This window comes from Pan troglodytes, chromosome 9, assembly GCF_028858775.2.
Source record: "Pan troglodytes isolate AG18354 chromosome 9, NHGRI_mPanTro3-v2.0_pri, whole genome shotgun sequence".
NCBI lineage: Eukaryota > Metazoa > Chordata > Mammalia > Primates > Hominidae > Pan > Pan troglodytes.
Genome location: NC_072407.2, coordinates 91,768,922 through 91,840,610, shown reverse-complemented (window position 1 = coordinate 91,840,610; position 71,689 = coordinate 91,768,922). Strand labels below are relative to the sequence as shown.

At 37.7% G+C, this 71,689-nt stretch overlaps 2 protein-coding genes and 2 pseudogenes across 2 annotated transcripts; 2 read left to right on the top strand and 2 right to left on the bottom strand.

Moving 5' to 3' along the window:
• The first annotated feature begins 11,187 nt into the window (after positions 1-11,187).
• LOC129136354 (tripartite motif-containing protein 49C-like) lies at positions 11,188-17,635 on the top strand. The gene is made up of 6 exons (XM_054661763.2): positions 11,188-11,598; positions 11,864-11,959; positions 13,724-13,954; positions 14,668-14,690; positions 15,843-15,940; positions 17,025-17,635. The coding sequence occupies exons 1-6, from the start codon at positions 11,188-11,190 to the stop codon at positions 17,522-17,524; spliced, it is 1,359 nt and encodes a 452-aa protein (XP_054517738.2). The 3' UTR covers positions 17,525-17,635.
• Positions 17,636-22,803: 5,168 nt separating this feature from the next.
• LOC100613326 (cell adhesion molecule-related/down-regulated by oncogenes-like) lies at positions 22,804-34,108 on the bottom strand (annotated as a pseudogene).
• A 4,697-nt stretch (positions 34,109-38,805) lies between these two features.
• Positions 38,806-44,921, bottom strand: LOC129136355 (tripartite motif-containing protein 49D-like; annotated as a pseudogene).
• Positions 44,922-61,335: 16,414 nt separating this feature from the next.
• On the top strand, positions 61,336-67,685 carry LOC129136345 (tripartite motif-containing protein 49C). Its single transcript, XM_054661751.2, has 6 exons — positions 61,336-61,746; positions 62,012-62,107; positions 63,871-64,101; positions 64,812-64,834; positions 66,009-66,106; positions 67,186-67,685. The coding sequence occupies exons 1-6, from the start codon at positions 61,336-61,338 to the stop codon at positions 67,683-67,685; spliced, it is 1,359 nt and encodes a 452-aa protein (XP_054517726.1).
• Positions 67,686-71,689: the final 4,004 nt, after the last annotated feature.

Here is a 71,689-nt window from a genome sequence, read left to right as displayed (position 1 = left end):
TTAATTTATCTATTTAAAGAGCCTACTTTTGAATTTGTTGATGTATCTTTTGCATGCTTTTTAATCAATTTTCTGCAATTTCTCTAATTTTTTTTTAGTTTTTTAATGGGAATTTGCTTTAATTTTCTGGCTGTTTGCGACAGACCTTTCTTTGTTAATAACAGATGCATTTAATGATATACATTGTTTTGTAAACATTGTCTTAAATACATTTCAAAAGTTTTTTTGTTTTGTATTTTGAATATTATTTAATTAAACATACTTTCTTCGTTTTTCTTTAATGCATGTATTTTCAGAGAAACTATAACAGAGAGGGGAGGGAATGCATTTTTCTAATGATATTTGAAACAATTAGAAACAATTGAAGTTAATTTTAATAAAACATTATAACCCAATATATCCAAAATGTTTTCAACATAATAAACATTACAAATATTAGTGAGATATTTTATATTCTTTTTTTTTGAGACAGAGTCTGGCTTTGTCACCCAGGCTGGAGTGCAGTCCCTGGATCCTGTCTAGCTGCAGTGTCAACCCCCCTGGCTATAGCAATCTTCCCACCTCAGCTTCCCCAGTACCAGGGACTACAGGTTCACCCCACCATGCTCCGCTAATTTTTATTTTTTTGGACAGACGAGTTTTCGCAATGTTGCCTAGGCTTTTCTCAAACTCCTTTCCTGTGTCCACCTCTCAATGTGATGCGATGACACGCTTGAACAACAATGTTCATACATTTTAGGAAGAAAGTCCTAAGCCTACTTAAGTTTTTTTAGAAAGGATGGATTGGAATTTACTTTCTCTAAACTCAATAGTTTCTAGAACTATAAATTAGAGTCATGTATTAAAGGCCCCAGGAAGACAATTTTAGAAGAAAAGTTTTCAAAGTGAGCCAGGCTAGATGCTTTATAATTGAGCATTCACTGGATATGTCTTGGCATCCTAATGGCCAACGCTGAGGTTTTTTTATTTTTTTTAATAATGTGAAAGACTGAACTTTGTTACATGTACATTGTGTAGAATTTCCAAAGTTAGAAACTTTTCTTAAAACACTTCACTACATTCCTTTTATTTATGTATTTTTTTAAAAATTTAAACTATGCACGGATACATCCTTAATAGAAGATTAGGTTTCTGCAGTTTCAAAGGCAAAACCTAGTCCTTTCGATTGGCTCTATTTAATTGTATAATTGCTTTATCGATTAAAATTAAAAAAAACTTCTACAAATACATTCCAATGTTAGATAACTAAATCAGTTGTCTGATGTCATTATACAATGTTACATTTTTTTTTTTTTTTCTTTTGAGATGGAGTCTGGCTCTTTCACCCAGGCGGGAGTGAAGTGGCAGGATCTCGGCTCACTGCAACCTCCACCCCAGGGGTTCAAGCAAATCTCCTGCTGGGATTACAGGTGCCTGCCACCATGCCCAGCTAATTTTTGTATTTTTAGTAGAGAGGGGGTTTCACCATGTTTGCCAGGCTGGTCTCGAACTTCTGACCTCAGATAATCCACCCCCCTTGGCCTCCCAAAGTGCTGGGATTACAGGCATGAGCTGCCACAGCAGCCTGATGTTACCTTTTTAAGTCCACTTAAAGTGACTTTATAATTATCTTTTAATGACTCCTTATTAAAACCTAAAATATATGAAGAACTATTTTGTTTTCTACTTTTATCTACAATACTAGATTTCCCATGATTTTTAAAGAGTAGAAGACTTTATTTATTTATTTGTTTTGAAACGTAGTCTCGCTCTGTTGCCCAGGCTGAATTGCAGTGGCACTGTCTAAGTTCACTGCATCCTCTGCCTCCCAGGTTCAGGTGATTCTCCTGCCACAGCCTCCTGAGTAGCTGGGACTACAGGTCTGTGCAACTATGCCAGCCTAATTTTTGTATTTTTATTAGATATAGGGTTTTGCCATGTTGGTCAGACTTGTCTTGAACTCCTGAACTCAAGGGATCCGCCCACCTCAGCTTCCCAGAGTGTTGGGACTGAGCCACCACGCCCAGACTGGATTGGTTTTTAAGAACTTGATTTATACATGTTTAGTTTTAAAGAATGGCTTTTTGTGTTTTTAAACTTTTTAAAGTTAAAAACATTTCACAAGAGACTTGTGAACTTAAATGACATTGAAGATAATTTACTATTACTTAACAGAGGGGTCATCTTTGGAGAATGGGTTATGGTTATAAAATTGAAAAACAGATTTGTATCCTGAGATTAATATTCTGAAGCTCTATCTCTAGTGACTTAGAGAAATTCTCAAATCACCAAACACAATAAATAAATGAATATAAAATATCATGGCTCATTCACTTCTCTAAAGCATTTTCTAAACTCCCAGAATTATGAAAAACATGGAAGATTCAAATATTTTGCTGAAATGGGTCAGAATGGGAGGTATCCACTTAGCCTATAGGTGCTTTCAACTCTGACTCAGCAAATTATAGGTATTAACTTTCTCTGTGGCCTACTCCTCACACCCTCCTAACCCATTCTTGCTCAATATTCTTCTTAAATCTGCATCTAGGTTTGCTATCATATTACCATCCAAATAATAATTGATTTGGAAGTATTTACATAATACAAAGTTCTTTAAGTAACTAATAACATTTACTTAGCATTAATTGGTCCCTTTCTATGTATGAAGCACTGTTCTACTTGCTGATACCTACAGTATTTTTCATAGACTTTAAAATACACCGGCATACACAGTGTGAAATCATTTTTGTGTATGCTTGTTATTTAGGTCACAATATAAAATACATACTGCTAGAATTCTAATAAAAACATACTGCACAGGAATGGTGAGGTAGCATTTAAGTCGGGAAAGTTCAGCTTGACAGGGTCCTATTACCAGTGCATCCTGTTAGCCTAACAACATTCAACATCATAAGTAACACAACAGTAACAAGCTCTTAACAGAGACAAGGTTAGAAATGTGTATTTTTATTTTATAAATAATCTCTGAAAAAGGCAGCCTTCTTAAGCACAAATGTCATTTATTATGGTATGTTCAGTCCTTTTCAATTTTTTACTTCCAAACAATATTCTCAAATATATTTAGAAAAAGGTTTTAAGGTATAGTATTTCATTAATGCTCATCGTTTGGAAAAAAAACCCAACTGGAATACAAGCACATGAATTTGTGTTTATTTTTTTAACTGTGGATTATCATGGTATTTAATCTACTTACTACAAAAAATTTTTGAAAATAGTAATTGATATAACTTGAGACTTTTCATCAAAATTTGAAGACATCTAACAATATGCATAATGAATTTGAGTTGGAAAAAAATGTGTAATACAAGTAAAAACAAAAATGCATTTTCCATTCCTACCTGGAGAAAAAAAAGATGAAATAACATACAGGTTGAGCACCACTAATCAAAATATCTAAAAATCCAAAATACTCCAAAATCTCAAATGTTTTGAGCTGTGAAATGTCACCAAAAGTGAAATATCCCACACGTGACCTCATATGAGAAGTTACAGTCAAAACATATTCTCAGTGAACAAAAGACTCTCCCAGCCCCTTCAGTTGCAATATATCTTTCTGGGTCCACCTAGATGCCCCCGAGCAAGAGCGCTCACAAAGGGTAATAAAATGGCATGTGTACACAAACCTTGCTTCATGAATAAAGTTATTTAAAATATTGTCTAAAATTATCTTTAGCCTATCTGTATAAGGTGTATATGAAATATAAATTTTGTGTTTACACTTGAGTTGATACACAAGATATCTTATTATGTATATGCAAATATTCTGTAATCCACAAATATCCAAAACCTGAAATTCTTCTGGCCCTAACATTGTGAATAACAAACAGTCAACATGTATTACATGGTTTTATAATGGATTTATTTGAAAATGTGACTGAAATCTGTGGATGAAATTTTACAAACATCAGTTTAAGCCAAATAGTATTATTTTGTATAGCAGAAGGGGATACACTGGGTTTATTTCTCCACAGCATCCAAGTAGAATGTGACAGGGGTAAGGAGGAAAGATTTCTGTATGTAGTACTCATGATCCTTTGGGCTTAGGGTAGGTAAAAACACAAGATATGCTAACCTTACATTCTGCTCTGTTCCTTGGAAATTTTATAAACAACACTTACTGTTGTTTATAAACAAAAATCGATTCCAGTGAAGGGAAATGGCTAAGTCCATGAGCACCATTAGAACTGGCAGGGTTCAGGAAAGAATGTGAAAACTCTACTCCACAGTACTCATTTTTCTAGACTGTGCTAGGAAAGATGAATGGAAAACAAATTTGGCAATGTAATGTCTGCGAACAGGATACACAGCCAGATATGGGAAGAATAAAATATAAGAATCTTGTGTCTACTGAATCTAGAGAAGAAAATGTTCTGTTAACTCTTTGCTATGAAAATGCTTCGAGGCTGGGAACCGTGGCTCACGTCTGTAATCCCAGTACCTTGGAAGGTCGAAGCAAGAGGATTGAGTCCAGGAGTTTGAGACAAGCCAGAACAGCATAAGAAGACCATATCTCCACAAACAATTTAAAAACTAACCTGAAGTGCGGGTGTCTGCCTGTAGTCAGAGTTACTCAGGAGGCCGAGGTTGAGGATCACTTGAGCCTAGGAGGTTGAAGCTGCAGTAGCTATGATCCAGCAACTGCTCTATAGTCTGGATGACAGAGTGAGACCCTGTCTCTAAGAAAAGAAAAAAGAATAGAAAAGGAAAAACATGATTGAAATCTAAAACCTAGAGTGCTGTTTGTAATTGTTGCCTCCATTATTTTCTCAAGGAAGAAAACCTATTTGATTCTGATTTTTACAGCCTAATGATAATGTAGCTATATTCAAGAACTCAATGTTTCATTCATCAGAGGAAGAAACTTCAGAATGTAGGCTGAACCTCACCTGAACACACAAGCACAGAAGGAATCATATGTGTTTCTGTGGCTCTAAGTGAGAAAATACATTGAGAGATTTGAGGATTTATGGAGTTGACAACATGGGATTGATCCCTGAATCCATCCCATACAGGAAACAGGACCATAAAAAGATTGCTTACGACCGGGCGCGGTGGCTCACGTCTGTAATCCCAGCACTTTGGGAGGCTGAGGCGGGCGGATCACGAGGTCAGGAGATTGAGACCATCCTGGCTAACACAGTGTAATCCCGTCTCTACTAAAAGTACAAAAAAATTAGCCGGGCCTGGTGGCGGGCGCCTGTAGTCCCAGCTACTCGGGAGGCTGAGGCAGGAGAATGGAGTGAACCCGGGAGGTGGAACTTGCAGTGAGCCAAGATCACGCCGCCACTGCACTCCAGCCTGGGCGACAGAGTGAGACTCGGTCTCAACAACAACAACAACAACAACAACAACAAAAAAAGCTTACCTTTTATGTGCTCATATGTAAAGTTGGGACAATGCTACACATATTGCATATTTTCTGTGGAGATTAGGAACAATGTGTGCATGGAGACAGCACAGTAACTGGTACATCATAGCCCATGTATCACATTGTCCCCTTCCTTTTTCTAACATATTTCTCTCCACTCAAATAGATAAGAGGTTTCAAGAGAAAATGACTGGGGTTTGTAGAAAAATAGACAATAAACAGGTAAAACAATTGAGAAGAAATGCAAAAAAAAAAAAAAAGTGTTAAAGAAAAGATAGCCCTGGACATTCAGGATCCAGAAAGCAAAATATAAATTTTTGGAAAATTAATAAATTTTGTTAGCATGGGAAAAAATATGCAGAATTCTCTCCATGTGCGCAAATAAAACAAACAAAATGTCAAAGTAGTTATAATACCTAGGTTTTAAATGGTATTTATCATAGAATGGCATTTTTATAAAAATTTAAAAATTTCCAGAATTAAACAAAGTCAGATTTCTACATATGTTAAGGAAGCAGAAATAGATCCCCAACTTTCATACAAAGATTTTCCAATGAGTTTTAGAACCCAGATGAACAAAAGAGTCTATTACCAGATTCTCAAAACTAGATGTGTAATTCAACAGAAAACTTTGTGGTAGAGGTAGGTTTCAGATGCTAGAATGAAAACAGTCTCATGTACAAAAAAGTATCTTTTTTATTAAAAGGAGAAGCACTGGGAAATAAGGAAATATTCCAAATTGGCTAGAGTGTCCTTTATCCACATCACGGATTGTTCTTGCCTATACCCACCTCTACTCTCTCTTCTGGATTGGGTAGGACTTTTGGAACCTACAAAATGCCAACTCTAAAGAGAATTACTTTCTTATATTTGTTTCATGGTCTGAGACTCAAGTAGGAAAATAGGTTGTTTCCTTGATAATGCCACAGTAGACAGAGGTAGGTCTGTAATTGAAAGCTCCTAATTTCCAGTGCTCTAGGCTTCAACTGCCTAAAGCTGAGTGTTTGAATAAGTGAATGATGTGGTGCAAAAAGTGGTTGAAATAAAATCAGAAGCTACCTACCTTCCTTTCTCTCCTTGCCCTAATTCCTTCCTGATACACAGCATCATCAGACCTTGTAATGGAGTACCAGGGCCCCGCCACGGAGCTCCAGAATTTAAGCAGAGAGTGTCCACAGGATCAAGTCCATGACCGAGGGTTTCACAAGTTTCCCACTCTGGAGTCCAGGACTGAGTCAAAAGGGCCCCCACACACAACCAGCGCAGATCTTACTTCTGTGTGGACACTTTGGTTAATTACTTAGATTTATTGAGGTACAGAATGTGCATACAGGGTGGTCAGTCAGTTGGTGGTCTTGGACAGTAAACTGACAATAGAACAAGAAAATCTATTGTTCAGTTCCTTGTATTTAATTAAATATAAACTCTGGATGATTTTATGATGTGTCAACTTGAGTACATGTATGTACAAAGAGGGAAATGAGGGCAGTAGCCATTTTGTGGCATAGACATACCTTATTATTCTTCAATGAAACACTTACTTAGGACCTGCTGGAAAGGCATTTTGCAGATGTGAGCAAAGGTCCTAATCCTGTAACTAGGAAGTGTACCCAAGTAAGCCTGACTTCATCAGTGAAAGTCCTTTAAAGAAACACATAGGCATTCCTTGAACAACATTTTAAACGGCAAATGGGACTCTAATCTTCCAGTTGTCCCCTATTGACTTTAAACCAAAGCTTTGATTCATGACCACTGGGATCCAGCCAGCGGGGGATTTCTTTTCCTGATGGACTGTACCCAGGATCTCACATTTGCTTAAGCAGCCCCCACAATTGGGTAAGTCAAGTCTTTGCACTTAATTCATATGTGAATCTCCCTAACTATACATATATCTTATGGGTTCTGCTTTTGTCTTTGAACCTGGACAGACCTGGGTCTGATAGATTTGTCTTCACTGTTTTGACAGTCTTGACCATAAGTCTTCTGGACCATTGGCAAAGAATTCCTCTATCAGAAGATATTTGAGTAGTCCCTTCTGAAATCTCTTTTTAAAAAAATAATTTTCATATAACAACAAAAAGATTTGGAATAGAAAGAAAAATATAGTCCATCTCTATCATTTGGATTCTGTATTTGTGAATTTGCCTATATCCTAAAAGTTATATGTAATCCCCAAAATAATTCCCGTGGTGCACTCCTAGTCATTGTAGGACATCATGCACTATATGGAGAAAAACGTTAAAATAATAACTCATCTTTCACCCATGAGACTGGTGAAGTTTTGTAAATTCAATGAGAGACCCCAGGTTAGTGGGTTTATTTGGTTAATCAGTGATTTCTCTTAGAGGGGTAGAAAACAGAAAACAAAAAGGAAAGTTTTATCTTCCATTGGACTTCTCTGGAAATATCCTATAAATGTACTAAAGCAGCATTTAAGCTGGATAAGGTGGTTTATACCTGTACTCTTAGCACTTTGGAAGGCCGAGACCAGAGGACCACTTGAAGCCAGGAGTTGGAGAACAGCATGGGCTACAGAGTCATACACTGACTTTACCAAAAATTTCAACAAAAAAAATTAGCCAGGTGATATAGTGTGAGCCTAAAGTCTTAGCTACTTGGAAGGCTGAAGCAGGAGGATTACTTGGAATTCAAGGCTGCAGGGAGCTATGATTATGCTACTGCACTCCAGAAAGAGACCCTTTCTCTAGAATAAATAAATGTGCACTTAGAGGAATGCCTGTATCGTGGAAGAAACTCAATAAACAGTATAAAATGCATCTTAGTTAATTTCTAGCCTATGTATGCTCTGACAGGATTTATGTTACATATGATTCATTCAGGCACTGGTGTTCAGAATGAAAGTGTGATGATAATTTAATCAGAGCTGCAAAGGTGTGTTCTAAATACTGCATAAACCTAATCATCTTTGTCTCCACCTTTCTGAGTGCTCTAAATACCCATAAAGAGGTGGGTGTGGTCTTCACAGATTCTTATAAAAGGACACAGAAGAGACAAGCTCAGTTTTCTCTGAAGGAGAAGGACTGCACTTAGAACTGCATTTTGGCGACCTCTGAAATTCAGTACTGCAGTGAATGAGCTTCTGACCTTGAGGTGAACTTACCAAAATTATTTTTGGAAAAATCGTTGTGGGAACCATTAAAAGAACTCCGGGGTGAGTGAAACACATTGATAAAATTATATCATCTTTCCTTTACACAATAATAAATTAGAGTGTTAAAAATACCTCATTATCTTAAATCTACACAATGATACCATTTGTAACTCATGTTCTTACTATAGATTTTATGAATTATAAGGATACTAATTGTTGTTATTTTGTGCTTTCTATGATTGTTTAATATAGTTCTGAAAAACTTAAAATATCTAGTGTTTGCTGCAACAGATATGTATTCATAATGAATATATGGAGTTGATGCATATATGTACACATAGGTGTGTGTGTATATGTATGTAATGAGTGTATTAATATTGTCAAATTGAATTGAGAAGACATTAATGAATGATGAAGTTATTTGCTTTCATAACATTCAGGTTTTAGACATGACTTTAAATTAGTAAGGTAATGATGAGCGATACAAAATAGTGAAACTAAAACAATGAGAAAGCTCCCCAAAATATGCTACTTTAGAAATCAAAACACAATTTTTCGAACAAGTAAATTTATAAGACCTAATTTGGTATGTGATTGTGATTGTCATCTCACTTGAGTCTCAATCTTATTAAACTGTGAAAAATTTCTTAAAATGTCTTAGATGAGTTCTGGAAAATATTTGCAATTCTAAGATTTTTCACTGCTTTCACTTAAATTCAGAAGTGATATCAAACTAGCAGCTTTATGCTGCTTTATGCTAAAGGATTTAAAATTGCCAAAACAAAGATTATAGTTTTTATATTAGTCAGGGTTCTCCAGACAGAACCATAGGATGTATACGTATATGTGTGCAGATACATTCATGGGCCATTTGAGTCAGCCACAAACCACATATGGTGGTCCCATAAGATTATAATACCAATATGTTTACTGTACCTTTTCTGTATTCAATTATGTTTAGATACACAAATAGTTATCATTGTGTTACAGTTGCCTACAGTATGCAGTACAGAACATACTGTACAGGTTTGTAGCCTATTGTAGGAACAATAGGCTATAGTGTATACCATAGGTGTAGTAGGCTATACCATCTAGATTTGTGTGGTATATTCTATCATATTAAAACAATGAAACCGCCTGGCTGGGCGCTGTGGCGCGTGCCTATAATCCCAGCACTTTGGAAAGCCAAGGCAGGCAGATCACTTGAGGCCAGAAGTTCAAGTGCAGCCTGGCCAAGATGGCAAAACCCCATCTCTACTAAAAAAATACAAAAATTAGCCAGGCCTAGTGTCACGTTCCTGTAATCCCAGGTACTTGGGAACCTGATACAGGAGAATCGCTCTGAACCTGGAGGCGGAGGTTACAGTGAGCCGAGATCACGCCACTGCATTTCAGCCTGCGTGACAGAAGGATACTCTGTCTCAAAAAAAAAAAAAAAAAAAAAAAAAAAAAAAAAAAAAAAAACTGAAAACACCTGACACATTTCTCAGAACATACATCTGTCCACAAGCTATACATGATTCTACTTGGGACAGAATTCATCAGGAAAATTAATTTGCTTGATTATGGAGTCTAGAGAGTTCCAATATAGGCTGTCTCTAAGCTGGTGTCCTGAGAATACCGGTATCCTGGCTAAGCTCAAGTCTGAAAGCTTCAGAACAAGTTTCAGGAGAGAGACGGAGGAAGTTGCCTTTTTTCTGCCTTTTTCTTTATATCTGAGGTGTCAGCTGATTGGATGGTGCCCACACACATTGAGAGATGAGGCTCCCACTCAGCTCACCAACTCACATGTCTCTCTCCTCTAGAAACACCTTCACAGACTCACCCACAAACAATGCTTCACTAGTTCCCTAGTTGGTGGTTAATCCAGCCAGACTGATACCTAAAATTCACCATCACACTATGGAAATATAATTACACCTCTCTGAGTTTAACAAAAACCTCCTATATGTTAGTTCAGAGCTTGCACAGCCCTAGGGGAAGTTAATTTAATCCGCAAGAAAATAAAAAGACCCAATATCTTTAATAATTTTTCTTTTCCCTACTAGTGAAACTTGATTGGTTTAATTGCAGTCTTTTTCTTGGTTTATTTGGTTGGTTGGCTTTTTTTAAATTTTGTTTTGATTTGGGTCTTTGTTTTTAATTTAATTTAATTTTAAGTCCTGGGATAACTGCAGGACTTGCAGGCTTGTTATGTAGGTAAACTTGTGCCATGGTGGTTTGCTGCCCGGCTTTTGTGACCCTCTATAAAAATATGTCATAGAACCATCTTCTCACATTTCTTTGGCCATCTTCTCATATTTCTTTGGCCCGGGTAGTTTTTCCCCTCCCACTCTTTCACAGTCATTCATCAGTTATTGAAAGAAGAATAGGGACAACTATGATTTATTCTGACCACTTAGAATCAAAACCCAATTTCCAGATCTATGTTCAGAAAATGGGTAGTTGAATAGGTTTGTATTACGCTACAGACAGGAACTAGGAGTAGAAGGGACTGTGAGTCCTCTAGTTAGTAATATCTGTTATAAAGCCAGGAGACTCCGTCTAAGTGTAAATTTTTAAGTTTGTAACAGAAGAAATAGTTTGTTGTACTTTAATGAACACTGTCAAGAGAAGAAAATATAACTATCACATATCTCCACATGTTTAGAAGCTTTTCATCAACCCAGGCCCCAAAATGACATGTTTCTCTTTGTTCCTCAGAAACATGAATTCTGGAATCTTACAGGTCTTTCAGAGGGAACTCATCTGCCCCATGTGCATGAACTACTTCATAGACCCGGTCACCATAGACTGTGGGCACAGCTTTTGCAGGCCTTGTTTCTACCTCAACTGGCAAGACATCCCATTTCTTGTCCATTGCTCTGAATGCACAAAGTCAGCAGAGCAGATAAACCTCAAAACCAACATTCATTTGAAGAAGATGGCTTCTCTTGCCAGAAAAGTCAGTCTCTGGCTATTCCTGAGCTCTGAGGAGCAAATGTGTGGCATTCACAGGGAGACAAAGAAGATATTCTGTGAAGTGGACAGGAGCCTGCTCTGTTTGCTGTGTTCCAGCTCTCAGGAGCACCGGTATCACAGACACCGTCCCATTGAGTGGGCTGCTGAGGAACACCGGGTAAGTGATGGCTCTGAAGATCGATTTCTGTAAAGGAAGCATAAAATTCCTGTGGGTCTATTTTCTTGGAGATTGGATAAAGCCAACTCTGAGTCCCTTTAAGCAGCTCTGTTTGGGCTTTCTTAGCTTCCAACCTCTGGGCTTTGACAAACATGAAGGGAAACAAAGGAAATGCCATTTACTAGGGGCTTATTTGTCTCTCATTCTGGGCCCCCTCCCTACGTCATGGTCTGCACTGGTGCTTCAATTTATGGCTCTTTTGCAGGAGAAGCTTTTACAGAAAATGCAGTCTTTGTGGGAAAAAGCTTGTGAAAATCACAGAAACCTGAATGTGGAAACCACCAGAACCAGATGCTGGAAGGTTAGTCCTGTACTACTCTACCTTCTCCAGGAACTTATGGTGGGCAAATGGGTGACTCTTAAAATAGGAACTTGATATCAAACTGTAATGTTTCTGGGATTCAGTAAAAAAAAAAAAAAAAAAAAAAGGCGAGAGAAAACATTGAGAAAAAGTGGCCTCATTTTTATATAGAATAGTATGCCTGTTAGGTAGGATTTCTAAGAAAACTACTGATGTCACCCAAAGCATGCTGGTTTGTTTCATACAAACCTATAGTTATACACAAACAGATCCAAGAAACTGGGCCATCTCAAAGCATTCTATATTTGCTGGTTGGATCAATGCTAGGCAAAAGGGTTATTTGGCAGTCATGGAATGCTCAACTGAAACTTCGGAGTGTCGGTCAGCATTAATCTGAATGCTAGTGTGCAAGTAGTATTTGGAATTGTATGGAAAATTTGAGGCAGAAAAAGCGACAGGGCAAATCTAGGGAAACCATGAAATTAAGAATCTCAACTAATTAATATTGAATAATACATAACATACGATGAGAAAAGCGGTGAGAAATACGGATTTGTGTCTTGAGGGAGACATGTAAACATGCCAGAAATATGGGAACTAGTATCTAAATATAAGGAGAACTCTGAGGACTTCAGAAAAACATTAAAATAATTTTCTCTTTGTGGATGTATATTTTGAGGGTATGATAGCTAAGATTAGTTTGTTGAAAAGTATTTCATGAGAACCTAGTCTATGTTGAATATTAAATTAGAAAATATACTAGTAAAGAAGAAAGGAAGCACCTTTGTCCTCACAAATCATACAATCCAAATAAGAGAGTCAAATGGTCAATACACAAATATATGCAATACATGATGTATTTGAGTGTGGTAGGTTTTTGTTGGAGAATAATCAAGCAGGGAAGTAGAAAAGGACAATAGAGGCCAGAAACTGGAGATTAGCGTTTGAGTTTTAAATAGGGTGGTCAGAAAAAAGACTCACTGAAAAATTCAAATTGAAACAAAGTTTTGAAGAGGAGGGGGAACACAAATGTGTGTGTGGATATACATGTGGACCATGAGTGTGTATATGTATGTATGTGTGTGTGGTTGTGTGTATATATGTATGTATGTATGTATGTGTGTGTGTTTGTATACATATATATGTAATTCTAGTTGGAGAGAATAGCATATGCAGTAATTTTGAGTTTGTGTATATTTGGAGGCCGGAGGAACCACAAAGAAGTCTATGTTTCAGATTGGGATGACTTAGAAAAAGAATAGAAGGAAATGATTTCAGGGAGACAAAGATGGCCAAATCATAAATGCAGCCTTATTAGGATAGGTTTTGCTGGGCGAAATGCACTTAGCTGGACATGCTAGTCTAAGGTCATTTTCATATAATGAGTTTAAGCAACTTGTTGCATATCTCAGAAATAGAAATAATTGTTTCCTTTCTAGTAACTATAGCCCTATACTCCAACTCTCAAGCATGAACTGTTCTTACTTTGCCATAAATATGGGTTGGAATAGAGAAATTCAAATTTTTTTTATTTTCAACTATCTTAGAAAACACATTATCTTGAATAAATTTAATGTAATTGGTCAGATACAGCTATGTTGATCTTTATGCAGAACAAAGGAAAGGAACAAAATTTGTAGATTCTAAGAACTGGCAAGACAGAGGTTTGAACTATTGGACGTTCGAGAGACAAAAGGAATCAGTGAGATTTAATAGGAGATGGATATATACATTTCTCTTTTGACTAACCCATTATCACTGCAGGATTATGTGAATTTAAGGCTAGAAGCAATTAGAGCTGAGTATCAGAAGATGCCTGCATTTCATCATGAAGAAGAAAAACAGAATTTGGAGATGCTGAAAAAGAAGGGGAAAGAAATTTTTCATCGACTTCATTTAAGTAAAGCCAAAATGGCTCATAGGATGGAGATTTTAAGAGGAATGTATGAGGAGCTGAACGAAATGTGCCATAAACCAGATGTGGAGCTACTTCAGGTAAAAACTCGCCATGTGGTTTCAGGTTTTTGAATATTCACATGTATAAGTATTTTCCTCATGGCTGAAATCCATCTCCCTACTTTTATTTCCATGATGTGTTTCCAAAAACACATTCACATAACTAATGCTACTTTGTTGGGAGAGTATAGCCCCACTAAGGAATTCTACCAGGCCAAAGATCCCTCCTACTTTAGCCACCAGCCACAAAACTTTGTGGAATGGTCAAGGTAACAGCCCCAAGAAATATTCCCCATCTAATTCAATAATATACTTTGGGTTATTAAACATGTATAGAATAGTGAGTGATTCATTTACATTTAGGTTAATTTGTAAACATGGCAAGATCAGAAGTTTTGGGAATCTAGGTTTGCATTAACATTATTTTGGGGTCCACTCATTTGGGTAACACGTTCAGTTAAAGATGACTGAGTAGGTTTTTCATGGTTACCACAGAGCATAGACCTTCTGGGCCTCTGCTCCCTTCACTTGTTTACAGAATGTCTTCAAGACTCAGACTTTCCCAGGACGTTAATTAATAACAATACAACTGACTGGGTTTTTCATTACAGAAGAAATAGAAAATACTTTCCAGAAGAGAAGATGGTAGGGGAATAATATCTTCAGAAACTGAGTACAAATCTCACACTGAACTTAGTGAAAGATGCATCCTGTGAAATGCACTAAATCTTTCTTCTTTTTTTTTTTTTCAGGCTTTTGGAGACATATTACACAGGTGAGTGTGTACCTAGATTTTAGCATATGTTCTTTAAGATTCCACGACTATCAAAGCAGGCTCTATTAAAGTCATGGCATAAATAATTAAGATATTGCTACCACTTTTTTTTGCATCTACTTTCGTTCTCACACCTTAAAAGACAAGACCACGAAGTAAATAAATGAATAAAAGAAGAGTGAACTAAAACAAACAATTTGATTCCTGATTTTTTTTTTTTTTTTTTTTTGAGATGGTATCTGGCTCTGTCGCCCAGGCTAGAGTGCAATGGCGCGATCTCGGCTCACTGCAAGCTCCGCCTCCTGGGTTCACACCATTCCCCTGTCTCAGCCTCCTGAGTACCCGGGACTACAGGCGCCTGCCACCACACCCGGCTAATTTTTTGTATTTTTAGTAGAGACTGGGTTTCACCATGTTAGCCAGGATGGTCTCTATCTCCTGACCCCGTGATCCGCCCGCCTCGGCCTCCCAAAGTGCTGGGATTACAGGCGTGAACCACCGCGCCCGGCCCGATTTTGTTTTATTGCTTGAAAGCCTGCACAGGAGTAAGATAAGAGTTTTGTTTTGTGGATGGTGAGAAAGTCACCAGAGGAAGCAGGAGAGAAGAGGAGGAAGTATTTTAGCAGTGAAAAAGTGTTGATGTTTTGTTTTTTATACATATATACATATCAGTTAACAGTTCTGAAAAATAGATTGAAAAAAACTGTGGAGTGTTAGAACTGTCTAAGTCTCTAGGGAAGTTCTTTGCTAAAAGGGGAGAGAACAAGTTTCCATTCTTTATCTTGAGAAGGAAGCAGTGGATGCATCAGTCTCCCCAGAACCCCGCTATTTCAGACAAAGATGTCAGGGGAGTCTGCCAAGAAGTGGAACTCAGAATTTCGTTTCTAAATATTCTCAAGGCCATAAAGCTAAGGAACCTTACACATTTGGGGCAAAAAAAAAGAAGGATCAGATTGAATTCTGGCTTAGATTCTTCCATCATGCTTTAAAATTTAGAAACTGTAAAGAATTAATTTGAAAAGGAAGGAATAATTTTTGAATTATCAAATGTGTAGATTCAACGGATTCTCATGAAATGTCTTTTATATACAAATAGTGATTTTTATTTATTTTATGGCTGTAGATGTTGTAACTGCAGGTTTTTCCTTGCAGGAGTGAGTCCGTGCTGCTGCACATGCCCCAGCCTCTGAATCCAGAGCTCAGTGCAGGGCCCATCACTGGACTGAGGGACAGGCTCAACCAATTCCGAGGTAAGTCTCCACCCACAGGCAGCACTCCCACTATCTAAATATTATTATTGTTAGGATCACATAGGTAATATTTCATATTTTATCAAATATTTTACTTCTTTTAAGACATAAGTGAACAACATAACCATGCAACCCTTTGGTATCCGTGTCTGTATTTACAGTCAGATTTACAGCATTAAGTTTGAAAGATAGTGAAAAAGAAATACTTTCTGGCATAATATGTACTGAGTTATATAACGGGAAAAAGGAGTAGTGTAGAAAATTTAAAAAAGGAGCAAATGAAATAATGCTCAGAATGGTGAATTATTTAATGTTAAATACAAAATTGTACATTTCTTTAGTGTATTCATTTGAACTGCTAAGAACCGTTCTTTGGGGGAATATAGTTTTCTGGAGATTCTTGGGGGTTTTGTATTTTTTTAATGTGTATATATTATTCATATATTGCAAACATTTGAATTAATAGGTAAAGCTAAAAGGAAGAAATCATTTTGTGAATATAAGTAAAATTACAAATGAAAATAAGTTCAGTTTAATTGCAATATGAAGAGCTACATGTTAAGTCTAAAATCCAGCTTCAGCCCAGAGCTAGCATGGAGGACCGCAGAGAGACTGGTCAAAGATTTTGCAGAGATCTGCTTTAAATGATCACTTATAACATGTAAATATGGATTTTTATCCAGATATCTAGAGCAGTTCTTGAGTAAGTGAAAATCTTCACATTCACATTCTTTCCAAAATGATAGCACTAGTTTTTAAGAATAAGAAACATTTCTAAATAATGATCTTGATAACAGCATTGCATTTAGGGCATACAATGTGTAAATTTTACTTTGAAAATTGGATTGAAAGAAGTTGGTCTCACATTTGGCTCTCAATATGTAAGTTTTCAAAAAAAACATAATATCTGTGGTTAGGGTTTTGTTTGTCTTGTATATAATATTAACCATCTCTATACTTTACTAGATGTTACAAGCAAAACTTTTTATGACTTTACATTTGCTGGTAAAGTAACTTCTTGATAGAACAATTATTTTTTTCTTATTTACACGTCTATGCATGTTTTCTTTTTTTTTTTTTGCAGTGCATATTACTCTGCATCATGAAGAAGCCAACAGTGATACCTTTCTATATGAAATTTTGAGAAGCATGTGTATTGGATGTGACCATCAAGATGTACCCTATTTCACTGCAACACCTAGAAGTTTTCTTGCATGGGGTGCTCAGACTTTCACCTCGGGCAAATATTACTGGGAGGTCCATGTAGGGGACTCCTGGAATTGGGCTTTTGGTGTCTGTAATATGTATTGGAAAGAGAAGAATCAGAATGAGAAGATAGATGGAGAGAAGGGACTCTTTCTTCTTGGGTGTGTTAAGAATGACATTCAATGCAGTCTCTTTACCACCTCCCCACTTATGCTGCAATATATCCCAAAACCTACCAGCCGAGTAGGATTATTCCTGGATTGTGAGGCTAAGACTGTGAGCTTTGTTGATGTTAATCAAAGCTCCCTAATATACACCATCCCTAATTGCTCTTTCTCACCTCCTCTCAGGCCTATCTTTTGCTGTATTCACTTCTGACCAGAGACAAATCAGAAATGTGTTCACATGCTGTGGGAACCCCTTTATCCCAGGAAGTCCTCTTCCTTGTGCCTTAACATACAGGACAAATAGGCTCTATTTTATGTCTTGAATTGCCTTCTAATGTTATCAAAACTCATTTATTGTGTTACTATTAAATATGCTGAAAACGCTAAAAGTATACGTATTGGTTCTTTATTAAATAATTTTTGAAAAATCATTATTCATGATCATGGCATACAGTATATTCTCTTTTTTTTTCTTTATTTCTGACTGTCACTGAGTGAAATAATAGATGACAGACATGTCTGAATGAAGTAAAAATCAATGGAAGACAGTCGGGATCTTTTGCTTCATGCAAAAAACTTGGAGTGAAGTCTCAATGATAACTGGGAAATGTTTTTCTTCCTCTTTATCTAACTATATTACACTTATCCATCAGGTTTCATTGTATTAATCTATCCTTTGAGGTCATATTATTTGACCTTCTATGCTGGGCTTTATTTTGCAATTCTCACCACAGATATAAATAATCCTTCATTATTAGTGTGCTCACCTACATTGAAATACACAATTGATCAGACCAATGCTGGATTAATTGAATTTTTTTTAAAAAGTAACTAAATATTGACTCCTACCTCAAACCATACACAGTCATTTCCAGATAGATTGAAGTCCTGAAAGGAAGGGGAACCTGATACAATATTCTCATAAGGATTTCTTAACCAGGGCACAAATTAATAATTAAAACAATTAGTTCATTTATATTGATAATGATGACTTCTGTGTTTCAAAAAACATTATGCAAACTAGTAGTGGAGAAAGATATTCACCCCAACATACATAAAGTAAAATATAATGCATGTATATGACGAATACTTAAATTGTAATAAATAAAAGACAGTGAACTCAACAGAAGATTGGCTAAAATATCTGAACAGACACTTTACAGAATTGGATACATAAATAACTAGCCAAATATAAAAAAGTGCTCACTTTCATTAGTCTTACAAAAGTAAGAATTAATCCACCAGTTGTACCACAGGCCCTCATAAAAAAATACCAAAATTTAAAGACACACAATATTGTGTGTTGTCAAAGATACAGAATAAATGAAATTTATTCATGGCTGGAGAGATGTAAATGGAAATCCCTTTTGGGAAACTGACTATTAGCATTTCTTATGGGCTAGATATTCTAATTCTAAAATATAGTCAACTGATTGCCTACATATACTTCAACATACACAATATTGTTCACTGCATCAATTTTTATAGTAGCTCCAAATTAGACCCAAAATATTCTTCAACTGTAGAATAGCTAAATAAATTTGGTGTATTTATGCAAAATAATCCTATAAAACAATAAATACCTCACGGAATGCAACAAAGCTGATGAATCTCAGAAACAAGTTAATAAACATATGCCAATTTAAACGATAAAATTGAAGTTAAGAAAAGACTTTTCCATGTATATAATATATTGGTAATTGTAAGCTCTTTATGGGTTCCATAATTACATGAACGCTGTGGAATTATAACTTTTAAGACCCAAAATGTCAAATAATGCATAAGGTAGCAGAATAAAATAGGAGCCCAGGCATGGTGGCACACACCTCCAATCCCACCACTTGGGGAGACCAAGGTGTGAGAATGGCTTGTGGCCAGGAGTTCCAGACCAGTGGAGGCAACATAGTGAGACCTCATGTCTACTAAACATTCCTTTAGAAATCAGCCTGGCATGATGGCACATGCTATAGTCCCAGCTACTCAGGGGGCTGATGCAGCAGGATGGCTCGTGCCCAGAAGGTCCAGGCTGCAGTGAGCCATGGTGGTGCCCTGCAGTCCAGCCTGTGACAGAATGACAGTCTGTCTCATAATAAAACAAACTATAATTACTTGATATAACACAAACCAATATATTATAAATGCGCTAATTATAGGTATTTTAAATATTGATTTATTTAAAATAACTGAGAAAGCTGGGATAGCTACATGTTTGCTTAGACCAGACAAAAGTGCCTTGGGAAGTAAGTTTAAAGTATTTTTATTAGAGTAAGTGAGGATGAAGTGCTTTATGACAAATGTGATACACACCAGAATCTGCTATGAATAGTCTCATGTCTAGAGGATTTGCGGATATCTAGGTAAGCAGTAATTATTGGGTGCCTGAAGCCTAGCAGATGCATATTCAGTGTGTCTTCTCTGGAGATGTCTTCTCTGGAAAGTTTGATTTTTTTTTTATTATACTTTAAGTTCTAGGGTACATGTGCACAACGTGCAGGTTAGTTACATATGTATACATGTGCCATGTTGGTGTGCTGCACCCATTAACTCCTCATTTACATTAGGTATATCTCCCAATGCTATCCCTCCCCCTCCTCCCACCCCATAACAGGCCCCTATGTGTGATGTTCCCCTTCCTGTGTCCAAGTGATCTCACTGTTCAATTCCCACCTATGAGTGAGAATATGCACTGTTCGTTTTATCGTCCTTGTGATAGTTTGCTGAGAATGATGGTTTCCAGCTTCATCCATGTCCCTACAAAGGACACGAGCTCATCCATTTTATAGCTGCATAGTATTCCATGTTGTATATGTGCCACATTTTCTTAATCCAGTCTCTTATTTTTGGACATGTCGGTTGGTTCCAAGTCTTTGCTATTGTGAATAGTGCCACAATAAACATACGTGTGCATGTGTTTTTATAGCAGCATGATTCATAATCCTTTGGGTATATACCCAGTAATGAGATGGCTGGATCAAATGGTATTTCTAGTTCTAGATCCCTGAGGAATCGCCACACTGTCTTCTACAATGGTTGAACTAGTTTACAGTCCCACCAACAGTGTAAAAGTGTTCCTACTTCTCCACATCCTCTCCAGCACCTGTTGTTTCCTGACTTTTTAATGATCGCCAATCTAACTGGTGTGAGATGGTATCTCATTGTGGTTTTGATTTGCTATGTGTGCTAGCCTGCACCCACTCAAGAGCAATCAAGGTGGAATGCGGACAAATTTGTAAGCACTCCCCAAGCTAACCACTGATTCATCAATAAAGAGCCTTTAGCCCTACTGGCTGAAGAGCTAAAGCACAAATTCTGAGTGAACACTGGGTGAACAATAAATTATTCTGTTCCAGGGAGTGGTTCCTAGAAGCTAGACTTAAAAATAAAATCACAATCATCTCCGGTAATCTGGAAGATTGACCATGCACTGTCATTGCAGTAACCAGAGAGAGGATCTCTGAGCTGTTAGTCCACTGAATGTGGGACATAATTGTCCACTTCCTGATCTGTGAAAACAGTCTCCACGCCACACACACATTGAATGGTAAAGGATAAAAATCTAACTAACTAGGAAGGCTTAGCCACAACTTTCGAAATACAGATTTAGGTAGAAATAGAGATAAATAGATACAAAGATTGCTGAGTTTCATGTTTAGCTGAATTCATAGTAAATATTTATCATCGTGAATAGGTTCATCTCAGAAGCCAAAAGCATAGCTACTCTCAGATGAAGGTTGCATATATATATACATATATATGTGTGTGCATATATATAATATACATATATATTTCAAAGCAGTCATTCATATGTATATTTTTCAATTAGTAAGCTAATTTTCCAAGCACTATTTTTCATATATATATATAGTCCCAGCACTTTTAGAGGCTGAGGTGGGACGATCACTTGAGCCAGGAGTTGGAGAGAAGCCTGGGCAATAGGGTGAGACCCTCTCTCTCCAACAACAGCAACAACAAAATTACTCAGGCATGACAGTTCAGCCTGTATCCAGCTATTTGGGAGGCTGAGGTTGGAGGACTGCTTGATCTGGGGAGGTCGACCCTGCAGTGAGGCGTGATCTTACCACTGTACTCCAACCTGGGCGACAGAGTGAGAGCCTGTCTCAAAAACAAAACTAAACAAAACAAAAACAAAAAGCTGACTGTATTTATCCATTCTTCCTTATTGCTCTAATAGCTGTATTCTAATATACAATGAGATTATATACAAGATGAGGATGGTTAAAACAGTATAATGCTATTAAAATATAAATGACTATAGAATTGTTATGTTTCCATTACCCTTGTCGTTGGAATATGGATCCTGTCACCTTAGTAGTCAGCATAGTACCCAATAGGTAGTTTTTAAAAAATATATCATAATCATTTATTAATGTGGAGAAGATCCTTCCAAAGACAACTCCAATGTCCTTGTCACACAGAGGCAGCAGTGGTCAGGAGCTCTGCTGACCAATGCTTTTGGTGCCTGTTTAAAAGGAAGATATTCTGGAAAAAAAAGTCAGGAAACTTCATAAAATAAACAACAAGAACAACAAACACCTTTTCTTCCAGAATAAGTATTTTCTGACACTCACACCTTCAGGCTGTTGCCCCTGTTGGAAGTGAGAGAATGACTAGTTTCTGGCAGTGTGACACCATAAGCATGCTCCTAGGCTAATGGAGCAGACAGAAGAGCTCCCTCCAAGAGAGGCTCCCTGCAGCCCTCCCCTTTTTTCTTCTGAAAATGTGTATCTTTCTTTTCAAGCCACGACTTAAAGTCTTATTTTGTTCCTACTCTTAGAAACAGTCAAAAAGAGCCCCATACCGTACCGGCCATTTTATGAATCAATGTAATTTTAACGCAGAGGGATAGTAAAGCATTATTTGTCTCTCTGGCCTTGGTTCCTTTTCCGCATACTGCAATCATTCAACTACATCTTACACTCTACCATGTCCACGTCACTGCTTATGACTAGAATAGAAGACTGAACATCACTTGTGCCCACGTGCAGATAGGGAGAATGTTGTCTGGTCACATTACCACTTTAGTGGAAGACATTCTTTTAAAATTCATCAGCCAGGTCTGCTATTATAAACACTGGGTCAAAACCGTGGTTGACTTCAAAGTGTTCTCAGAAAGTTTGATAATACACTATTAAAAGACAGTTTTCCATCTGAAAACCTGACTGGTGGCAACCTTCAATTGGCCCCTGCATTTCCTCTGAGCTGAAGCAGCCAAGGGATGGAATCGTTTGCATGAGGAGTTCTTACTGCCACTACAGTTGTTAGAAAATATGGAATGATCCCTCTGCCCTCCAGGTGATTGAAAGCTATGCAAAACAAGGTTGTTTCTTACTGAGCGCAAGGAAGCAATGGGTAAGAAAACTTTTAAGGCATAAATAATACAAAAGGGCACACATTTTTAGGACACATTCACATGACATTATACTGCAAAAAAAATAAAGAATGGTTTTCTCTGATTTGAATTAAGATCCTTCACACAGTTGACTCCCAGGCCTGTTTTGTGCAGTTGGTTACAGGCTTGAAGTCAGAAGATGACTGGTTGTTTGCACATCCTCCGGTTTCTTGGGGCTGCTGGAGGACCCCGGAGGGGCTGTCCAAAGGAACACCAGGCGGAGGCCATGTTGTCTTTTCAGCACCGTCCTCTCAGATAGGTGGCAAAATAAGAGGATTCCAACGTAAATTGTTGCTGTCTGTTTCTGAATAGACACAGCTGTCTCCTCTAGTGAACTCTTCTGGATTTTCTGTGCAATCACAGCTGACATCGTTTCTATTATCCTGACAGCACTTTTTTCCTCCTCTGTAATAACACACTTTGTGGATGAACCAAAATCACCAAAAACTGCCACGGATACTGTTACAGGGCCACTCAAAATAATACCAACGCTATTGTTGGCAAGGGATTGGTAGAAACCCAAAAGAGAGGAGTTAAGAGAAAGAATTGTCAAAGTCCCCTGATGAATCTGTATATGTTCCATGTTTCTATCCTACTTTTTCCATTATGCAACCATGAGCTATGAGTGGTCACAGGTTTGGCAGAACAATGTAGTTCTGCAGGTCCACCATGTTTCTGGACGGTAGAGAGTGGCTCAGAAGTAAAATAAGGCACCAAGTCTGAACTCATGGAAGAGCAGAGAATCATGACAGTAACATACAGCAGTGTCCATACGGGTCCAAGATTCACATGCAGTGTGCCAGATTACAGAAGCAGGCAAGGCAGGCTTCCAGAGCAAAACCCAGGCCGTGGTTCACTTTCCAAGGTACTGCAATTCAGGGTAATCAGACGCATTCCTTAACATTGACTCCTTCCTGCTTACTAAAGACTTTGATCAGTCTTCATGCTGTCCATAGGGAGTCTCCAAAACTCAGAGTAACAGTTGGCTTACATCTTCAGTGATTCAAGTCTGCAAAGTGTATATGATTGTGCTTCGGGGGGAAAGCAGAGAAGCCACTTTCTGTACTTACAACGGAGTTCACTTCAGTGCTATAAACATCACCGCAGCCCTGCTTGTAATAAAGTCCAGACTAGCAATCTGCCTTTAGGTTGAGCTGTTCTCCTACAAGATAAGCTGTTAAGTCATGCCTTGATTTTAGATCTCTCGGCCGAGCAGGCTAAGCATCCGGAGTTCCTGTGGGGCAGCCGGCTGGGAAAGCCACCCTCGGCTCCTTCCCTCCGACGCCAGGGCGGCTACTATGGAAGCGGCTATGGTGGCAGCGGCTGCGATCCGAAGGGGCCCCTCCATGCACCACGCAGGGCAGAGGAGGGCGCGGTGTCTTGCAGGCCAGGACGCAGGCGCTGGGTAGGTCAGGCGGGCGCTGGGTCCTGGTTCTTCTGGCACCTTGACTCTGGAGCCGGGCATCAGGGCTCTGGATACAGGACCTGGGGCGCGCCCCCGCGGCAGCTCTCCTCCAGGCGGAGGGGAGTGGACATGTAACCGGGCGGGTTCAGGGCTGCCCGGAGCATGCCAGGAGCAAGAGGAGGGATCCTGTGAGAGACAAGCGAGGCCAGCTGTAGAGGCTGCCTCTAATAAGTAGTTTTTTAAACCCATCCCTCTCCCTCCACTCACAAGTAGACCACAGAGTCTATTTTGCCCATACTGATATCTCTGTGTGTTCAATGCTTAGCTCCCAATTATAAGTGAGAACATAACAGCATTTAATTTTCTGATCCTGCATTAATTTGCTTAGGATTACAACCTCCAGCTCCATTCCCATTGCTGTAAGAGAGTTGGTGTGCCCAGAGTAAAGTCCTCCATTTAAGCTCCCATTCACAATTACGCTGACTCCATTGAGAACCTTATGGTGAAGGTGGGAACAGCCACTGCTGAGACCGACATGGCTCAGTAAACCTCCATGAACACTTCCATTTATCTCATTTGCTCCTGAGAGAGTGGTGTATTACATCATCTGCCCATTAATATCTGATCCTTGATAGAGGTATCCTGGAGGGTCATATTTCTGTATGATATTCTGCTGGCGATTCTTCCGCAGGCACATTTCAATGAAAACCATAAGAATGAGGCCCAAGACACCCAGCATACAGCCAAGGATCACATAGAACAGGTCACTGCTTCTGTCAGGGCTGGTTGCTGGCCTCACATTTCCTTCACTTCCTGAGGAATTCAGACGGGTACTCAAGTCTTTCGGATACTCAGAAGCTCCAGGAACGCATTTTACTTTAGTCTCGCAGATCATCATACTGCTAAACTCACTTTCTTCTCCTTCACTGAAGCACTGCATTTTAATGCCATAGGAAGTTTCTGACAGCAGATGGCCAATCATGTGCCACTCCTTTGAACCTTCTGTAACATCCCTCTTATAAACATTGTCATTTTCATTATCTGTGGGTCGGTAATAGATATAAAAGAATGGAAGCGTTATTGTTATTTCACGGAATGTATGTCCACTTTAGCAGAATCTGAGTAACGCTGACAGCCTCTGTGTATACAATGTGAGGTCCATTATTGGACAGTTGGAAAAAAGTTTGGGGAACCCAGTCACCTGATAAGGATGAGACGCTGAACTCTGAAAACTCTCTTCATAATGGTTGATAGCAACGACCCTAAATTTGTATGTTGAACCTGGTTCTATACTACAAACTTCCATAGAAATTTTGGAAGGAAGGATATCTTCAGCTGCCACCAGCCAGTCACTGGTCCTCATTCATTTATATTTGACCTTGAAGGCAGGGATTGAAGAATTCCCATCTGCCCAAGGAATTCAAGTGACATAGACCAACCTCCCTGACGCAGTGGAGATAATCAGGTGATCTGGAGCACCACTGTGCCTAGATGAATCTGTAAGCACCACTCCAAAATTGTTGTTTGAAGCTTCTGAAACAACAGGATACTCGGGGGTGCCTGTGGGTTGAGAGGATGCCTGGGTGTTTTTTGATGATGCTGTTTTTTCTTTGCTGGTTCAGAAGGTAAGCATGGCAGGTGGGTTTTCACCTGCAGCACTTCTTGCTACCATCAAGAGTTCATAAAGACTAGATGGCTCTATTTCAGCTAAATGAAGCTCACTTTCACCTCCTGGGATTCAAACCCTGTGCCAACTTCCCACCACACCAACTTCATACTCCAGATTTTGATACTTCACAAAATAGGCATTGATGGGCAGTCCACTTTCCTTGCCTGCCCTCCACACCAGGTTGTATGTATCTGCTATGGGGGTCTGTAGGGTTTCAATTTGATGGGGACCTCAGGAACAGAGATGCCACCAGCATTTTTCTCTGATGGTGATTCCACTGCACTGGGATGTACTTTCTCTGGAAATGAGCTGAATAATCCACTTTCTGAACCATCTCTTATTTTTTTCATTTTTCTGAGTAACATCAAAAAGTGCGACTGTTTCTGCTTTTGTTTGTTTCAAAAGGAACAACCATGAGAGGTGGTTCTGCCTGCATGGTACCATGTTCATTTGTAGCTTCGCAGATGTATTTCTCCACATGCTCCTGCATCACAGCCTGAGTATGGAGAGAGCTCAAGCCAGCTTGGGACATGATGAAATAGACAGGCTCTAGGTCCAAGATTCCAGGTCTTGATAAGTGTGACTTTTGGGATTTAGATCTAAGGACTTAAGACAGATGGCTGGTTATCAATCCGTGGATGTCATACCAACAAATGACCGGACCCAGCAGCCTGGTAGCATTGTAGGACAGAGTAAACAAAGTCTCCATCTACCACTTTTATGCTTGCTGGTGCCATAATTATAATTTGCTTGAATCCATTGCCTTTTTCTATTTCAAGTCTTCCAGTAGACTGCATAAATCCAGCCTCATTATCTGCTAAACACTGATGTAGCCTACTATCTTGCATAATAACCCCACTGAATTTCAGTCAATTTCCTGCAGGTCGATGTCTTGAGGAAGGATGATTAGGCTGTGAATTATGAAACCAGTTATGGTTGGCAGGTGGGTTCCTACAAACATCAGAGACAAAGTGTACTGTGGAAAATAGAGACACTATCTGATCCTGTAGTCCCTTAGAGTAGGAGCGTGTTCAAGTACATTAACCATGTATGCCACATATTTTACATCTCCAGAGTTGTTTCCCACCATGCAGGAATCGTTTCCAGAGTCCACTGGGTCAATGCTATCTATGGCAAGATGAGAACACAACCTTCTCCAGTTGCTTCCCGGGGCAACATCCTGCCTGTTCTTTAGCCAACACACTTGAGGAGCCAGGACCCCACTAAACACACACTCCAAAGTTACAGGGCTATGTGAATGAACAGCTAATACCTGTGAACGAGCAGGGGAAGAATGCCAAAATCATCTGAAGAAAGGTGACTCACAAGGAGCTTTTGGCCAATGGGTTCAACTCTTAATTCATGTGTGGCCGGATTATAAGCTGCACATTTGTGTGATCCCTTGTCCTCTGAGGATACATTCAAAATCTAAAGATGTTCTTGTGGAGGGATTAAGTAATTCTTTGTGGAATGCTTCAGCCACTTCCCCTGGATTTTAGCGCACATCTCAGCTTTGGGGTTACTCTCTGGTACCCTGCAGCCAATGAAACCAGCACCTTTATTATTTTGCTGTAATAAAATGCTTTGTGGGTGAATCAAAATCACCAAGAACTGCTGTGGATACTGTTACAGGGCCACTTACAACAACACTGACCTATTGTTGAGAATGCATTGGTAGTAACCCAAAAGGGAGGAGTTAAGAGAAAAAAATTGTCAAAGTCCCCTGATGAATCTTAATATATTCCATGTTTCTATTCTATTTTTTCCATTATGCGACCTTGAGATGTGAGTGGTCACAGGTTTAGCAGAACAATATAGTTCTACAGGTCCACTAAGTTTCTGGACGGCAGAGGGTAGCTCAAAAGTGAAATAAGGTGCCATGTCTGAACTCCCAAAAGAGCAGAGAATCGTAAGAGTAACAGACGGTGGTGTCCATAACGGGCCAAGATCTGGATGCGGAGCGCCAGATTACAGAAGCAGGCAGGACAGGCTTCCAGAGCAAAACCCAAGCCTTGGTTCGTTTTCCAAAATACTGTAGTCCAGGGTAAGCAAACACATTCTTTAACCTTGACTCCTTCCTGCTTACTAAAGACTTTGATCAGGGACAGTCTTCATGCTGTCCACAGGATGTCTCCCAAAATGAGAGTAACAGCTGACTTACATCTTCAGTGATTCAAGTCTGCAAGGTGAATACACTTGTGCTTGGGACGGAAAGCAGAGAAGCCACTTTCTGTTCTTAGGGTGGAACTCACTTCAGTGCTAAAAGCACATCATAGCAGTTCTGCTTGCAATAAAGTCCAAACTAACAATCTGCCTTTGGGTTGAGCTTTTCTCTTACAAAATAAGCTGTTAAGTCGTGCCTTAATTTTAGGTCTCTCCACGGTGCTGGCTAAGCATCTAGAGCTCCTGTGTGGCAGCCAGCTGGGAAAGCCACCCCTGTGTCATGCCCTCCGGCGTGAGGCAGCGGCTGTGGTGGCAGCTGTGATCTGAAGGGGCCCCTTCAGGCCCGGCACAGGACAGAGGAGGGTGTGGTGCCTCGCATGCCAGGGCAGAGGCTCTGGGTTGGGCGAGCGGGCCGCGAGGTCGCAGGTCTCCTTGCACTGTGTGACCTCAACTGGGAACTAGGGCTCAGGGGTGGGTAACTGGGTTGGGGGTGGGGTGCGGAGTGACAGGATCCATCCCTGTGGCAATGCTACTCTAAATGGAGGCCTACGTACAGGTAACCAGGTGGTCACAAGGCCCAACAGGAGCAGGAGAGGAGCAGGAGGAGGAGCGATCCCAGAGACAGACAGGCAAGGCAGGCTGTAGAGACCGCCCCCAGTCGGTATTTTTTCAAGCCATCCCTCTCCCGCCACCCTCAAGTAGTCCACAGAGTCTATTTTTCCCATATTGATGTCTACGTGTGTTCAATATTTAGCTCCCCATGTAAGTGAGAACATACAGCATTTGGCTTTCTATCCTGCATGAATTTGCTTAGGATTAAGGCCTCCAGCTCCACCCACATTGTTGTAAAGGACATGATTTCATTCTTTTTATGGCTGTATAGTATTCCATGGTGTATATGTACCATATTTTATTTATACAGTCTACCATTGATGGACTCCTGGGTTGATTATGTCTTTGCTATTTTGAATAGTGCAGCCATGAACATAGGAGAGTATGTGTCTTTTTGTTAGAACGATGTATTTTCTTTTGAGTATGTACTCAGTAATGAGATAATTGTATCAAAAGGTAGCTCCGCGTTAAGTTCTTTGAGAAATCTCCAGACTGTTTTCCATAGTGGGTGCACTAATTTACATTTCTTGCTCTATCTTTAGTTCACAAAATTTCTACTAGACTCAGCTCAGGGTTGCAGCCCTGACTGCAGCAGGTGCTAGGGCTTCCCTAAGTAGATACTGTGCACAGGTAAAGAGAGAGCTCAGATCCCGGGGTTGTGAGAAGAGAAGCAGAGGAAGGAGTTAAGGAGAGGGCCACATTTGGATGCCCTGAGGAGGGATGACAGGCAGATGTAAGGAAGGTGGTAATGTGCTAGTCACTGGTGACATCCTCCTAGTTCCAAAATCTCCTGGAAAGCAGGAAGCCTCACAATTCCCAAGCATGCTGCAGTTCTGGAGGGCACAGGGCTACGATTCTTCCCACCTTGACTCTCTTTTCTCCCAATAAACATGGGACTCTGAAGCCAGGAGTCAGAACGCATTATCTTCCACCCACACAATGTTTAAACCTTCGATTTATGATTGAATTACACACACACACACACACACACACACATGTGCAGGCACACACATGCATCTGTCTCTGTAATAAAACGTCCTTAGCTAATGCTAGACAGATCTGTGATCTGTAATTATCTCTACCCTTTTGGGCAACAAGAATAATGAATTGATTGACAAAATTGATTGACTCCTGGAAAGTAGTGTAAAAATCTAATATGTATGTAAGACACATGGTGTCTTCCCCCTGTGACATTAGCAGCAACATTCCCCTAGAATATTACAAATAATATCAGAGGGGGTGTACACACATAATGTACATACCTTGTAAAATTAGGAGTAGCATCTCCCTAAGATATTATTAATAGTATCACAGAATGTGTACACACATGGCTTATACCCCATATGATGTTAGGAGTTACATCCTTCTAGTATGTTAGGAATAATACCACAAAATTGTTCACACATGGATAACGGCATATGTAATATCAGGATTAACATGCCTCAAAAATATTACAAATAACATCACAGGGGGTGTGCACACATAACGTACATGCCCTGTGACATTAGGAGTACATTTCCCTGACACATTGCAAGTAATATCAGAGAGTGTACACCTTCTGTGACATTTCGAGTAATGTCCCCTGGATAGTACGAATAATATCATAGGGTGTACATCCCCTGTGACCTGAGGAGCAACATCTTTCTTGGATAATGCAAATAATATCACAAAATATACAGCCCCTGTGACATTAGGAGTAACATCCACCTAGGATATTATGAATAATATCACAGGAAGTATACTCCGTGTGACAGTAGGAGTAACCTCCCCCAAGGATATAACGAACAAATGCAGAGGATGTACATGTGTTGTGACATTAGCAGTAACATCCATTTAGGATATTATGAAAATTATCACACTGTGAACACCCCCTGTGACATTAGGAGTAACATCCCCCTACAATATTGGGAACAATATCACATGGTGTATATTCCCTGTGACATTCGAGGTAACATTTCTTTAGGATATTATGAATAATGTTACAAGATGTACAGCCCCTGTGATATTAGGAGTAACATTTCCATAAAATATCACGAATAATATCACTGCGTGTACACCACGGGTGACATTAGGAGTAACAGCCCCCAAAACTATTAGGAATAACTTCACAGGGTGTACACCGTCTGTGACATTAGGAGTAACATCTTTCTAAAATATTATGAATAATATCGCAAAAGATACACCCCATGTGACATTAGAAGTAACATCCACCTAGGATATTATGAATAATATCACAGGGAGTACACCCCCTGTGTCATAAGAAGTAACATCGCCCTAAGATATAAGAAATAACATCAGATTGTGTACACGCGTTGTGACATCAGTAGTAACATCCCTTTAGGATATTACTAATATTATCAGAGTGTGAACACCTTCTGTGACATTAGGAGTAACATCACCCTACAATATTGGGAATAATACCACACGGTATACACTGCCTGTGACATTAGTAGTGATATTTCTTTAGGATATTACGAATAATATGACAGGGTGTACGGCCCCTGTGATATTAGGAGTAACATATCCAAAAAACCTTACAAATAAAATCACTGTTTGTACACCACGTGTGACATTAGGAGTAACATCTTCCTTGGATATTACGAATGAGATCACACGGTTGACACCCTATGTGATTTTAAAATTAAAATCCCCCAGGAATATTACTAATAATAACACAGGGTGTACTCCCTTGTGACGTTAGGAGTAACATCCTCCCAGGATATTACGAATAATATCAGAAGGTGTACACACATTGTGACATTAGTAGTAATATCGCATGAGTAAAGTGTGAATAATATCACAGGGTATACACACCTGTGACATTAGGAGTAACATCCCCCTGGAATATTCTGAATAATATCACAGGGTTCACACCTCCTGTGACTTTAGGAGTATCATCTCGCTAAAATATTACGTGAATAATTGTAAACTTACGAGCATCTCACTAAGATATTATGAATAATATCACAGAATGTGTACACACATGGCGTATACCCCATGTGATGTTAGGAGTTACATCCTTCCAGTATGTTAGGAATAATACCACAAAGGTGTTCACACATAGTTAACAACATATGTAATATTAGGATTAACATCCCTGGAGAATATCACAAAGAACATCACAGGGGCTGTGCACACATGATGTACATGCCCTTTGACATTACAAGTACATTTCCCTGACACATTTCCAGTAATATCACAGCATTTACACCTTTTGTGACATTTGGAGTAACATCCCCTAGGATAGTATGAATAATATCACAGGGTGTACATCCCCTGTGACCTGAGGAGTAATATCTTTCTAGAATACTACAAATAGTATCACAATGTATACACCCCGTGTGTTATTAAAAGTAAAATTCCCCTAGGATATTATGAAAAATAACACAGGGAGTACACCCCGTGTGACATTAGAAGTAACATCCCCCGAGGATATAACGAATAATATCAGAGAATGTACATGCATTGGGACACCAGTAGTAATATCTCTTTCGGATAATACGAATAATATCAAAGGGTGTACATGCATTGTGAAATTAGTAGTGAACTCCCGCTAGGATATGACAAATTTTATGACAGGATGTATATGCCCTGTGACATTCAGAGTAATGTTTTCCTAGAATATTACAAAGAATATTAAAGGGTGTACAGGACCTGTGATTTACAAGTAACATTTCCATAGAATATTACACTGTGTGTACACCCCGTGTGACATTAGGAGTAACATCCCACAAAACTATAACGAATAATTTCACAAGGTGTACACCCTCTGCAACATTAAAAGTAACATTTCCCTAGAATATTACGATAATATCACAGAGTGTACACACCCTGTGATATAGGGAGTAACATCTTGTAAGGATTATACAAGTAATTTGATAAGGTGGACAAACCCTGTGACACAAGGAGAAACATCCCTCTAGGACATTACAAATAATATTAAAGGGAACACACCCCATGTGACAATAAAGGTAACCTCCCCTTAGGATATTACAAATAATACCACAAAGAGTACACACACTGTGACATTATTATTAATGTCCCACTAGGGTATTGTGAATAATATCACAGTGTGTACAGTCCTGTGACATCAGGATGAACATTCCCCTACAATATTACGAATAATATAGCAGGGTATACACCCCCTGTGATTTTGGTAGTGCCATCCTCCTAGAATATGGAAAATAATGTCCCAGGGTGTTAACGAAGAGGGGCAGTAGAGGTAAAATCCTAGTAGTGGAGTAATATTACCCCTCCTCTCCCCCCAGGATATTACAATCCACGGTGGACACACAGCGTGTTTACGTTATTGTGAGTAATATCTTCTCCGCCTCTGGAGATTACCAACTGTCATAGAAGGGCGTACATCCTCTGCACTATTTGCAGTAATGGCATCCTCTTGACCCTGGATATTAACAACAATATCAGGAGAGGATGATATTACTCCCAATATCACAGAGGGTGTACACCCCGCCTATCATATTATTCCTACTATCCAGAATAAGAGAGAATGATATTACTCGCAATAGTGCCGGGGTGTACACCCCCCTTGTGATATTGTTCCTAATATCCAGGGAGGGAGAGCATGATATTAATAACTCCCAATATCGCTATGGGTGTACACCCACCCTGTGATATTGCTCCTAATATCCAGGGGGTAGAGTATGACATTACTCCCAGAGTTTTTTTGGAGAGTGTTTCTACCCCCAGCGGCGTTGGGGGTAGTATCATCCTCTCCCACGTTGAAATTAGGAACAATATCACTGGGGGCGTGTACACACCCTGTGATATTGAAAGTAATATCAGCCTCTTTTCTCCTGGATCGTGGGACCAATATCAATGGGAAGCGTACGCTTTCTGCAATATTGGGAGTAATGTCATCCTCTCCGCCTTTGAATATTAAGGGCAATGTCACAGGGCGGGTGTACACTCTCTGCGATATTGGCAATGTTATCCTCTCCCCAAACTGCATATTAGGAAAAATAACACAGAGTGGGTGTACACCTTCTGCGATATGAGTAGTAATATCATCTTCTCCCCTTCTGGATATTAGGAACAATATCACTCGGGAGTGTACACTTTCTTCGAGATTGAGAGTAATATCATCCTCTCCGCCTTTGAATATTAAGAGAAATATCACAGGGGGGATGTACAGCCCCTGAGATTTTGGGAGTAATATCGGGCTCTTTCCCTCCATGGATATTAGGAACAATATCTCACGGTGGGTTTACACCTCCTGCTATATGGGGAGTCGTATCCTCTCTTTTCCTGGATATTAGGGACAATATCACAGGGTGGGTGTACACAGCCTGCGATATTGCTGTAATATCATCCTCTCGCCCTCCGGGTATTAGGAACAATATCACAGAAGGGGCGTACACTCCCTGTGATATTGGGAGTAATATCATTTTCTCCTTCCATGAATATTAGGAGCAATATCCCTGGGTGGATGTACACCCACTGTTACATTGGGAGTAATGTCATACTCTACCCCCTGGATATTAGAGGCAATATCACAGGGTCGGTGTACACCCATAGCGATATTGGGAGTTATTAATATCATGCTCTCCCTCCCTGGATATTAGGAACAATATCACAAGGGGGGTGTACACCCCGGCACTATTGCGAGTAATATCATTCTCTCTTATTCTGGATAGTAGGAATAATATGACAGGCGGGGTGTACACCCTCTGTGATATTGGGAGTAATATCATCCTCTCCCAACGTGGATATTAGGAACAATATCACAAGGGGGGCTGTACACGTCTTTGATATTGGTAGTAATATCATCCTCTCCCCCTTGCATATAAGAAACAGTGTGACAGGCGGGGTGGACACCCCCTGCGATATGGGGAGTAATATCACCCTCCTCTCCACACCTGGATATCATGACCCACGGTGGACACACAGCGTGTTTACGATATTGTGAGTAATATCATGCCCCCTCTAGAAATTATGAACAATATCACAGATTGGTGTACACCCTCTGAACTATAGGGAGTGATAACATCCTCTCCACCCCTGAATATTAGGAACAATATCAAAGAAGTGTTTATATCCCCTGTGATATTGGGAGTAATACCATCCTCTCCCACGTTGAAATTCAAAACAGTGTCACTGGGGGCGTGCCCACCCCATGTGATACTGAAAGGAATATCATCCTCTTCTCTCCTGGATCATGGGAACAATATCACTAGGGTGGTGTACACTTTCTGCAAAATTGGCAGTAATATCCTCTTCGCCTTGGAATGTTAAGGACAATATCACAGGGGGGCTATACACATCCTGCGCTATTAACAATAATATTATCCTCTCACGCCCTGCATATTAGGAAAAATATCACAGAGTGGGTGTACACCTCCTGCGATATGGGGAGTAATATCATCTTCTCTTCTTCTGGAAGTAGAAATAATATCACACGGGTTTGAGCACTTTCTGTGATATTGGGAGTAATATCAACTTCTCCGCCTTTGAATATAAAAAACAGTATCACAGAATGGATGTACACCCCCTGCGATATTGGGAGTAATATCAGCCTCTACCCTCCATGGATATTAGGAATAATATCCCAGAGTGGGTATTCAGCTGCTGCTGTATGGGGAATCATATCATCCTCTCCCTTCCTGGATATTATTAGCAACAATATCACAGGGTGGGTGTGCATAGCCTGCAACATTGGGAGTAATATCTCCCTCTCCCCCTCCGGATATTAGGAACAATATCACAGAACGGGTGTACACTCCCTGCGATACGGGGAGTAATATCATTCTCTTCTTCCGTGAATATTAGGAGCAATATCACTGGGTGGATGTACACCCACTGCTATATTGGGAGTAACGTCATACTCCACCCCCTGGATATTCGGATCAATATCACCGGGTGGGTGTACACCTACTGCAATATTGAAAGTAATACCACGCTCTCTCCCTCCCTGGACATTAGGAACAATATCATAGGTGGGTGTACACGCACTGCGGTATTAGGAGTAATATTATTATTAATTATTACTTATTTATTGTTAACATTAACATTAATTACCAGTATCAATATTGAGAAATAATTGCTAACAAAAAGTTTTCATATTATTAACATTAATATTAATTATTGGTACCTAATATTATTGTTTTCTAATTAATAAGATCAGTATCAATTGTTAATATCAGTCATTATTAATAATTAGTATTAATAATTTTATTGTTATCATTAATATAACTATTTAATAATAATTATCATTATTATCAGTATTGATTTTAAATCACTCATTTAACAAAAACTCAGGCTACGTACAACTACGCAAAGGGTCTAACATTGTAAGCGTTTAGGGACTGCTTCAATCATTCGCTGACACAATAACACTTTTCAGCAAAGAACCCCTATGGCCCTCAACATCTACTATTAACCTTTATATTATTGTTCCAACCCTGGCCCTTTCTTTCGCTCTTCTATTGTGAACCCCCATCCCTATACCAGATCCTCTAATTAATTTTCAAATAGGCCTCCTATTTTTACTAACCTTATCAAGCCTAGCCATCTACTCTATTCTATGATCAGGAAGAGCAATTAAATTCAAATTATGCACTAATTGGCACATTACAAACTGTAGCCCAAACAATTTCATATGAAGTAACCCTAGCCATTATCCTGCTATCAATTCTACAGATAAGTGGCTCGTTTAACTTATAGTCACTCATCACAATGCAAGAAATCCTCTGACTGCTCCTATCATCCTGGCCCCTAGACATGATATGACTTGTCTTCACACTAGCAGAAACTAATCGAGTCCCTATATTATATATATATAATTTTTTATATATATAATACATATTATATAAAATATAAATATATAAATATTTGTATATTATATATTTTATGTAAAATATAAATATACAAATATTTATATATTTATATTTTATATAAAATATATAATATACAAATATTTGTATATTATATATTTTATATAAAATATTAATATATAAATATTTGTATATTGTGTATTTTATATAAAATATAAACATAAATATTTGTATATTATGTATTTTATATATAATATAAAGATATAAATATTTGTATATTATGTATTTTATATATAATATAAATATATAAAGATTTGTATATAATATATTTTATATATAATATAAATATATAAATATTTACCTATAATACAAAATACATATAATATATATGATTATATATAATTTTTATACCCTCTGTAGAGGGAATTATTTTTGTTTCTATATCCATCCATAATAAAATACTGTGTCTGTCCATAATAAAAATACTAGTGGAAAAGTAGGAATTATAGTCACGTAAGAGATAAAAGAAAATCTGTTAGTATCAATATATTAACACATATAGGTGGTGTTGGTTCTTACAGGGTTTAGTAAAATGCATTCTAATTTTCTAAACAATTTCCACGTTACTGTATATTTATTTTTCTCTCTTTCATGATTGGAAAGAGTGCAACAATATACATCCCTATACAATCATCCTTGATTACATCTAAGGGAGCTTCGGCGGTAGTAAAATTACAGGGTTAATATATTCATATAGGTATTACAGGGTAACCAAACAAGATTCCAAATTCTTTCATCAGCAAAGCCCAGTGTAATCCTAAACCAGGTAGCCACTCTAATTAATGCAATTAACTCAGATACATAAATACATACATATATATGTATATGTCTGCATGTGTGGATGCACTTAAATGGTTGCAAATACCATCGACTTTTCCTCTCAAACAGTATTTTTGTTGAGAATGAGGTATATTCACTAGTTCATCAAAAATATTTTTTAAATTCTTAGATGATTACATTTGTTACAGTGACCAGCTGGATTAGAATTAGATTAGGTTTAAAATGATGAAAGAATCTGGGAGAGGGGGCAGAGTGTTGGTTGGTAATTAGCACATGGATCAAAGGAGAGCACTGAGGTGTTTAGAAGCCACAACATTGATAGGATAAAAGCCAGAACTAACAATCCAATAGTAAATCTCTTCACTGTGGTATTTTCTGCCACTTCTGCTCCATAAGACACAATTTAACCACTTTGTCGTGGTATCTGCAGTATTCTATTTTAGTCTACATAACATTTTCTCTCAAATGCATTCTGTTTCTCTCTCCTTCATCTTCCCTCCCTTCTTCCTTCCAGCTGTATTTTCTCACTAGAGAACACTAGTTGAATGTTCTCCCAAATTTCAGATTTCAGATACGCATCTGTAAAATAACGTTATGGAGACACATTTTAGTTGCTACTGAATACTTGGTTGTTTTCATAAGTTCACAGCATTACTACTGTCCTCCAAAAAACGGTTTCCCATTTCCACAGCTAATCTCATCATTGACTCTGCCATCCGAGTTTCTTCTAGGCCACTCTGGAAGAATCTGGAAAAATACTTAGAATACATTTTAAGTATTCATCATGCACATGTATTGCATTTTATTTTATATATGTTCGGGTGAATATCTTTCTCCACTAATTGTTTGCATTTCAATTCTTGTATCATGTTTTTTGAAACACAGAAGTCCTCATGAATATAAACCAACTAATTTTTTTTAATTGTTAATTTTTGTCCTGGTTAAGAAATCCTTATGAGAATATTGTATCAGGACTTGAATCTTCAGGACTTGAATCTATTTGGAATTGACTGTGTGTTTTGAGGTAGGAGTCAATATTTAGTTACTTTTTTTAAAAAAATTCAATTAATCCAGCATTGTTCTGATCACCTTGTGTATTTCAATGTAGAAGAGCACACTAATAATGCGGGATTATTTATATATGTGGTGAGAATTCCAAAATGAAGCCCAGCATGGAAGGTCAAATGATATTAACTCAAAGGATAGATTAGTACAATGAAACATGATGGATAAGTGCAATATAGTTAGATAAAGAGAAAGGAAAACAACATTTCCCATTTATCATTAACACTTCACTCCAAGTTTTTGCATGAAGCTAAAGATCCCGACTCTCTTCCACTGATTTTAACTCCATTCAGACATGTCTGTCAACTATTATTTCACTCAGTGGCAGTCAGAAATAAAGGAAAAAAAAACAGAGAATATATTCCATGCCATGATCATGAATAATGATTTTTCAAAAATTAATTAATAAAGAACCAATACATATACTTTCAGTGTTTTTACCACCTTTAATAGTAACACAATAAATGAGTTTTAATAACATTAGAATGCAATTCAAGACATAAAACAGAACCTATTTGTCCTGTTTGATAAGGCACAAGGAAGAGGGCTTTCTGGGATGAAGGGGTTCCCACAGCAGATGAACACATATCTGATCTATCTCTGGTCAGAGGTGAATACAGCAAAAGATAGGCCTGAGAGGAGGTGAGAAGGAGCAATTAGGGATGGTGTATATAGGGGAGCTTTGATTAACATCAACGAAGCTCACAGTTCTAGCTTCACAATCCAGGAATAGTCCTACATGGTTGGTAGGTCTTGGGACATACTGCAGTGTAAGTGGGGAGGTGGTAAAGAGGCTGCACTGAATGTCATTCTTAACACACCCAAGACTAAAGAGTCCCTCCTCTCCATGTATATTGCCATTCTGATTCATCCCTTTCCAATACTTATTACAGACACCAAAGGCCCAATTCCAAGAGTCCCCCACATGGACCTCCCAGTAATATTTGCCGGAGGTGAAAGTCTGAGCACCCCACGCAAGAAAACTTGTAGGTGTTGCAGTGATATGGGGCGCATTTTGACGGTCACATCCAATACAAATGCTTCTGAAATCTCCACGTCGGAAGATATGACTGTTGGCTTCATTATGAGGCAGAGTAATATCCACTGCAAAATAAATAAATAAATAAATAAATAAATAGAAAGAAAGAAAGAAAGAAAACATGCATAGGCATGTGTAGATAGGCAAAAATCGTTCTATCAAGCAGTTAATTTACCAGGAAACGTAAAGTCACAAGGACACTTTTGCTTGTAACTTCTAATAAAGTATAGAGATGATTAATATTATCTACAAGACAAACAAAACGCTAACCACAGATATTAAAGATGTTTTGAAAACTTACATACTGAGAGCCAAATGTAAGACCAACTTCTTTCAATCCAATTTTCAAAGCAAAATTTGCACATTATATGCCCTAAATGCTATGCTGTTATCAAGATCATTATTTAGAAATGTTTCTTATTCTTAAAAACTAGTGCTATCATTTTGGAAAGAATGTGAAGATTTTCAGTTACTCAAGAACTGCTCTAGATAACTGGATAAAAATCCATAAGTACATGTCGTAAGTGATCATTTAAAGCAGATTTCTGCAAAATCTTTTACCAGTCTCTCTGTGGCCCTCCATGCTAGCTTGGGGCTGAAGCTGGATTTTAGACTTAACATGTAGCTTTTCATATTGCAATTAAACTGAACTTCTTTTTGTTTGTAATTTTACTTGTATTCACAAAATGATTTCTTTTTATTTTTACCCATTAACTAATGTTCTTGGAAATACATAATATATATCCATTAAAAAAATTTAAAAACCCCAAGAATCTCCAGTGAACTATATTCCCCAAAAGAACAGTTCTTAGCTGTTCAAATGAATACACCAAAGAAATGTAAAATTTTGTATTTAACATTAAATAACTCACCTTCATTCTGAGCATTGTTCCATTTGCTCCTTTTTTAAATTTGCTACACTACTCCTTTTTCCCATTACATTACTCAGTACCTATGATGCCAAAATGTATTTGTTTTTCACTATCTTTCAAACATAATGCTATAAATCTGACTATACAGACACAGATACAAAAAGGTTGCATGATTATATTGTTCACTTATGTCTATAAAGAAGTAAAATATTTGATAAAGGGTGAAATATTACCCATCTGGTCCTAACAATAATAATATTTAGATAGTGGGAGTGCTGCCTGTGGGTGGAGACTTACCTCAGAATTGGATGAGCTTGTCCCTCAGTCCAGTGATGGGCCCTGCACTGAGCTCTAGATTCAGAGGCTGGGGCATGTGCAGCAGCACGGACTCGCTCCTGGAAGGAACAACTTGCAGTTACAACATCTACAGCCATAAAATAAATAAAAACCACTATTTCTATTTAAAAGACAGTCCATGAGAATCCTTTGAATCCACAAATTTGATTACTCAAAAATTATTACTTCCTTTTTGGAATTAATTTCTATTTACAGTTTCCAAATTTTAAAGCATAGTGGGAGAGTCTGAGTCAGAATTCAGTCTGATCTTTCTTTTTTCTCTGCCCCACATGTGTAAGGTTCCTTAGCCTTATGGCCTTGAGCATATTTGGAAATGAAATTCTGAGTTCCACTTCTTGGCAGACTCCCCTGACATCTTTGTCTGAAATAGCGGGGTTCTGGGGAGACTGCTGCATCTGCTGCTTCCTTTTCAAGATAAAGAATGTGAAACTTGTTCTAGGCAGCTAGATCTGCCTTTTAGAAACAAGCTTCCCTAGAGACTTATACAGTTCTAATACTCCACAGTTTTTTCAACCTATTTTTCAGGACTGTTAACTGATATGTATGTAGGTATGAACAACAAATCAACTTTTTCACTGCTGAAATACTTCTCCCACTTCTCTCCTGCTTCCTCTGGTGACTTTCTCACCATCCACAAAACAAAACTTTATCTTTCACCTATGCAGGCTTTTAAGCAATAAAACAAAATCAGGAATAAACATTTTTTTATTTCACTATTTATTTATTTATTTATTTATTTATTTAGTGTTCTTGTCTTTTCTGGTGTGAGAGTGAAAGCAGATGCAAAAAAAGAAAGGTAGTATCAATATCTTAATCATTTATGCCATGACTTTGGTAGAGCCTGCTTTGATATTCATGGAAACTGAAAGAATATATACTAAAATTTAGGTAAACACTCACCTGTGTAATATGTCTCCAAAACCCTGTAAAAAAAATAGAAATATGTAGGACATTTCACAAGATGCACCTTTCACTAAGTTCAGTGTGAAATTTGGAGTCAGTATCTAAAGATATTATTTCCCTACCATCTGGAAAGCATTTTCTGTTTCTTCTGTAATGAAAATCCCAGTTAGTCATTTTGTCATTAATTAATGTCCTGGTAAAGTCTGAGTCTTGAAGACATTCTCTCCAGAAGTGAAGGGAGAAGAGGCCCAGAGAGTCTATGCTCTGTGGTAACTTCAAATAACCTACTCAGTCATCTTTCCCAGAACCTATGACCCAAATGAGTGGACCTCAAAATAATATTAATGTGAGCCTAGATTCCCAAAACTTCTGATCTTGCCATGTCCTCAAATTAACCTAAATGTAAATGAATCACTCACTATTTTATACATGTTAAACAACCCAAAATATATTATTGACTTAGATGGGGAATAGTTATTGGGGCTGTCACCTTGACCATTCCACAAAGTTTTGTGGCTGGTGGATAAAGTAGGAGGGATCTTTGGCCTGGTAGAATCCCTTGGCGGGGCTATACTCTCCCAATAAAGTAGCATTAGTTATGCGAATGTGTTTTTGGAAACACATCATGGAAATAAAGGTAGGGAGATGGATTTCAGCCATGAGGAATATACTTACACATGTCAATATTCAAAAACCTGAAACCACATTGTGAGTTTGTACCTGAAGTAGCTCCACATCTGGTTTATGGCACATTTCCTTCAGCTCCTCATACATTCCTCTTAAAATCTCCCTCCTATGAGCCATTTTGGCTTTACTTAAATGAAGTTGATGAAAAATATCTTTCCCCTTCTTTTTCAGCATCGCCAAATTATGTTTTTCTTCTTCATGGTGAAATGCAGCCGTCTTCTGATACTCAGCTCTCATAGCTTCTAGCCTTAAATTCACATAATCCTGCAGTGATAATGGGTTAGTCAAAAGAGAAATGTATTTATCCATGTCCTCTTAAATCTCACTGATTCTGTTTGTCACTCGAACACTCAATAATTTAAACCTCAGTCTTGCTAGTTCTTAGAATCCACAAAATTTTGTTCATTTCCTTTTTTTCTGTATAAAAATCAACATAGATGTATCTGACCAATTACATTAAATTTATTCAAGATAATGTGTTTTCTAAGATAGTTGGAAATAAAAAAATACAATTTGAATTTCGCTATTCCAGCCAATATTTATGGAAAAGTAAGAACAGTTCATGCTTAAGAGTTGGAGTATAGAGCTATAGTTACTAGAAAGGAAATAATTATTTCTATTTCTGAGATACGTAACAAGTTGCTTAAACTCATTATATGTGAAATGAGCTTAGACTAGCATGTCCAGCTAAATGCATTTCACCCAGCAAAACCTATCTTAATAAGGCTGCATTTATGATTTGGCCATCTTTGTCTCTCTGAATTCATTTCCTTCCATTCTTTTTCTAAGTTATCCCATTCCGAAACTTAGACTTCTTTGTGGTTCCTCAGGCCTCCAAATATACACAAACTCAAAATTACTGCATATGCTGTTCTTTCCAACTAGAATTTTATACACACACACACACACACACACACACACACACATACATATATACACATTCATGGTCCACATATATGTATATACATACACACATTCGTGTTCCCTCTCCTCTTCAAAATTTCGTTCAAATTGAATTTTTCAGTGAGTCTTTTTTCTGACCACCCTATTTAAAAATCAGACACTAATCTCCAGTTTCTGGCCTCTATTGTCCTTTTCTACTTCCCTGCTTGATTATTCTCCAACAAAGAACCTACCACACTCGAACACATCATGTATTGCACATATTTGCACGTTGACCATTTTTGCCTCTCATTTGGATTATACGTTTTGTGAGGACAAAGATGCTTTCTTTCTTCTATACTGGCAAATTTTCTAATTTAATATTCAACATAGACTAGGTTCTTATGAAATACTTTTCAACACACTACTATTAGCTATCATACCCTCAGAGTATACATCCACAAAGAGAAAATCATTTTTAATATTTTTCTGAAGTCCTCAGAGTTCTCCTTATATTTAGATACTAGTTCCCATATTTCGGGCATGTTTGCATGTCTCCCTCAAGACACAAATCCATATTTCTCACCACTTTTCTCATCATAAGTTATGTAGTATTCAATATTAATTAGTTGAGATTCTTAATTTCATGGTTGCCCTAGATTTCCCCTGTCACTCTTTATGCCTCAAATTTTCCATGCAATTCCAAATACTACTTGTCCACCAGCATTCAGAGTAATGCTGACCCAGGCTCAGAAGGTTCACTTGAGCTTTCCATGACTGCCAAATAACTCTCATGCCCAGCATTTATCCAACCAGCACATATAGAATGCTGTGAGATGGCCCAGTATCTTGTATCTGTTGGTGTATAGCTACAGGTTTGTATGAAAACAAACCAGCATGCTTTGGGTAACATCAACGGTTTTGTTAGAAATCCCATCTAACAGTCACACTATTCTACATAAGAAATGAGGCCACTTTTTCTCAATGTTTTCTTTTCTTTCTTTTTTTTTTTTTTTTTTTGACTCCCAGAAACATTACGGTTTGATATCAAGTTCCTATTCTAAGAGTCACCCATTTGCCCACCATAAGTTCCTGGAGAAGGTAGACTAGTACAGGACTAACCTTCCAGTGGCTGATTCTGGTGGTTTCCACGTTCAGGTTTCTCTGATTTTCACAAGCTTTTTCCCATAAAGACTGCATTTTCTTTAAAAGCTTCTCCTGCAAAAGAGCCATAAATTGAAGCACCAGTGAAAACAATAAAGTAACATGCAGACCATTTCATAGGGAGCGGGCACAGAATGAGAGACAAATAAGTCCCTAGGAAATGGCATTTCTTCTATTTCCCTTCTTCATCAAATCTCAGAGGTTTGAAGCTAAGAAAGGCCAAAAGAGAGTTGCTTAAAGGGACTCAGATTTGGCTTTACCCAATCTCCAAGAAAATAGACCCACAGGAATTTCATGTGTCATTTATAGAAATAGATCTTCAGAGGCATCACTTACCCGGTGTTCCTCAGCAGCCCACTCAATGGGATGGTGTCTGTGATACTGGTGCTCCTGAGAGCTGGAGCACAGCAAACAGAGCAGGCTCTTGTCCACTTCACAGAACATCTTCTTTGTCTCCCTGTGAGTGCCACACATTTGCTCCTCAGAGCTCAGGAATAGCCAGAGACTGACTTTTCTGGCAAGGAAAGCCATCTGCTTCAAATGAATGTTAGTTTTGAGGTTTCTCTGCCATGTTGTCTTCATGCATTCAAAGCACTGAGTAAGAATTGGGATGTCTTGCCAGTTGAAGTAGAAACAGGGCCTGCAAAAGCTGTGCCCACAGTCTATGGTGACCGGGTCTATGAAGTAATTCATGCAGATGGGGCAGGTAATTTCCATCTGGAAGTCTTGCGAGATTCCAGAATTCATGTTTCTGAGGAAGAAAGAGCAACATGTCCTTTTGGGGTCTGGGTTGATGAAAAGTTTCGGAACATGTGGAGATACCTGAGAGCCCTATTTTCTTCTCTTGACAGTATTCATTAAAACACAGCACACTATTTATTCTGTAACAAAAATAAAAATCTCACACAGAGAGAGTCTCTCGGCTTTATAGTAGATATTACTGACTAGATGACTCACAACCCTTTATACTCTTATTTCCTGTCTGTAACACAATACCAATCTATTCAATTTCCCGTTTTCTGAATGTTGATCTGGAAATTGGGTTTGATTCTAAGTGGCCTAGAATAAATTGTAGTTGTTCCTATTCTTCTTTCATGTAACTGCTGAGTATGAAAGACTGGGAAAAACTGCCTTGGCCAAGGAAATATGAGAAGATGGCTAGAGGGTTCTATGGCATATTTTTAGAGACACAACAGTGGGACAGCAAACCACCATGGCACATGTTTACCTGTGTAACAAGCCTGCACGTCCTGCACATTTATCTTAGGACTTAAAATAATATGAAATTAAAGTAAAATAAAAAACCAAACCAAAACAAAATAGAAAAACCAATCAACCAACCAAAAAAACAGCAATTAAACCAATTTTGGTTTAATAGAAGAGAAAAACATAGTTAAAGATATTGGGCCTTTTAATTTTCTCGTGGATTAAATTAACTTCTCCTAGGGATACCCAAACTCTGAACTAACATATAGTAGGATTTTTGTTAAACTCAGAGATGTGTAATTACATCTCTATGGTGTGATGGCGAATTTTAGATACCAGTGTGACTGGATTAACCAATACCTAGGGAACTGGTGCAGCATTGTTTCTGGGTGAGTCTGTGAAGGTGTTTCCAGAGGAGAGAGACATGTGAGTTGGTGAGCAGAGTGGGACCATCATCCCTCAATGTGAGTGGGCGCCATTCAATCAGCTGGTAGCTCAGATAAAAGGAAAAAGCCAGAGAAAAGGCAATTTCCTCTTTCTTTCTCCTGAAGCTGGTTCTGAGGCTTTCAGCCTTGAGCTCAGTCAAGATACCGGTATCCTCAGGACATCAGCTTAAAGACAGCCTATATTAGAACTGCTCAGACTCTATAATCAAGCAAACAAATTTTTCTGATGAATTCCCTCTCAGGTAGAGTCATGTGTAGCTTGATGACAGATATATGTTCTGAGAAATGTGTAAGGAGGTTTTATTTATTTACTTTTTGAGATGGAGTCTCACTCTATCATTCATGCTGGAGTGCAGTGGTGCAGTCTCGGCTCGCTGCAACCTCTGCCTCCAGGGTCAAAGCGAGTCTCCTGCCTTAGCCTCCTGAGTACCTGGGATTACCAGAACACCTCACTACACCTGGTAAATTTTTTCATTTTTTTTCCTTTTTTTAGTAGAGACGAAGTTTCACCATATTGCCCAGGCTGGACTCGAACACCTGGTCTCAAGTGATGTGCCTGTCACAGCCTCCCAAAGTGCTGGGATTAGAGGCGTGAGCCACTGTGCCCAGCCAGGCGGTTTTATTGTTTCGACATTATAGACTATACTTACACAAACCTAGATGGTATAGCCTGCTACACACCTATGGTATACAGTACAGCCTGTTGCTCCTAGGCTACAAAACTGTACAGCATGTTCTGTAGTGTATACTGTAGGCAATTGTAACACAGTGGTAATTATTTAGTATGTAAACATATTTAAATACAGAAATGGTACAGTTAACATACTGGTATTATAATCTTATGTGACCACCATGTATGGTTTGTGGTTGACTGAAATGGCTCATGAATGTATCTCTACATGTATACATATACACCCTATCATTCTGTCTGCCTGGAGAGCTCTGACTAATATATAAACTATGGTCTTTGGCAATTTTAAGTCCTTTTCTTTACTCTCCCGTATTTGATAACACTGCTGAATTTTAGTGAAAGAAATGAAAAATCTTAGAATAGTAAATAGTCTCCAGAGGTCATGTAAGTCATTTTAAGGAATTTTTCATAGTTTAATAAAATTAAGACTCAAGTGAGATGGCAACCACCATCACGTATCAAATTATATCTTATAAATTTATTTGGTCAAAAAATTGTGTTTTGATTTCCAAACTAGGATGTTTTAGGGAGCTTTCTCATTTTTTTCAGTTTCACTGTTTTGCATCTCTCATCATTACCTTGCTAATTTAAAGTTATGTCTAAAAGCTGAATGAATGAATTAACATTCATTAATGTCTTCTCAATTCAATTGTTTAATATTAATGCACTCATTACACATATATTTACACACACTTATGTGCACATATAGGTATTAATATCAACTCCATATATTCATTTTGCATACATATCTGTTGCAGCAGACACTAGATATTTCCATTTTTTCAAAACTATATTGAAGAATGATAGAAAATGCAAAATAACAACAATTAGTATCCTTATAATTCATAAAATCTATAGTAAGAATATGAATTACAATGGTATCATTGTGTAGATTTAAGATAATGAGATATTTTTAACACTCTAATTTATTATTTTGTAAAGGAAAGAAGATATAATTTTATCAATATAGGTTTTACTCACCGCTGGGTTCTTTGAATGGTTCCCACAGTGATTCTTCCAGAAATAATTCTGTTAAGTACTCCTCAAGGTCTGGAGCTCATTCACCGCAGTACTGACTTTTAGAGGTCACCAAAATACAGCTCCCTCTAAGTGTGCTCCTTCTCCTTTGGAGAAAACTGAGCTTGTCTCTTCTATGTCCTTTTATAAGAATCTGTGAAGGCCACACCCACCTCTTTAAGAGGGTGGAGTATTGAGAAAGGTAGAGAATAAGACGATTAGGTTTATGCAGTATTTAGAACACACCTTTGCACCACTGATTAAATTATCATCACTCCTTCATTCCAAAAAACTGTGACTGAAGTGAATCATATGTAACATAAATCCTATGAGATTAGATATACACTAGAAATTAACTAAGATACATTTTATACTGTTTATTGAGTTTCATCCAAGATGCAGTCATTCCTCTAAGGGCACATTTATTTATTCTAGAGAAACTCTCTCCTTGTGGAGTGCAGTGGTACAATCATAGCTCACTGCAGCCTTGAATTCCAAGGCTCAGGGGATCCTCTTGCTTCAGCCTCCCAAGTAGCTAGGACTACAGGCTCACACCATCCCACTTGGCTAATGTTTTTTAAAACTTTTCATAGAGTCAGGGTATGGCTCTGTGGCTACTGTCTGGAGAAAGAAGTGGAAATGGAAGATTAGGTTACACAGAAGGGTGTAACATTGGGGAAGGGTGTAACATGGAGTGATCGGATTTATAAAGTACAGACAATCATGCCTAGGGGATTATAGCCCAACAGAAGGTAGAGGATTTTGGAGTGAGATGCAAGAATCTTAACCTGACATAGGGTGTTCACAGACATTACAACTGAAACAATTATTTCATTAAGTAATGTTTTGTTTCACAAACAATGCCCTCACAATTAAAAACAATTGCTTTATTATTTTAAACTGAAATGTATCATCTATATTTCCATGAAAGATTTTTTATTTATTCTTCAACAAGCATATACTAATGACAATAAACTAGGTATTAGAAATAAATTATATTAAACTATAATAGACAATTTCAGTCCTGCTAGAACATCCAGACTAGTGAATGAGATGTATCATAATTAAAGAATCACACAAGTAAATATACAATTAGAACTATAAGCTCAATAAATGAGCAGTACATGTTTTGAGGGTCGGTAGTAGGAGGGAGGTGCTGAATGCAAGCTTACACAAGGCTTTTATGAAGATATGAAAGCATTGAGATTTGAGGAATAGGAATACATTAACTTGGCAAAGAGAGATAGAGAGAAACTTTCTTTGCAGTGACAGCAGCAGATGCAAAACCTTCCTGGATGGAGGAAGCCTGGTACAGTTGAGCTCCAGGCCATTGGAGCTAGAGTGACAAGAATGAGAGTGGTCTGATGGGAGATGAGGCTGCAGAGGCAGGTACAGGCATCAGAACATGGAAAAGATGAGTTTGCCATCTAGAAATTATGGGAAGCCAGTGAAGTGTCAGTCTAGTTTTAAAATATATCATTGCTAAATAAGTCTCCAGTCATTATTTATCTGAATATGTACAACTCTAAAATATTAAATGAAATAACTAACCCATCTATGGAGCTCTCATAAAAAAGTGCACCTAGGCACTTAGTTGTATTTTAAATACTATGACTCTATATACAACAGTTGGTGAATTTACTTGTCTAATTTTTTTGTTGTCTCCCCTATTTTATGACTATTTTCAATGGTGAATTTATGCAAAAATAAAATGTGTTTTTTTGATTTTACGCCATGGTGAATAATTTTAAATTAGATACTTTACATCAGTATATATGTATGGACATGTAGAAGATGTACAGCATGTATATTTATATTAAAATATGATACAATGTCATAAATGATTATTTAAACAATAATTATGTGTATAATTATCTTTAACAAAGTACATACAGAAAACTAATTTTGAATAGAGTTTGGTGACTCCTGTCTGTAATTCCAGCTAGTTGGACAGCTGGGTAAAAGGGTCACTTGACTCTAGGAATTCCAGGTTTCCCCAGGCAACATAGGGTGACACCTGTCTCTAAAAATAAATGTTTTTACCCAGGCCTGGAAGCAAGTACATGCAGTTCCAGCTAATCAGGAGGACCAGGCAGGAGGATCACTTGAGCCTAGGTGTTTGAGGCTGCAATGAGCTATGATCATGCACTGCACTTTGGTCTGAGTGACAGAGGGAGAACTTGTCTAAATAAAGGAAAGAAAAAAATGAAAGGAAAACAAAGTTATAAGTTAGAAAGTGTTGCTTTTTCTTTGTTCTCTAGAAGAATTTGTCTAAAAGTGTGTTATTTCTTTCTAAAATGCTTTGAAAATTTCGCTGAAAGAGATCACTGGAGTTTTCTTTGTGAGTTTTGTTTTTTAAATAATACACGGAATTTTAAGAATCCAAATCATATCTTTCATTTTTCTATGTTCTCTTCCGTCTGTTTTAGTCAGCTGTGTTTTTCAATAAATTTTCTCATGTCACCAAAATTGTCAAATGTATAGGTATAAATTGTTCCTAAAATATTCATACTGGCTTATTGATATCTGGATGACCTATGAGTTTGCCTGTTTATTCTTGATTTGAACTCCCCCTCTCCATTGTTTAAATGAATCTCATTGGGAATTTACTAATTTAATTTATCTATTTAAAGAGCCTACTTTTAAATTTGTTGATGTATCTTTTGCATGCTTTTTAATCAATTTTCTGCAATTTCTCTAATTTTTTTTTAGTTTTTTAATGGGAATTTGCTTTAATTTTCTGGCTGTTTGCGACAGACCTTTCTTTGTTAATAACAGATGCATTTAATGATATACATTGTTTTGTAAACATTGTCTTAAATACATTTCAAAAGTTTTTTTGTTTTGTATTTTGAATATTATTTAATTAAACATACTTTCTTCGTTTTTCTTTAATGCATGTATTTTCAGAGAAACTATAACAGAGAGGGGAGGGAATGCATTTTTCTAATGATATTTGAAACAATTAGAAACAATTGAAGTTAATTTTAATAAAACATTATAACCCAATATATCCAAAATGTTTTCAACATAATAAACATTACAAATATTAGTGAGATATTTTATATTCTTTTTTTTTGAGACAGAGTCTGGCTTTGTCACCCAGGCTGGAGTGCAGTCCCTGGATCCTGTCTAGCTGCAGTGTCAACCCCCCTGGCTATAGCAATCTTCCCACCTCAGCTTCCCCAGTACCAGGGACTACAGGTTCACCCCACCATGCTCCGCTAATTTTTATTTTTTTGGACAGACGAGTTTTCGCAATGTTGCCTAGGCTTTTCTCAAACTCCTTTCCTGTGTCCACCTCTCAATGTGATGCGATGACACGCTTGAACAACAATGTTCATACATTTTAGGAAGAAAGTCCTAAGCCTACTTAAGTTTTTTTAGAAAGGATGGATTGGAATTTACTTTCTCTAAACTCAATAGTTTCTAGAACTACAAATTAGAGTCATGTATTAAAGGCCCCAGGAAGACAATTTTAGAAGAAAAGTTTTCAAAGTGAGCCAGGCTAGATGCTTTATAATTGAGCATTCACTGGATATGTCTTGGCATCCTAATGGCCAACGCTGAGGTTTTTTTATTTTTTTTAATAATGTGAAAGACTGAACTTTGTTACATGTACATTGTGTAGAATTTCCAAAGTTAGAAACTTTTCTTAAAACACTTCACTACATTCCTTTTATTTATGTATTTTTTTAAAAATTTAAACTATGCACGGATACATCCTTAATAGAAGATTAGGTTTCTGCAGTTTCAAAGGCAAAACCTAGTCCTTTCGATTGGCTCTATTTAATTGTATAATTGCTTTATCGATTAAAATTAAAAAAAAACTTCTACAAATACATTCCAATGTTAGATAACTAAATCAGTTGTCTGATGTCATTATACAATGTTACATTTTTTTTTTTTCTTTTGAGATGGAGTCTGGCTCTTTCACCCAGGCGGGAGTGAAGTGGCAGGATCTCGGCTCACTGCAACCTCCACCCCAGGGGTTCAAGCAAATCTCCTGCTGGGATTACAGGTGCCTGCCACCATGCCCAGCTAATTTTTGTATTTTTAGTACAGAGGGGATTTCACCATGTTTGCCAGGCTGGTCTCGAACTTCTGACCTCAGATAATCCACCCCCCTTGGCCTCCCAAAGTGCTGGGATTACAGGCATGAGCTGCCACAGCGGCCTGATGTTACCTTTTTAAGTCCACTTAAAGTGACTTTATAATTATCTTTTAATGACTCCTTATTAAAACCTAAAATATATGAAGAACTATTTTGTTTTCTACTTTTATCTACAATACTAGATTTTCCATGATTTTTAAAGAGTAGAAGATTTTATTTATTTATTTATTTATTTATTTATTTATTTATTTTGAAACGTAGTCTCGCTCTGTTGCCCAGGCTGAATTGCAGTGGCACTGTCTAAGTTCACTGCATCCTCTGCCTCCCAGGTTCAGGTGATTCTCCTGCCACAGCCTCCTGAGTAGCTGGGACTACAGGTCTGTGCAACTATGCCAGCCTAATTTTTGTATTTTTATTAGATATAGGGTTTTGCCATGTTGGTCAGACTTGTCTTGAACTCCTGAACTCAAGGGATCCGCCCACCTCAGCTTCCCAGAGTGTTGGGACTGAGCCACCACGCCCAGACTGGATTGGTTTTTAAGAACTTGATTTATACATGTTTAGTTTTAAAGAATGGCTTTTTGTGTTTTTAAACTTTTTAAAGTTAAAAACATTTCACAAGAAACTTGTGAACTTAAATGACATTGAAGATAATTTACTATTACTTAACAGAGGGGTCATCTTTGGAGAATGGGTTATGGTTATAAAATTGAAAAACAGATTTGTATCCTGAGATTAATATTCTGAAGCTCTATCTCTAGTGACTTAGAGAAATTCTCAAATCACCAAACACAATAAATAAACGAATATAAAATATCGTGGCTCATTCACTTCTCTAAAGCATTTTCTAAACTCCCAGAATTATGAAAAACATGGAAGATTCAAATATTTTGCTGAAATGGGTCAGAATGGGAGGTATCCACTTAGCCTATAGGTGCTTTCAACTCTGACTCAGCAAATTATAGGTATTAACTTTCTCTGTGGCCTACTCCTCACACCCTCCTAACCCATTCTTGCTCAATATTCTTCTTAAATCTGCATCTAGGTTTGCTATCATATTACCATCCAAATAATAATTGATTTGGAAGTATTTACGTAATACAAAGTTCTTTAAGTAACTAATAACATTTACTTAGCATTAATTGGTCCCTTTCTATGTATGAAGCACTGTTCTACTTGCTGATACCTACAATATTTTTCATAGACTTTAAAATACACCGGCATACACAGTGTGAAATCATTTTTGTGTATGCTTGTTATTTAGGTCACAATATAAAATACATACTGCTAGAATTCTAATAAAAACATACTGCACAGGAATGGTGAGGTAGCATTTAAGTCGGGAAAGTTCAGCTTGACAGGGTCCTATTACCAGTGCATCCTGTTAGCCTAACAACATTCAACATCATAAGTAACACATCAGTAACAAGCTCTTAACAGAGACAAGGTTAGAAATGTGTATTTTTATTTTATAAATAATCTCTGAAAAAGGCAGCCTTCTTAAGCACAAATGTCATTTATTATGGTATGTTCAGTCCTTTTCAATTTTTTACTTTCAAACAATATTCTCAAATATATTTAGAAAAAGGTTTTAAGGTATAGTATTTCATTAATGCTCATCGTTTGGAAAAAAAACCCAACTGGAATACAAGCACATGAATTTGTGTTTATTTTTTTAACTGTGGATTATCATGGTATTTAATCTACTTATTACAAAAAATTTTTGAAAATAGTAATTGATATAACTTGAGACTTTTCATCAAAATTTGAAGACATCTAACAATATGCATAATGAATTTGAGTTGGAAAAAATGTGTAATACAAGTAAAAACAAAAATGCATTTTCCATTCCTACCTGGAGGAAAAAAAGATGAAATAACATACAGGTTGAGCACCACTAATCAAAATATCTAAAAATCCAAAATACTCCAAAATCTCAAATGTTTTGAGCTGTGAAATGTCACCAAAAGTGAAATATCCCACACGTGATCTCATATGAGAAGTTACAGTCAAAACATATTCTCAGTGAACAAAAGACTCTCCCAGCCCCTTCAGTTGCAATATATCTTTCTGTGTCCACCTAGATGCCCCCGAGCAAGAGCGCTCACAAAGGGTAATAAAATGGCATGTGTACACAGACTTTGCTTCACGAATAAAGTTATTTAAAATATTGTCTAAAATTATCTTTAGCCTATCTGTATAAGGTGTATATGAAACATAAATTTTGTGTTTGCACTTGGGTTGATACACAAGATATCTTATTATGTATATGCAAATATTCTGTAATCCACAAATATCCAAAACCTGAAATTCTTCTGGCCCTAACATTGTGAATAACAAACAGTCAACTTGTATTACATGGTTTTATAATGGATTTATTTGAAAATGTGACTGAAATCTGTGGATGAAATTTTACAAACATCAGTTTAAGCCAAATAGTATTATTTTGCATAGCAGAAGGGGATACACTGGGTTTATTTCTCCACAGCATCCAAGTAGAATGTGACAGGGGTAAGGAGGAAAGATTTCTGTATGTAGTACTCATGATCCTTTGGGCTTATGGTAGGTAAAAACACAAGATATGCTAACCTTACATTCTGCTCTGTTCCTTGGAAATTTTATAAACAACACTTACTGTTGTTTATAAACAAAAATCGATTCCAGTGAAGGGAAATGGCTAAGTCCATGAGCACCATTAGAACTGGCAGGGTTCAGGAAAGAATGTGAAAACTCTACTCCACAGTACCCATTTTTCTATATTGTGCTAGGAAAGATGAATGGAAAACAAATTTGGCAATGTAATGTCTGCGAACAGGATACACAGCCAGATATGGGAAGAATAAAATATAAGAATCTTGTGTCTACTGAATCTAGAGAAGAAAATGTTCTGTTAACTCTTTGCTATGAAAATGCTTCGAGGCTGGGAACCGTGGCTCACGCCTGTTATCCCAGTGCCTTGGAAGGTCGAAGCAGGAGGATTGAGTCCAGGAGTTTGAGACCAGCCAGAACAGCATAAGAAGACCATATCTCCACAAACAATTTAAAAACTAACCTGAAGTGCGGGTGTCTGCCTGTAGTCAGAGTTACTCAGGAGGCCGAGGTTGAGGATCACTTGAGCCTAGGAGGTTGAAGCTGCAGTAGCTATGATCCAGCAACTGCTCTATAGTCTGGATGACAGAGTGAGACCCTGTCTCTAAGAAAAGAAAAAAGAATAGAAAAGGAAAAACATGATTGAAATCTAAAACCTAGAGTGCTGTTTGTAATTGTTGCCTCCATTATTTTCTCAAGGAAGAAAACCTATTTGATTCTGATTTTTACAGCCTAATGATAATGTAGCTATATTCAAGAACTCAATGTTTCATTCATCAGAGGAAGAAACTTCAGAATGTAGGCTGAACCTCACCTGAACACACAAGCACAGAAGGAATCATATGTGTTTCTGTGGCTCTAAGTGAGAAAATACATTGAGAGATTTGAGGATTTATGGAGTTGACGACATGGGATTGATCCCTGAATCCATCCCATACAGGAAACAGGACCATAAAAAGATTGCTTACGACCGGGCGCGGTGGCTCACGTCTGTAATCCCAGCACTTTGGGAGGCTGAGGCGGGCGGATCACGAGGTCAGGAGATTGAGACCATCCTGGCTAACACAGTGTAATCCCGTCTCTACTAAAAGTACAAAAAAATTAGCCGGGCCTGGTGGCGGGCGCCTGTAGTCCCAGCTACTCGGGAGGCTGAGGCAGGAGAATGGAGTGAGCCCGGGAGGTGGAACTTGCAGTGAGCCAAGATCACGCCGCCACTGCACTCCAGCCTGGGCGACAGAGTGAGACTCCGTCTCAACAAAAAAAAAAAAAAAAAAAAAAAAAAAAAAAAAAAAAAAAAGCTTACCTTTTATGTGCTCATATGTAAAGTTGGGACAATGCTACACATATTGCATATTTTCTGTGGAGATTAGGAACAATGTGTGCATGGAGACAGCACAGTAACTGGTACATCATAGCCCATGTATCACATTGTCCCCTTCCTTTTTCTAACATATTTCTCTCCACTCAAATAGATAAGAGGTTTCAAGAGAAAATGACTGGGGTTTGTAGAAAAATAGACAATAAACAGGTAAAACAATTGAGAAGAAATGCAAAAAAAAAAAAAAGTGTTAAAGAAAAGATAGCCCTGGACATTCAGGATCCAGAAAGCAAAATATAAATTTTTGGAAAATTAATAAATTTTGTTAGCATGGGAAAAAATATGAAGAATTCTCTCCATGTGCGCAAATAAAACAAACAAAATGTCAAAGTAGTTATAATACCTAGGTTTTAAATGGTATTTATCATAGAATGGCATTTTTATAAAAATTTAAAAATTTCCAGAATTAAATAAAGTCAGATTTCTACATATGTTAAGGAAGCAGAAATAGATCCCCAACTTTCATACAAAGATTTTCCAATGAGTTTTAGAACCCAGATGAACAAAAGAGTCTATTACCAGATTCTCAAAACTAGATGTGTAATTCAACAGAAAACTTTGTGGTAGAGGTAGGTTTCAGATGCTAGAATGAAAACAGTCTCATGTACAAAAAAGTATCTTTTTTATTAAAAGGAGAAGCACTGGGAAATAAGGAAATATTCCAAATTGGCTAGAGTGTCCTTTATCCACATCACGGATTGTTCTTGCCTATACCCACCTCTACTCTCTCTTCTGGATTGGGTAGGACTTTTGGAACCTACAAAATGCCAACTCTAAAGAGAATTACTTTCTTATATTTGTTTCATGGTCTGAGACTCAAGTAGGAAAATAGGTTGTTTCCTTGATAATGCCACAGTAGACAGAGGTAGGTCTGTAATTGAAAGCTCCTAATTTCCAGTGCTCTAGGCTTCAACTGCCTAAAGCTGAGTGTTTGAATAAGTGAATGATGTGGTGCAAAAAGTGGTTGAAATAAAATCAGAAGCTACCTACCTTCCTTTCTCTCCTTGCCCTAATTCCTTCCTGATACACAGCATCATCAGACCTTGTAATGGAGTACCAGGGCCCCGCCACGGAGCTCCAGAATTTAAGCAGAGAGTGTCCACAGGATCAAGTCCATGACCGAGGGTTTCACAAGTTTCCCACTCTGGAGTCCAGGACTGAGTCAAAAGGGCCCCCACACACAACCAGCGCAGATCTTACTTCTGTGTGGACACTTTGGTTAATTACTTAGATTTATTGAGGTACAGAATGTGCATACAGGGTGGTCAGTCAGTTGGTGGTCTTGGACAGTAAACTGACAATAGAACAAGAAAATCTATTGTTCAGTTCCTTGTATTTAATTAAATATAAACTCTGGATGATTTTATGATGTGTCAACTTGAGTACATGTATGTACAAAGAGGGAAATGAGGGCAGTAGCCATTTTGTGGCATAGACATACCTTATTATTCTTCAATGAAACACTTACTTAGGACCTGCTGGAAAGGCATTTTGCAGATGTGAGCAAAGGTCCTAATCCTGTAACTAGGAAGTGTACCCAAGTAAGCCTGACTTCATCAGTGAAAGTCCTTTAAAGAAACACATAGGCATTCCTTGAACAACATTTTAAACGGCAAATGGGACTCTAATCTTCCAGTTGTCCCCTATTGACTTTAAACCAAAGCTTTGATTCATGACCACTGGGATCCAGCCAGCGGGGGATTTCTTTTCCTGATGGACTGTACCCAGGATCTCACATTTGCTTAAGCAGCCCCCACAATTGGGTAAGTCAAGTCTTTGCACTTAATTCATATGTGAATCTCCCTAACTATACATATATCTTATGGGTTCTGCTTTTGTCTTTGAACCTGGACAGACCTGGGTCTGATAGATTTGTCTTCACTGTTTTGACAGTCTTGACCATAAGTCTTCTGGACCATTGGCAAAGAATTCCTCTATCAGAAGATATTTGAGTAGTCCCTTCTGAAATCTCTTTTTAAAAAAATAATTTTCATATAACAACAAAAAGATTTGGAATAGAAAGAAAAATATAGTCCATCTCTATCATTTGGATTCTGTATTTGTGAATTTGCCTATATCCTAAAAGTTATATGTAATCCCCAAAATAATTCCCGTGGTGCACTCCTAGTCATTGTAGGACATCATGCACTATATGGAGAAAAACGTTAAAATAATAACTCATCTTTCACCCATGAGACTGGTGAAGTTTTGTAAATTCAATGAGAGACCCCAGGTTAGTGGGTTTATTTGGTTAATCAGTGATTTCTCTTAGAGGGGTAGAAAACAGAAAACAAAAAGGAAAGTTTTATCTTCCATTGGACTTCTCTGGAAATATCCTATAAATGTACTAAAGCAGCATTTAAGCTGGATGAGGTGGTTTATACCTGCACTCTTAGCACTTTGGAAGGCCGAGACCAGAGGACCACTTGAAGCCAGGAGTTGGAGAACAGCATGAGCTACAGAGTCATACACTGACTTTACCAAAAATTTCAACAAAAAAAATTAGCCAGGTGATATAGTGTGAGCCTAAAGTCTTAGCTACTTGGAAGGCTGAAGCAGGAGGATTACTTGGAATTCAAGGCTGCAGGGAGCTATGATTATGCTACTGCACTCCAGAAGGAGACCCTTTCTCTACAATAAATAAATGTGCACTTAGAGGAATGACTGTATCATGGAAGAAACTCAATAAACAGTATAAAATGCATCTTAGTAAATTTCTAGCCTATGTATGCTCTGACAGGATTTATGTTACATATGATTCATTCAGGCACTGGTGTTCAGAATGAAAGTGTGATGATAATTTAATCAGAGCTGCAAAGGTGTGTTCTAAATACTGCATAAACCTAATCATCTTTGTCTCCACCTTTCTGAGTGCTCTGAATACCCATAAAGAGGTGGGTGTGGTCTTCACAGATTCTTATAAAAGGACACAGAAGAGACAAGCTCAGTTTTCTCTGAAGGAGAAGGACTGCACTTAGAACTGCATTTTGGCGACCTCTGAAATTCAGTACTGCAGTGAATGAGCTTCTGACCTTGAGGTGAACTTACCAAAATTATTTTTGGAAAAATCGTTGTGGGAACCATTAAAAGAACTCCGGGGTGAGTGAAACACATTGATAAAATTATATCATCTTTCCTTTACACAATAATAAATTAAAGTGTTAAAAATATCTCATTATCTTAAATCTACACAATGATACCATTTGTAACTCATGTTCTTACTATAGATTTTATGAATTATAAGGATACTAATTGGTATTTTGTGCTTTCTATGATTGTTTAATATAGTTCTGAAAAACTTAAAATATCTAGTGTTTGCTGCAACAGATATGTATTCATAATGAATATATGGAGTTGATACATATATGTACACATAGGTGTGTGTCTATATGTATGTAATGAGTGTATTAATATTGTCAAATTGAATTGAGAAGACATTAATGAATGATGAAGTTATTTGCTTTCATAACATTCAGGTTTTAGACATGACTTTAAATTAGTAAGGTAATGATGAGCGATGCAAAATAGCGAAACTAAAACAATGAGAAAGCTCCCCAAAATATCCTACTTTAGAAATCAAAACACAATTTTTCGAACAAGTAAATTTATAAGACCTAATTTGGTATGTGATTGTGATTGTCATCTCACTTGAGTCTCAATCTTATTAAACTGTGAAAAATTTCTTAAAATGTCTTAGATGAGTTCTGGAAAATATTTGCAATTCTAAGATTTTTCACTGCTTTCACTTAAATTCAGAAGTGATATCAAACTAGCAGCTTTATGCTGCTTTATGCTAAAGGATTTAAAATTGCCAAAACAAAGATTATAGTTTTTAAATTAGTCAGGGTTCTCCAGACAGAACCATAGGATGTATACATATATGTGTGCAGATACATTCATGGGCCATTTGAGTCAGCCACAAACCACATATGGTGGTCCCATAAGATTATAATACCAATATGTTTACTGTACCTTTTCTGTATTCAATTATGTTTAGATACACAAATAGTTATCATTGTGTTACAGTTGCCTACAGTATGCAGTACAGAACATATTGTACAGGTTTGTAGCCTATTGTAGGAACAATAGGCTATAGTGTATACCATAGGTGTAGTAGGCTATACCATCTAGATTTGTGTGGTATATTCTATCATATTAAAACAATGAAACCGCCTGGCTGGGCACTGTGGCGCGTGCCTATAATCCCAGCACTTTGGAAAGCCAAGGCAGGCAGATCACTTGAGGCCAGAAGTTCAAGTGCAGCCTGGCCAAGATGGCAAAACCCCATCTCTACTAAAAAAATACAAAAATTAGCCAGGCCTAGTGTCACGTTCCTGTAATCCCAGGTACTTGGGAACCTGATGCAGGAGAATCGCTCTGAACCTGGAGGCGGAGGTTACAGTGAGCCGAGATCACGCCACTGCATTTCAGCCTGCGTGACAGAAGGATACTCTGTCTCAAAAAAAAAAAAAAAAAAAAAAACTAAAAACACCTGACAATTTCTCAGAACATACATCTGTCCACAAGCTATACATGATTCTACGTGGGACAGAATTCATTAGGAAAATTAATTTGCTTGATTATGGAGTCTAGAGAGTTCCAATATAGGCTGTCTCTAAGCTGGTGTCCTGAGAATACCGGTATCCTGGCTAAGCTCAAGTCTGAAAGCTTCAGAACAAGTTTCAGGAGAGAGACGGAGGAAGTTGCCTTTTTTCTGCCTTTTTCTTTATATCTGAGGTGTCAGCTGATTGGATGGTGCCCACACACGTTGAGAGATGAGGCTCCCACTCAGCTCACCAACTCACATGTCTCTCTCCTCTAGAAACACCTTCACACACTCACCCACAAACAATGCTTCACTAGTTCCCTAGGTGTTGGTTAATCCAGTCAGACTGATACCTAAAATTCACCATCACACTATGGAAATATAATTACACCTCTCTGAGTTTAACAAAAACCTCCTATATGTTAGTTCAGAGCTTGCACAGCCCTAGGGGAAGTTAATTTAATCCGCAAGAAAATAAAAAGACCCAATATCTTTAATAATTTTTCTTTTCCCTACTAGTGAAACTTGATTGGTTTAATTGCAGTCTTTTTCTTTATTTGGTTGGTTGGCTTTTTTTAAATTTTGTTTTGATTTGGGTCTTTGTTTTTAATTTAATTTAATTTTAAGTCCTGGGATAACTGCAGGACTTGCAGGCTTGTTATGTAGGTAAACTTGTGCCATGGTGGTTTACTGCCCGGCTTTTGTGACTCTCTATAAAAATATGTCATAGAACCATCTTGTCATATTTCTTTGGCCATCTTCTCATATTTCTTTGGCCCGGGTAGTTTTTTCCCTCCCACTCTTTCACAGTCATTCATCAGTTATTGAAAGAAGAATAGGGACAACTATGATTTATTCTGACCACTTAGAATCAAAACCCAATTTCCAGATCTATGTTCAGAAAATGGATAGTTGAATAGGTTTGTATTATGCTAAAGACAGGAACTAGGAGTAGAAGGGACTGTGAGTCCTCTAGTTAGTAATATCTGTTATAAAGCCAGGAGACTCCCTCTAAGTGTAAATTTTTAAGTTTGTAACAGAAGAAATAGTTTGTTGTACTTTAATGAACACTGTCAAGAGAAGAAAATATAACTATCACATATCTCCACATGTTTAGAAGCTTTTCATCAACCCAGGCCCCAAAATGACATGTTTCTCTTTGTTCCTCAGAAACATGAATTCTGGAATCTTACAGGTCTTTCAGAGGGAACTCATCTGCCCCATGTGCATGAACTACTTCATAGACCCGGTCACCATAGACTGTGGGCACAGCTTTTGCAGGCCTTGTTTCTACCTCAACTGGCAAGACATCCCATTTCTTGTCCAGTGCTCTGAATGCACAAAGTCAGCAGAGCAGATAAACCTCAAAACCAACATTCATTTGAAGAAGATGGCTTCTCTTGCCAGAAAAGTCAGTCTCTGGCTATTCCTGAGCTCTGAGGAGCAAATGTGTGGCACTCACAGGGAGACAAAGAAGATATTCTGTGAAGTGGACAGGAGCCTGCTCTGTTTGCTGTGCTCCAGCTCTCAGGAGCACCGGTATCACAGACACCGTCCCATTGAGTGGGCTGCTGAGGAACACCGGGTAAGTGATAGCTCTGAAGATCGATTTCTGTAAAGGAAGCATAAAATTCCTGTGGGTCTATTTTCTTGGAGATTGGATAAAGCCAACTCTGAGTCCCTTTAAGCAGCTCTGTTTGGGCTTTCTTAGCTTCCAACCTCTGGGCTTTGACAAACATGAAGGGAAACAAAGGAAATGCCATTTACTAGGGGCTTATTTGTCTCTCATTCTGGGCCCACTCCCTACGTCATGGTCTGCACTGGTGCTTCAATTTATGGCTCTTTTGCAGGAGAAGCTTTTACAGAAAATGCAGTCTTTGTGGGAAAAAGCTTGTGAAAATCACAGAAACCTGAATGTGGAAACCACCAGAACCAGATGCTGGAAGGTTAGTCCTGTACTACTCTACCTTCTCCAGGAACTTATGGTGGGCAAATGGGTGACTCTTAAAATAGGAACTTGATATCAAACTGTAATGTTTCTGGGATTCAGTTAAAAAAAAAAAAAAAGGGCGAGAGAAAACATTGAGAAAAAGTGGCCTCATTTTTATATAGAATAGTATGCCTGTTAGGTAGGATTTCTAAGAAAACTACTGATGTCACCCAAAGCATGCTGGTTTGTTTCATACAAACCTATAGTTATACACCAACAGATCCAAGAAACTGGGCCATCTCAAAGCATTCTATATTTGCTGGTTGGATCAATGCTAGGCAAAAGGGTTATTTGGCAGTCATGGAATGCTCAACTGAAACTTCGGAGTGTCGGTCAGCATTAATCTGAATGCTAGTGTGCAAGTAGTATTTGGAATTGCATGGAAAATTTGAGGCAGAAAAAGTGACGGGGCAAATCTAGGGAAACCATGAAATTAAGAATCTCAACTAATTAATATTGAATAATACATAACATACGATGAGAAAAGCGGTGAGAAATACGGATTTGTGTCTTGAGGGAGACATGTAAACATGCCAGAAATATGGGAACTAGTATCTAAATATAAGGAGAACTCTGAGGACTTCAGAAAAACATTAAAATAATTTTCTCTTTGTGGATGTATATTTTGAGGGTATGATAGCTAAGATTAGTTTGTTGAAAAGTATTTCATGAGAACCTAGTCTATGTTGAATTTTAAATTAGAAAATATACTAGTAAAGAAGAAAGGAAGCACCTTTGTCCTCACAAATCATACAATCCAAATAAGAGAGTCAAATGGTCAATACACAAATATATGCAATACATGATGTATTTGAGTGTGGTAGGTTTTTGTTGGAGAATAATCAAGCAGGGAAGTAGAAAAGGACAATAGAGGCCAGAAACTGGAGATTAGTGTTTGAGTTTTAAATAGGGTGGTCAGAAAAAAGACTCACTGAAAAATTCAAATTGAAACAAAGTTTTGAAGAGGAGGGGGAACACAAATGTGTGTGTGGATATACATGTGGACCATGAGTGTGTATATGTATGTATGTGTGTGTGGTTGTGTGTATATATGTATGTATGTATGTATGTGTGTGTGTTTGTATACATATATATGTAATTCTAGTTGGAGAGAATAGCATATGAAGTAATTTTGAGTTTGTGTATATTTGGAGGCCGGAGGAACCACAAAGAAGTCTATGTTTCAGACTGGGATGACTTAGAAAAAGAATAGAAGGAAATGAATTCAGGGAGACAAAGATGGCCAAATCATAAATGCAGCCTTATTAGGATAGGTTTTGCTGAGCGAAATGCACTTAGCTGGACATGCTAGTCTAAGGTCATTTTCATATAATGAGTTTAAGCAACTTGTTGCATATCTCAGAAATAGAAATAATTGTTTCCTTTCTAGTAACTATAGCCCTATACTCCAACTCTCAAGCATGAACTGTTCTTACTTTGCCATAAATATGGGTTGGAATAGAGAAATTCAAATTGTGTTTTTTTATTTTCAACGATCTTAGAAAACACATTATCTTGAATAAATTCAATGTAATTGGTCAGATACAGCTATGTTGATCTTTATGCAGAACAAAGGAAAGGAACAAAATTTGTAGATTCTAAGAACTGGCAAGACAGAGGTTTGAACTATTGGACGTTCGAGAGACAAAAGGAATCAGTGAGATTTAATAGGAGATGGATATATACATTTCTCTTTTGACTAACCCATTATCACTGCAGGATTATGTGAATTTAAGGCTAGAAGCAATTAGAGCTGAGTATCAGAAGATGCCTGCATTTCATCATGAAGAAGAAAAACAGAATTTGGAGATGCTGAAAAAGAAGGGGAAAGAAATTTTTCATCGACTTCATTTAAGTAAAGCCAAAATGGCTCATAGGATGGAGATTTTAAGAGGAATGTATGAGGAGCTGAATGAAATGTGCCATAAACCAGATGTGGAGCTACTTCAGGTACAAACTCACAATGTGGTTTCAGGTTTTTGAATATTCACATGTATAAGTATTTTCCTCATGGCTGAAATCCATCTCCCTACTTTTATTTCCATGATGTGTTTCCAAAAACACATTCACATAACTAATGCTACTTTGTTGGGAGAGTATAGCCCCACTAAGGGATTCTACCAGGCCAAAGTTTCCTCCTACTTTATCCACCAGCCACAAAACTTTGTGGAATGGTCAAGGTAACAGCCCCAAGAAATATTCCCCATCTAATTCAATAATACACTTTGGGTTGTTAAACATGTATAGAATAGTGAGTGATTCATTTACATTTAGGTTAATTTGTAAACATGGCAAGATCAGAAGTTTTGGGAATCTAGGTTTGCATTAACATTATTTTGGGGTCCACTCATTTGGATAACACGTTCAGTTAAAGATGACTGAGTAGGTTTTTCATGGTTACCACAGAGCATAGACCTTCTGGGCCTCTTCTCCCTTCACTTGTTTAGAGAATGTCTTAAAGACTCAGACTTTCCCAGGACGTTAATTAATAACAATACAACTGACTGGGTTTTTCATTACAGAAGAAATAGAAAATACTTTCCAGAAGAGAAGATGGTAGGGAAATAATATCTTCAGAAACTGAGTACAAATCTCACACTGAACTTAGTGAAAGATGCATCTTGTAAAATGCACTAAATCTTTCTTCTTTTTTTTTTCAGGCTTTTGGAGACATATTACACAGGTGAGTGTGTACCTAGATTTTAGCATATGTTCTTTAAGATTCCACGACTATCAAAGCAGGCTCTATTAAAGTCATGGCATAAATAATTAAGATATTGATACCACTTTTTTTTGCGTCTACTTTCGTTCCCACACCTTAAAAGACAAGGCCACGAAGTAAATAAATGAATACAAGAAGAGTGAACTAAAACAAACAATTTGATTCCTGATTTTTTTTTTTTTTTTTTTTTTTTTTTTGAGATGGTGTCTGGCTCTGTCGCCCAGGCTAGAGTGCAATGGCGCGATCTCGGCTCACTGCAAGCTCCGCCTCCTGGGTTCACACCATTCCCCTGCCTCAGCCTCCCGAGTACCCGGGACTACAGGCGCCTGCCACCACACCCGGCTAATTTTTTGTATTTTTAGTAGAGACTGGGTTTCACCATGTTAGCCAGGATGGTCTCTATCTCCTGACCCCGTGATCCGCCCGCCTCGGCCTCCCAAAGTGCTGGGATTACAGGCGTGAACCACCGCACCCGGCCCGATTTTGTTTTATTGCTTGAAAGCCTGCACAGGAGAAAGATAAGAGTTTTGTTTTGTGGATGGTGAGAAAGTCACCAGAGGAAGCAGGAGAGAAGAGGAGGAAGTATTTTAGCAGTGAAAAAGTGTTGATGTTTTGTTTTTTATACATATATACATATCAGTTAACAGTTCTGAAAAATAGATTGAAAAAAACTGTGGAGTGTTAGAACTGTCTAAGTCTCTAGGGAAGTTCTTTGCTAAAAGGGGAGAGAACAAGTTTCCATTCTTTATCTTGAGAAGGAAGCAGTGGATGCATCAGTCTCCCCAGAACCCCGCTATTTCAGACAAAGATGTCAGGGGAGTCTGCCAAGAAGTGGAACTCAGAATTTCGTTTCTAAATATTCTCAAGGCCATAAAGCTAAGGAACCTTACACATTTGGAGCCAAAAAAAAAAAAAAAAAAAAAAGGAGGATCAGATTGAATTCTGGCTTAGATTCTTCCATCATGCTTTAAAATTTAGAAACTGTAAAGAATTAATTTGCAAAAGGAAGGAATAATTTTTGAATTATCAAATGTGTAGATTCAAAGGATTCTCATGAAATGTCTTTTATATACAAATAGTGATTTTTATTTATTTTATGGCTGTAGATGTTGTAACTGCAGGTTTTTCCTTGCAGGAGTGAGTCCGTGCTGCTGCACATGCCCCAGCCTCTGAATCCAGAGCTCAGTGCAGGGCCCATCACTGGACTGAGGGACAGGCTCAACCAATTCCGAGGTAAGTCTCCACCCACAGGCAGCACTCCCACTATCTAAATATTATTATTGTTAGGATCACATAGGTAATATTTCATATTTTATCAAATATTTTACTTCTTTTAAGACATAAGTGAACAATATAACCATGCAACCCTTTGGTATCCGTGTCTGTATTTACAGTCAGATTTATAGCATTAAGCTTGAAAGATAGTGAAAAAGAAATACTTTCTGGCATAATATGTACTGAGTTATATAACAGGAAAAAGGAGTAGTGTAGAAAATTTAAAAAAGGAGCAAATGAAATAATGCTCAGAATGGTGAATTATTTAATGTTAAATACAAAATTGTACATTTCTTTAGTGTATTCATTTGAACTGCTAAGAACCGTTCTTTGGGGGAATATAGTTTTCTGGAGATTCTTGGGGGTTTTGTATTTTTTTAATGTGTATATATTATTCATATATTGCAAACATTTGAATTAATAGGTAAAGCTAAAAGAAAGAAATCATTTTGTGAATATAAGTAAAATTACAAATGAAAATAGGTTCAGTTTAATTGCAATATGAAGAGCTACATGTTAAGTCTAAAATCCAGCTTCAGCCCAGAGCTAGCATGGAGGACCGCAGAGAGACTGGTCAAAGATTTTGCAGAGATCTGCTTTAAATGATCACTTATAACATGTAAATATGGGTTTTTATCCAGATATCTAGAGCAGTTCTTAAGTGAAAATCTTCACATTCACATTCTTTCCAAAATGATAGCACTAGTTTTTAAGAATAAGAAACATTTCTAAATAATGATCTTGATAACAGCATTGCATTTAGGGCATACAATGTGTAAATTTTACTTTGAAAATTGGATTGAAAGAAGTTGGTCTCACATTTGGCTCTCAATATGTAAGTTTTCAAAAAAAACATAATATCTGTGGTTAGGGTTTTGTTTGTCTTGTATATAATATTAACCATCTCTATACTTTACTAGAAGTTACAAGCAAAACTTTTTATGACTTTACATTTGCTGGTAAAGTAACTTCTTGATAGAACAATTATTTTTTTCTTATTTACACGTCTATGCATGTTTTCTTTTTTTTTTTTGCAGTGCATATTACTCTGCATCATGAAGAAGCCAACAGTGATACCTTTCTATATGAAATTTTGAGAAGCATGTGTATTGGATGTGACCATCAAGATGTACCCTATTTCACTGCAACACCTAGAAGTTTTCTTGCATGGGGTGCTCAGACTTTCACCTCGGGCAAATATTACTGGGAGGTCCATGTAGGGGACTCCTGGAATTGGGCTTTTGGTGTCTGTAATATGTATTGGAAAGAGAAGAATCAGAATGAGAAGATAGATGGAGAGGAGGGACTCTTTCTTCTTGGATGTGTTAAGAATGACATTCAATGCAGTCTCTTTACCACCTCCCCACTTATGCTGCAATATATCCCAAAACCTACCAGCCGAGTAGGATTATTCCTGGATTGTGAGGCTAAGACTGTGAGCTTTGTTGATGTTAATCAAAGCTCCCTAATATACACCATCCCTAATTGCTCTTTCTCACCTCCTCTCAGGCCTATCTTTTGCTGTATTCACTTCTGACCAGAGACAAATCAGAAATGTGTTCACATGCTATGGGAACCCCTTTATCCCAGGAAGTCCTCTTCCTTGTGCCTTAACATACAGGACAAATAGGCTCTATTTTACATCTTGAATTGCCTTCTAATGTTATCAAAACTCATTTATTGTGTTACTATTAAATATGCTGAAAACGCTAAAAGTATACGTATTGGTTCTTTATTAAATAATTTTTGAAAAATCATTATTCATGATCATGGCATACAGTATATTCTCTTTTTCTTCTTTATTTCTGACTGTCACTGAGTGAAATAATAGATGACAGACATGTCTGAATGAAGTAAAAATCAATGGAAGACAGTCGGGATCTTTTGCTTCATGCAAAAAACTTGGAGTGAAGTCTCAATGATAACTGGGAAATGTTTTTCTTCCTCTTTATCTAACTATATTACACTTATCCATCAGGTTTCATTGTATTAATCTATCCTTTGAGGTCATATTATTTGACCTTCTATGCTGGGCTTTATTTTGCAATTCTCACCACAGATATAAATAATCCTTCATTATTAGTGTGCTCGTCTACATTGAAATACACAATTGATCAGACCAATGCTGGATTAATTGAATTTTTTTAAAAAAGTAACTAAATATTGACTCCTACCTCAAACCATACACAGTCATTTCCAGATAGATTGAAGTCCTGAAAGGAAGGGGAACCTGATACAATATTCTCATAAGGATTTCTTAACCAGGGCACAAATTAATAATTAAAACAATTAGTTCATTTATATTGATAATGATGACTTCTGTGTTTCAAAAAACATTATGCAAACTAGTAGTGGAGAAAGATATTCACCCCAACATACATAAAGTAAAATATAATGCATGTATATGACGAATACTTAAATTGTAATAAATAAAAGACAGTGAACTCAACAGAAGATTGGCTAAAATATCTGAACAGACACTTTACAGAATTGGATACATAAATAACTAGCCAAATATAAAAAAGTGCTCACTTTCATTAGTCTTACAAAAGTAAGAATTAATCCACCAGTTGTACCACAGGCCCTCATAAAAAAATACCAAAATTTAAAGACACACAATATTGTGTGTTGTCAAAGATACAGAATAAATGAAATTTATTCATGGCTGGAGAGATGTAAATGGAAATCCCTTTTGGGAAACTGACTATTAGCATTTCTTATGGGCTAGATATTCTAATTCTAAAATATAGTCAACTGATTGCCTACATATACTTCAACATACACAATATTGTTCACTGCATCAATTTTTATAGTAGCTCCAAATTAGACCCAAAATATTCTTCAACTGTAGAATAGCTAAATAAATTTGGTGTATTTATGCAAAATAATCCTATAAAACAATAAATACCTCACGGAATGCAACAAAGCTGATGAATCTCAGAAACAAGTTAATAAACATATGCCAATTTAAACGATAAAATTGAAGTTAAGAAAAGACTTTTCCATGTATATAATATATTGGTAATTGTAAGCTCTTTATGGGTTCCATAATTACATGAACGCTGTGGAATTATAACTTTTAAGACCCAAAATATCAAATAATGCATAAGGTAGCAGAGTAAAATAGGAGCCCAGGAATGGTGGCACACACCTCCAATCCCACCACTTGGGGAGACCAAGGTGTGAGAATGGCTTGTGGCCAGGAGTTCCAGACCAGTGGAGGCAACATAGTGAGACCTCATGTCTACTAAACATTCCTTTAGAAATCAGCCTGGCATGATGGCACATGCTATAGTCCCAGCTACTCAGGGGGCTGATGCAGCAGGATGGCTCGTGCCCAGAAGGTCCAGGCTGCAGTGAGCCATGGTGGTGCCCTGCAGTCCAGCCTGTGACAGAATGAAAGTCTGTCTCATAATAAAACGAACTATAATTACTTGATATAACACAAACCGATATATTATAAATGCGCTAATTAAAGATATTTTAAATATTGATTTATTTAAAATAACTGAGAAAGCTGGGATAGCTACATGTTTGCTTAGACCAGACAAAAGTGCCTTGGGAAGTAAGTTTAAAGTATTTTTATTAGAGTAAGTGAGGATGAAGTGCTTTATGACAAATGTGATACACACCAGAATCTGCTATGAATAGTCTCATGTCTAGAGGATTTGCGGATATCTAGGTAAGCAGTAATTATTGGGTGCCTGAAGCCTAGCAGATGCATATTCAGTGTGTCTTCTCTGGAGATGTCTTCTCTGGAAAGTTTGACTTTTTTTTTTATTATACTTTAAGTTCTAGGGTACATGTGCACAACGTGCAGGTTAGTTACATATGTATACATGTGCCATGTTGGTGTGCTGCACCCATTAACTCCTCATTTACATTAGGTATATCTCCCAATGCTATCCCTCCCCCTCCTCCCACCCCATAACAGGCCCCTATGTGTGATGTTCCCCTTCCTGTGTCCAAGTGATCTCACTGTTCAATTCCCACCTATGAGTGAGAATATGCACTGTTCGTTTTTTCGTCCTTGTGATAGTTTGCTGAGAATGATGGTTTCCAGCTTCATCCATGTCCCTACAAAGGACACGAGCTCATCCTTTTTTATAGCTGCATAGTATTCCATGTTGTATATGTGCCACATTTTCTTAATCCAGTCTCTCATTTTTGGACATTTCGGTTGGTTCCAAGTCTTTGCTATCGTGAATAGTGCCACAATAAACATACGTGTGCATGTGTTTTTATAGCAGCATGATTCATAATCCTTTGGGTATATACCCAGTAATGAGATGGCTGGATCAAATGGTATTTCTAGTTCTAGATCCCTGAGGAATCGCCACACTGTCTTCTACAATGGTTGAACTAGTTTACAGTCCCACCAACAGTGTAAAAGTGTTCCTACTTCTCCACATCCTCTCCAGCACCTGTTGTTTCCTGACTTTTTAATGAGCGCCAATCTAACTGGTGTGAGATGGTATCTCATTGTGGTTTTGATTTGCTATGTGTGCTAGCCTGCACCCACTCAAGAGCAATCAAGGTGGAATGCGGACAAATTTGTAAGCACTCCCCAAGCTAACCACTGATTCATCAATAAAGAGCCTTTAGCCCTACTGGCTGAAGAGCTAAAGCACAAATTCTGAGTGAACACTGGGTGAACAATAAATTATTCTGTTCCAGGGAGTGATTGCTAGAAGCTAGACTTAAAAATAAAATCACAATCATCTCCGGTGATCTGGAAGATTGACCATGCACTGTCATTGCAGTAACCAGAGAGAGGATCTCTGAGCTGTTAGTCCACTGAATGTGGGACATAATTGTCAACTTGCTGATCTGTGAAAACAGTCTCCACGCCACACACACATTGAATGGTAAAGGATAAAAATCTAACTAACTAGGAAGGCTTAGCCACAACTTTCGAAATACAGATTTAGGTAGAAATAGAGATAAATAGATACAAAGATTGCTGAGTTTCATGTTTAGCTGAATTCATAGTAAATATTTATCATCATGAATAGGTTCATCTCAGAAGCCAAAAGCATAGCTACTCTCAGATGAAGGTTGCATATATATATACATATATATGTGTGTGCATATATATAATATACATATATATTTCCAAGCAGTCATTCATATGTATATTTTTCAATTAGTAAGCTAATTTTCCAAGCACTATTTTTCATATATATATATAGTCCCAGCACTTTTAGAGGCTGAGGTGGGACGATCACTTGAGCCAGGAGTTGGAGAGAAGCCTGGGCAATAGGGTGAGACCCTCTCTCTCCAACAACAGCAACAACAAAATTACTCAGGCATGACAGTTCAGCCTGTATCCAGCTATTTGGGAGGCTGAGGTTGGAGGACTGCTTGATCTGGGGAGGTCGACCCTGCAGTGAGGCGTGATCTTACCACTGCACTCCAACCTGGGCGACAGAGTGAGAGCCTGTCTCAAAAACAAAACTAAACAAAACAAAAACAAAAAGCTGACTGTGTTTATCCATTCTTCCTTATTGCTCTAATAGCTGTATTCTAATATACAATGAG

Coding starts and splice junctions, on each gene's coding strand:
- LOC129136354 (XM_054661763.2), top strand. CDS start 11,188: ATGAATTCTGGAATCTTACAGGTCTTTCAGAGGGAACTCATCTGCCCC. Junction 11,599..11,863: donor GGGCTGCTGAGGAACACCGG/GTAAGTGATGGC, acceptor GCTCTTTTGCAG/GAGAAGCTTTTACAGAAAAT. Junction 15,941..17,024: donor CAGGCTCAACCAATTCCGAG/GTAAGTCTCCAC, acceptor TTTTTTTTGCAG/TGCATATTACTCTGCATCAT.
- LOC129136345 (XM_054661751.2), top strand. CDS start 61,336: ATGAATTCTGGAATCTTACAGGTCTTTCAGAGGGAACTCATCTGCCCC. Junction 61,747..62,011: donor GGGCTGCTGAGGAACACCGG/GTAAGTGATAGC, acceptor GCTCTTTTGCAG/GAGAAGCTTTTACAGAAAAT. Junction 64,102..64,811: donor CAGATGTGGAGCTACTTCAG/GTACAAACTCAC, acceptor TTTTTTTTTCAG/GCTTTTGGAGACATATTACA.